General features: G+C 42.0%; 1 protein-coding gene across 2 annotated transcripts; it reads left to right on the forward strand.

Annotated features, from left to right (window-relative positions):
• Window positions 1-19,909: 19,909 nt before the first annotated feature.
• On the forward strand, window positions 19,910-32,195 carry LOC123180892 (serine/threonine-protein kinase EDR1). Of its 2 annotated transcripts, none has more exons than XR_006491376.1 (13): window positions 19,910-20,378; window positions 21,244-21,660; window positions 22,657-22,760; window positions 26,993-28,185; window positions 28,432-28,472; window positions 28,673-28,741; window positions 28,860-28,960; window positions 29,839-29,917; window positions 29,997-30,095; window positions 30,188-30,256; window positions 30,357-30,406; window positions 31,329-31,513; window positions 31,611-32,195. XR_006491376.1 is itself a non-coding variant. In XM_044593077.1 (13 exons), the coding sequence occupies exons 1-13, from the start codon at window positions 20,019-20,021 to the stop codon at window positions 31,738-31,740; spliced, it is 2,889 nt and encodes a 962-aa protein (XP_044449012.1). In that variant the 5' UTR covers window positions 19,910-20,018; the 3' UTR covers window positions 31,741-32,195. The 2 variants fall into 2 exon arrangements, 1 of the variants encoding a protein (XP_044449012.1); XM_044593077.1 differs by having other exon boundaries at window positions 31,337-31,513.
• The last annotated feature ends 39,894 nt before the right edge of the window (window positions 32,196-72,089 follow it).

Raw genomic sequence — 72,089 nt, forward strand, 5'->3', positions numbered from 1 at the left:
CTACCATGGTGTACAGAATTTTTATCAAATTGCCATGGTCTACCTAGTAATAAGGAACATGCTTGCATGGGTACCACATCACAATCAACATAATCAGCATATGTAGAGATACTAAAATGCACACGAACAGTACGTGTTACCTTAACCTTGCCGCTGTTGTTGAACCATTGGATGTAGTAAGGATGTGGATGTGGTCTTGTGGTGAGAGATAGCTTCTCCACCATCTCCATGCTAGCCAAGTTGTTACAGCTCCCTCCATCTATGATGACGCGAACAGAACGTTCCTTCACAACTCCCTTTGTATGGAACAAATTATGCCTCTGATTTTGCTCTGCTTGTGTGACCTGCACACTCAAAACACGTTGAGCAACTAAACATTCATACCTGTCAGCGTCTTCAGGAGCCATGTATTGCGTCTCATTTTCAGAATCATCTCCACCATGTTCTTCACGTGTAATAAGAGCCAAAGTCTCCTCATCATAGTCACTAGCGGACTCATACCCACCATCCTCAGTAGCAATCATGACACGCTGAGATTTGCATTCTCTCGCAAAATGTCCTCTTCCCTTACAACGACGACAAATAATATCACTTGTGTGCCCTGTCGATGCCATGGAAGAAGAAGAGCTCTGCGCAGGCCCGGCAGGTGTGCTCTTGGCAGAGAGTGGTGGTTGTGCCTGCTTTCTTGTATCACGGCTGGAGGTGGCACCTGATGGAGGTGATGGTGAAGTGGAAGTAGAAGATGCACGCGGTGTCCATGATGAAGGTCGACCTGCAGAAAAGGTAGTTCGCGCCAATGGCTGTCGATCCTGCACTTCACGTTCAGCTTTACAAGCAAGATGGAATAAACGAGTGATATTATTATAATCCTTATACTCTAGAATGGTCTGAATCTCTTTATTTAATCCACCCATAAAATGTGCAAGCATAGCTTCATTCTCCTCAACAATACCACATCTAATCATGCCAGTTTGTAATTCCTGATAATATTCTTCTACAGAATTTTTCCCTTGTCTTAAACGCTGCAATTTTTGAAGTAATTCACGTTGATAATATGGTGGAACCCAACGAGTACGCATAGCAGTTTTCAAAGCAGCCCAAGTAGCTGGAACAGGATATAATCTACAATGTTCAGACCACCAAACACATGCAAAGCTAGTGAAAGCACAAACAGCAGCAGGAACACGTCTCTCCTCAGGATATTGTAAACATGTAAATCGTTGTTCAGTTTCTAACTCCCAAGTAAGATATATATCAGGAACATATCTACCCTCAAATGGTGGAATATTCAATTTCAGTTTAGGGAGATGGTCATGATCTCGTACCTGAGGTGGTGGTGCCGGCCTACCGTTGCGAATATATACCTGAGGTCGACCTGCTGGTGGTGGTGCTGGTGGCTGCACGTAGTTCTGATTTTGATCAACCTCATCCTCATAATCGCCCGCATAATCGTCATCCTCCTCAGCCGCCGCAGGAGCAGGAGCCAAAGAAGCATCAACAGTAGGTGCAGCAGCACCCGAATTTTGACCAGTCTCAATTGGAACGCGTTGTGCCCGTCCCACTTGATTTGGAAGGCGGCGTGGGAGATGTGGTTGTTGTTGTTGTAGAGGTGCGACATGTGCAGCCGGTGGTGGTTGGGGAAGACGCTTGAGTAATTCAGTAAACTTGTTATCCAGCTTTGTCTCGAACGACTTCTCCACGGCATCTATCTTCTCCATAGCCTCTTCAAATCTGTTTAGCACATCTCCCACCTGGCCACTCATCATTTGCTGAAATTTATCATGCAACTCCTTGTTCGTCATGTTCTCCCAATCAGTCTCATCGGCTTGTGAACCTGCCATGGTTAGCAGCAATAGAAACACAAAAGAATATGATCCTGCACACTACTAGAAGTGGTGGTGATGGTGGTGTGTCACAAAACCTTCAAGCGAATCTCAAATTCTTACCAGTTCTTACCCAGCAGCAGGTGGTGATCGGCAACCGTTGTAGTCAAAAACTCTCAAAGCTTGGATATAGCGATTACCAGGGAGAGTCAAACGCACGATGTAGACTTATGTGGAGCTGGGAAGGCTTATAATATGGTAGCAAAATGGTAAGCAATAACCAATTCAGAGATGCAAAGTTGAATAAACGCTCAACGACGGTACTGTGCTGGTCCTAGGCTAGACCGTGCTAGAGACGCGAGCCTAGAACACTAACAAAATCACGGCGCTGCACGTAAACAAGGGAAAAGCACACTCTGGAATTTATTTATTTTCGCTTTTTTTTGCGCTCTTTTTTTTTCTTGCGCTCCTCTTTTTTTTTTTTGCAAAAAATCACTATAATGGCGAGTGTCTCAAAACTCTTCCCAGGTCAAACTGACAGGATGGGCACAAAAAAATTTTGACTATTTTTTTTCGGAAATCAGGGCAGCGACGACGAAAAAGTGCGACAAAAAATCACTATGATGGCGAGTGTCTCAAAACACTACCCGGGGCCTAAAAATAGGATAGGGAAAAAATATTTTTGGTGGCCGAAATTTTGGCCTAAAAACTGCCCGGGGGTCTCCAGACTCTTTTTTTTTTCTTCCGAGACCTACTCAGGCAAGGAAACACGAAACGGAAAATATATGGATCTCTAAAACCAACCGAATATGAAAAGAACTCGGATTGGTGGTGGATATATGGCGGTAGGATATGGCAGCGGTGGTGGTATATGGTAGCGGTAGTGGTATATGGATACGGATCGGTGGTGGTATATGGATACGGATTGGTGGTGGTATATGGATACGGATTCAAATCGGTGGCGGATAAGCAATGGTGGTAGATGGCAAGGCGATGATGATGGTGCGGCGGCGGCGTGACAACTTATGACCAGAACTCGAAACTCTAAAAGACTAGACTCTAAGACCAGCAACTTGACACGACGATGCAACCGCAAATTCAACAAAGCAAAAACCCTAAAAAGATTACGCAAAGGCTCAGATTGGTTCGGATATGATGAACTAACCCTAATTTTTTTTGTGGCTTTTTCGTGGACTGTAGGTATGAAGAACAGACTCGATCTAAACTACGAAAAACTGTAAAATCTCACCGAGCAACCTGGAAATCTGATACCACTTGATAGAGGCAAAGGTGTCCCGTCTTTCGATGAGATGATGGATATCGCTTTGGTGGAAGTCGACTTTGACGATCCGACTACGAACGTGCAAGGACGTCGCGCCTTAGAAATCGCTAAACCAACTCCGAGAGGTTATCGACCACGCCGGAGCACGATCAACCTGACCACGAGGGTCTGTTTCCTGCGAGCAAACGAAGAACAAGCAAGAAACTGAGACTGCAATTCTGGATATTGCGAATATAAGATGAAAGCTTTATTGATCAAGGTGGAGTTCTGTGACGCCTTTGTCTGGTCGTTGAACACAAACGAAGTACGCGAAGTTGCAGCTATGGCGAACTTTTAATCTAAACAAAACCCAAAGTCTAAACGACGCCCTAAGGGCTGTATATATGGAGGAAGAGGGGGGAATTTCGTGCCCCTTGAGGAAGGGGTCCGAAACCAACCCTATCTCTTGTTTCCCCACACATACGGACTCTAAAAACAGCCTATACTTATGTATTTCGAAATTACATGGGCCTGGCCCAATAATAAGGTGACGCAGCACCTAGAATAGCCTCTGGACGAAAGTTATGAAGTAGCATCTTGTATATTTCGTCCAAGGCTTCATGCACGCATTATGGTGGCTTCAACGTCTTGAAAACATCACTTGTAACTCCGTTCTTGTTCCCCATGCGCATGCCATCATCTCCATGCTTGTTCTTGCTCCAATGTTCATCCTTCTCAAAGCTAGGCCCTTCATTTGTAAGCAAAACAAATGTATCCAATTTAGGCAGCATCATATTCTCATGAACATTAGAATCATTACCAAGAAACGAAAGTACCTGGTAATTTAATTGGCGTGCGCGAGCTCTAGTAATTGGTCCAGTATGTATAGCAGCAGGGGCTGTGGGTGTAACAATGGTATTGATGTCCTCATCACATGTGCTTGCATAACTGCTGATGTGGTTGCTCCAATTTGTCATTATACCATATCCTTGCTAGCCTTTTCATGGCCCTACTCTTCCTTCCTTTTGGTAGGACAAATGCTAGTGGCTCATATCCATCATCTTCACTATCCAAGAGCAACCCAATATCTTCTTCATCTGATGATGGTCTGAAATTTGGTTTCAAGTCCTCTAACACATTAGAATGTGTCCTAGTGGTGGGGCCTCTCCTAACTGGCAGCTTTTGCCCCTTTTTGGCAGATGCTTTCAAGGGTGGTTCCTTTTCTAAATCTTCCTCCTCATCCTCCTCAATCTCAAACAACTCCTCAACCTCAGTGTCACCTCATAATGTAGTTGTTCCTTTTCTGAATCTTCATATGTGTCTTCATCTGAATCTTCATCCTCTTCTAGTTCTTCCTCTGCTAGCCTCTTTCCATCTATTATCTCTGTGTCTTCAGCAATCCTGTACTTCATGCAGAAAGGGTTGTTGTCACTATCATATGCACCCTGAGAGTCATCATTAGTCTTATATCCCTCCTCTGCCTCTTCTTCCATCACAGATTTGAGCTTCCTCTTGATAACATTTCTGCTCCCTTGTGTGCACATACCAGCACGTTGTAGTGCACTACTGTTGCTACTTTGACTCTCGAGAACAACACCATGATCATCAACAACAAGCACAGGAGGATCTCTCAGATCATACACAACACGTGGTTCATATAAAACTGTGGATAATTGTTCCTCTTCTCTATGAGATACAGTACTGACAAATGATGTGGCCCTCACTAACAAATTCAGAACTAAATTATCCTCATTCTGCTTCTTAATTTGCTGCAACTTGATGTTTGTGTCTATCAAATTTAGGGCATGCTCTCTCTACACTCCTATGCCCGTATTCCTGATACGTCTCCAACGTATCTATAATTTTTGATTGTTCCATGCTGTTATATTATCATTCTTGGATGTTTTATAATCAGTTTATATCATTTTTTGGGACTAACCTATTGACATAGTGCCAAGTGCCAGTTGCTGTTTTTTGCATGTTTTTTACACCGCAGAAAATCAATATCAAACGGAGTCCAAACACCGCGAAACTTTTTGGAGATTTTTTATGGACCAGAACACCCAGATGGGCCAGAGCAGCACCTGGGGGGTGCCCCGAGGGGGGCACACCCCACCAGGGCGCGCTAGGGGGCCCTGGCGCGCCCAGGTGGGTTGTGCCCACCTCGGTGGCCTCCCGCACCCCCTCTTTGCACTATAAATTCCCAAATATTCCGAAACCCTTCAGGAAAACCTAGATCAGAAGTTCCGCCGCCGCAAGGCTCTGTAGCCACCGAAAACCAATCTAGACCCGTTCCGGCACCCTGTCGGAGGGGGGAATCATCTCCGGTGGCCATCTTCATCATCCCAGCGGCCACCACGATGAGGAGGGATTAGTCCACCCTCGGGGCTGAGGGTTTGTACCAGTAGCTATGTGTTTAATCTCTCTCTCATGATCTATATCATGGGCTTTGTTAACATAGATGGATCATATGATGTTTCTCCCCTCTATACTCTTGATGTGATGAATTGAGTCTTTACCCTTTGAAGTTTTATCTTGTCGGATTGAATGTTCAGATATGAGAACACATGATGTATGTCTTGCGGTATGAATACTTGAGGTGACAATGGGGTATCATATTGATTTACTTGATGTATGTTATGGCACTCAACTTGCGGATTACCGAGGTGACATTGGGGTAATTTATGCATAGGGGTTGATGCACGTTTTTATTATGTTTTCTCCGATAGAAACTTTGGGGTCCCCTTGTAGTTCTTTGTGTGGATTGAGTATTATGAATATGAATTTGCTTTGGTGTTATTTTAGTACGAACTCTTGATTAGATCAATCGGAAAGAATAGCTTGCGTTATTTTAGTCCGAACTCTATGATAGATTGATCAGAAGAATAGCTTTGAGGTGGTTTCGTACCCTACAAATAATTTCTATCTTTTGTTCTCCGCTAATAGGAACTCAGGAGTGATTCTTTATTGCACTTTGAGGGGTAATCATATGATCCAACTATGTTAGCATTGTTGAGAGATTGCACTAGCAAAAGTACGGACCCTAGGCCTTGTTTTGAAGCATTGCAATACCGTTTTTGTGCCCGTTTACTATTCATTACCTTGCTGTTTTATTTATTCAGATTATAAAAATACATTTCTACCATCAATATTACACTTTTATCACCATCTCTTCGCCGAACTAGTGCACCTATACAAATTGCCATTGTATTGGGTGTGTTGGGGACACAAGAGACTTATTGTATTTGATAGCAGGGTCGTTTGAGAGAGACCATCTTCATCCTACGCCTCCCACGGATTGATAAACCTTAGGTCGTCCACTTGAGGGAAAATTGCTACTATCCTACAAAACTCTGCGCTTGGAGGCCCAACATGTGTCTACAAGAATAAAGTTGCGTAGTAGGCATCAAGCTCTTTTCTGGCGCCGTTGCCGGGGAGGTGAGTGCTTGAAGGTATATCTTTAGATCTTGCAATTGAATCTTTTAGTTTCTTGTTTTATCACTAGTTTGGTTCATAAAAGAAAACTACATAAAAATGGAATTTAGGTTGCATCATATTATTGATCATCTTTATAATATCTTTCTTGAAAATGATGGTTCGGAAAATTGTGCTCAATTGTTAGAGGAAGAAGTCAATAAAATGCTTGGCATAAAATATTTGAATGATGAGCATGATTGCAATGTTGTTAGTGTGAATTCTTTGAATATCCAAAATGCTAATGATGATTGCACAAGTCATGACAAAAATGTTTCTTATAAGCATGTCACTTTTTGCAGAGTGAATTGGGAGTGCCTTTGCACACCAAAAAGGGAAGATAGATTTTGTAAGAAGCATAAATATTTAGAAATGAAAAAGTTGCAAGAGAGGCTAGATGATTGTGCTGAAAGATGTATTTTTTTTCGCCATCCTTGTGAACTTTGCAATGAACGTGGTCATTTAAATCTCCAATGCAAATTATTTCATGATCAAATCGTGTCCAAAAATTGTGATAACTTGATTACCCTTGAGCATCATAAAGAGCTTAGTCTTCTTTTGGGGTATGAAGAAATGAAATGTATTACTAAGGGTTTTCCAAATCCCGAGAGATTTCTTGATTTTGATCTAGAAGAAATTTATATGTTTTGTGTGGTAAATTGCATTGAGAATCCTTATATTGCCAACTACCTAAAGACAAGAAAACAAGTGGAATATGAAGAGAGTACTAATGAAAGGGAAAATGTTTCCCAATACCCTCCTAGTGTTTATTATGATGAATTAGGTAACGAGGAGGAGCTTCCTATCCAATCAATCTCTTCAATAAGAAGCTTGAAAAGATTAAATAGAACCCACACATGATGTGGTGAAGAAGAAGATAAGAAGAAAGAATAGAGGTAAAAAGGTATCTCTCCCAAATAATGTTGCTCCTATCACCATTGTGCATCATGAAAGTGAATCAAATATGTTGGTGGAAGATGATGATATTGAGTATGATTTTGTGATACCTACTACTTGTTGCAATGCTTATGATTGGGAAGACAATGATGTTCCTTATGATCTTGAAAATCTTTTTAGCACTTGCTTGGAAGAATATGATAATAATGTTTGCTATACTATTGGTGCCCTTCATGTTATTGATAAGAATGATTGTGATGATATGCAAAACCACAAGCTTGGGGATGCTATGTTTAATGAGTATGAAATGTTTGAGGATTTATTTTCTGGAAATAATGCTTGTCCTAAGCTTGGGGATGCTTTTCTTAATGAATATGATCCTTTGATTCCTTCTACTTTCGGCAAGAAAATTTATTATGATGATTACAATGATGAAAGTGGGTTTGGAAGAGTGTCAACTCTAGGTAGTAGTGATCCCACTATTTTTGATGGTGTTGACTCTTATTAAAATATTGATGAAAGTGGATTTGGAGAGGTCATGACTTTATTTAGTGATACATCCACTATTTTGGAAGAGGTTTCAATTGACCATGACAATAAAGTTGCTATCTATGATGATTATGGTGATTACATGTATGCTATAAAGAATAATGATAACCATGAAACTTGGCATCATGATTTTAATTTTCAATCCCATGATAGTTATTTTGTTGAGTTTGCTCCCACCACTATTGATGAGAATAAATTTGCTTATGTGGGGAGTAATAAAATTTCTATGCTTATGCATCATGAAAAGAATGATTTATGTGATAGCTATATTGTTGAATTCATACATGATGCTACTGAAAATTATTATGAGAGAGGAACATATGCTTTTACAAATCTCAATAATGTCAAGTTTCCTCTCTATGTGTTGAAAATCTTGAAGTTTTGCTTGTTTTGCCTTCCTATGCTAGTTGGTTCTTGTTCCCATAAATTGTTTGCTCACAAAATCTCTATGCATAGGAAGTGGGTTAGACTTAAATGTGCTTGGCATGTGCTTCATGATGCTCTCTTTGTGTTTTAATTCTCATCTTTTATGCGAGCATCATTGAAATCATCATGCCTAGCTAAAAGGCATTAAAGAAAAGCCCTTGTTGGGAGACAACCCAACACTTTTACCTACTGTTTTTGTGTGTTCACATGATTATGTTACTGTATTAATCATGTTTTATAGCTGTTGTCTCAATAAAGTGCCAAGTAAAGCCTTTGGGATCATGTTGGGTGATAGTTGATTTGATCTTGCTGAAAAACAAGAACTTTTGCGCTCACGAAAATAATTCTCATTTTTAACAGAAGAGTGATTTTGAGTTGATTCTTTTTGAAGAAGATTAATATACAAATTTCTCATGTGTTCCTAATTTTTTCAGATTTTTTGGAGTAGCAGAAGTATGGTTTTAGTACAGATTACTACAGACTGTTCTGTTTTTGACAGATTCTGTTTTCAATGCATAGTTTGCTTGGTTTCTAGTTTCTATGGCTTATATTGCTCAATATAAATTGTGTAAATGATATGCTACAGCAGGAATTGTGTGGAAACAATTATGAGTCTTGTCTTTGACAGTACCAAAGTGAAATGGTTTGCTCTTTATCATACAAACCTATCTCACGAAGTTCCGTTAAGTTTTGTGTGATTGAAGTTTTCAAGTTTTGGGTAAGATGTCAATATGAGGAGAATAAGTAGTGACAAGACCCTAAGATTGGGGATTCCCAAGGCACCCCAAGGTAATATTCAAGGAATATCCAAGCAACTAAGCTTGGGGATGCCCCAGAAGGCATCCCCTCTTTCGTCTCCAACATTATCGGTAACCTCACTTGGAGCTATATTTTCATTCGTCACATGATATGTGTTTTGCTTGGAGCGTCAATTTATTTTGTTAGGATTTGATTGCTGTTATTTGGAATATTGGGTTGCATCTTTTATTTCAATAAAAGTGGCAATGATAGCCTTTTCCATGCTTATTTTGCAAGTCTACATGTTGCTGTTTGAAAACAGAAAATTTACCTTTGTTGCAAAAAATCCCTAGAAAAGTCAGAATGTGATAAAATGTTGAAACTTTTTGCAAAATGAGCTCTGATAAATTTTCTACAGTGTGGTAAATTTTCATAACTTTTGGAGTTAGGGAAGTATTGATACTCTTGCATTCTTTACAGACTGTACTGTTTTGGCAGATTGCTGTTATGTTTGCATTATTTGCATACGTTTGCTTGTTTAATGATCCTATTTGAGGATAGGAGTATTAAATATGTAGAGGCATTTAGTATGCAGTGTTGAATAATAATTTTAGTGATTTGCTACAGTAGAGAACGATAGGGTTTTTGCATTTGTTTATACTAACTTATCTCACGAGTTTCTTGTTGAGTTTTGTGTGGATGAAGCTTTTGAGATTTAGGAAAACCGTGATATGAGAAGAATTAAGGAGACACAAAAACTCAAGCTTGGGGATGCCCAAGGCATCCCAAGATAATATTTCAAGAAGTCTCAAGCATCTAAGCTTGGGGATGCCCCGGTAGGCATCCCACCTTTCTTTCTCAACAATTATCGGTTAGTATCGGTTGAGCCTAAGTTTTTGCTTCTTCACATGATGTGTGATATCCTTGGATTGTCATTTTATTTTGTTTTGTTTGTTGTTTTAATAAAATACTTAGAACTGAAAGTTTTTAAATAAAATAGAGTCCTCAAATAATTTCCAGGGAGGCTAAGTAAGCGGCATTCACATCCCATCAATGAAGCTCTTTTCTATGGAATTGCTCTAGTGCTTCAATTATATCTTTTTAGCACAGTGTGCTTTATTATTTTTGAAGAAATTCTCTCTTGCTTCACTTAAATTAATTTGAGAGAAAGAAATATTATGCTTATGATCTTCACTTATATTTGTTTGAGCTTATCAAAAGAAACACATGAAAATTAGTTCCAAAGTGATAGATATCCAAGAAGGATGTAATAAAAACTTTCATGAAGATCATTGGACAAAATAAACTTGATTCCTTGTAATAGTTTTGAGATATGATGATGTGATATGTGAGTCATGTTGATAAGTAACTATGCTTTAGTAATAATATTGGTGTTAAGGTTTGTGATTCCCTATGCAAGCATGAAAGTCAATAGTTGTGCAATGAAATTACATCCTACTTGTGGTGCATTATTCGGTGTTAATTATGCTCAATGCTCGCTTATGAGATTATTCGTTTCTTGGTTGGTCGCTTCTCAATCTTTTGCTAGCCTTCATTTTGCATTAAGTATGATCACTACTTGTGCATCCAAAATCCTTTATACTAGTTTTGCCACATGAGTCCACTATACCTACCTATATGCGGTATTCTTTTGCCGTTCTAAGCAAATTTGTATGTGCCATCTCTAATTTTCAAAATAAATTTCTCTTTTGTGTGCTCGTACCGCTCGTGAGACGGTGAGGGGTGGCCAATTTTTTCCATGCTAGATGTGTTATTCTCACGATGAGTGTTTATTCACTTGTCATTGCACGAGAGTAAGGTAAAGGTATTAGGGATGCCCAGTCCCGAAATGAAAAATGAATTACTTTATGTTGTCAAATAATAAATTCCTTGGAAAGTGTTGGTATGGAGGGCACCCGTGGATACGGTTAGCCATGGAAAGTGAAAGTATGGTGGAAAAAGGAATAAACTTTATTTTCTATTTGGGAACCGCCTATGATATATCTAGCATGGAAAGTGTTGGGAGCTCTAAGTCGTTTTTGTTAGTGGGAAAAGTATGCCTCTCAAAATGTTTTTATCTCTCAATTTTCGCTTTGAGCTATGGCACCTCTACAAATCCCTACTTCCCTCTGTGAAGGGCCTTTCTTTTACTTTATGCAATTTTTATTTTTGAATTTGAGTCTCCATCTTCTCTTATAAAAGCATCAACTAGGGGGCACTATGATCGTACTTGAGCATTGGGTGTAGCTAATATGCGAGTGTGTTTCATGAATGGATCAATGATTGAACATCATGGGCTAGGGATAGCTTATTTTAGCATTGATATTTTGAAAGACGTGGTTGCTTGTTGATATGCTTGAGTATCTAAATTATCATGTCAAAACTAGACTATTGCTTTAAACAATACAAAAGTCCAAATGTCCATGCTATAAAGAAAAGAATATGAGATGACATGTTAGGCGGCATTCCACATCAATTTTTTTTGTTTTTATCATTTACCTACTCGAGGACGAGCATGAATTAAGCTTGGGGATGCTGATACGTCTCCAACGTATCTATAATTTTGACTGTTCCATGCTGTTATATTATCATTCTTGGATGTTTTATAATCATTTTATAGTCATTTTATATCATTTTTTGGGACTAACCTATTGACATAGTGTCAAGTGCTAGTTGCTGTTTTTGCATGTTTTTTACATCGCATAAAATCAATATCAAACGGAGTCCAAACACCGCGAAACTTTTTGGAGATTTTTTATGGACCAGAACACCCAAGATGGGCTAGAGCAGCACCTCGGGGGTGCCCCGAGGAGGGCACAACCCACTAGGGCGCGCCAGGGGGCCTGGTGCGCCCAGATGGGTTGTGCCCACCTCGGTGGCCTCCCACACCCCCTCTTTGCACTACAAATTTCCAAATATTCCGGAACCCTTCGGGAAAACCAAGATCAGAAGTTCTGCCGCCGCAAGGCTCTGTAGCCACCGAAAACCAATCTAGACCCGTTCCGGCACCCTGCCAGAGGGGGAAATCATCTCCGGTGGCCATCTTCATCATCCCGGCGGCCACCACGATGAGGAGGGAGTAGTCCACCCTCGAGGCTGAGGGTTTGTACCAGTAGCTATGTGTTTAATCTCTCTCTCTCTATCTCGTGATCTATATCATGGGCTTTGTTAACATAGATGGATCATATGATGTTTCTCCCCTCTATACTCTTGTTGTGACGAATTGAATCTTTACCCTTTGAAGTTTTATCTTGTCGGATTGAATGTTCAGATATGAGAACACATGATGTATGTCTTGCGGTATGAATACTTGAGGTGACAATGGGGTATCATATTGATTTACTTGATGTATGTTATGGCACTCAACTTGTGGATTCCCAAGGTGACATTGGGGTAATTTATGCATAGGGGTTGATGCATGTTTTTATTATCTTTTCTCCGATAGAAACTTTGGGGTCCCCTTGTAGTTCTTTGTGTGGATGAGTATTATGAATTGAATTTGCTTTGGTGTTATTTTAGTACGAACTCTTGATTAGATCGATCGAAAAGAATAGCTTGCATTATTTTAGTACGAACTCTAGGATAGATTGATTGGAAAGAATAGCTTTGAGGTGGTTTCGTACCCTACAAACAATTTCTATCTTTTGTTCTCCGCTAATAGGAACTCGGTAGTGATTCTTTATTGCACTTTGAGGGATAATCATATGATCCAACTATGTTAGCATTGTTCAGAGATTGCACTAGCGAAAGTACGGACCCTAGGCCTTGTTTTCAAGCATTGCAATACCGTTTTTGTGCCCGTTTACTATTTGTTACCTTGCTGTTTTTATTTATTCAGATTATAAAAATACATCCATCAATATTACACTTTTATCACCATCTCTTCGCCAAACTAGTGCACCTATACAAATTGCCATTGTATTGGGTGTGTTAGGGACACAAGAGATTTCTTGTATTTGATTGCAGGGTTGTTTGAGAGAGACCATCTTCATCCTACGCCTCCCACGGATTGATAAACCTTAGGTCATCCACTTGAGGGAAAATTGATACTGTCCTACAAAACTCTGCGCTTGGAGGCCCAACACGTGTCTATAAGAATAAAGTTGCATAATAGACATCAATTCCCCATGTGGTATAATTCATCATTGAAGTTAAATCCTTATGTTTGCATCAGTGCATACAGATTCAGGAATGTGACATCTAAGTTGCATATCTTTCTATCCAAATTATGCCGAGCATCGAAGTGAATCCTAGCATCCCAAACAACATAATCCAAACTACAATGGATAACAAAATTGCACATTTTCAGTAAACCTAACCCTAGCCGAATCATGGCACAAAGGAGAGAGGAGAGGGCACTTACAGCACACACCCAATCCATGGGTCCAGTGATGGCTCGCGGTAGGGTTGGCCACCCATATCTCAGCCGGGCGCAGCCGTTGCTCCATGGACAGCGATGCCTCCATGCCCTCGTCGTCGTCGTTGTAGTAAGCTGAGGAACTGGAGCCCCCATCGTCGATTCCTCTGTGCGCATAGCTCCCGAGTCCGGGGAGGTCTCCGTACCCGCCCACAACACCGCCCGGAGTAGCCATCGACACATAATCGCGCGAGAAGAGGGAGAGGGAGAGGAGAGAACTGCTAGGGTTCGACCGAGCCAAGACCGACCGAGCCAGGCCGGTCCTAGTCAGCCGAGCGGCGCACCGGTTTGCTAGCTTGTCACCTAACAGGTAGGGCCGGGTTGTCAGATACAATGTCAATACGGCGTTATACGCCGCTTAGCCCGTATTGCAACGATTAGCCTCAATCTTGGTACTGACTTGCAAAAAAATCTGAATAGCGGTACTGATCAGTTACGGTTGCCCCAAATGTGGTACTTCCTTGCAATTAACTCCTGGTGATGTAGCGAGGCTTCAACCCTTCCTTCAACCAAGCATCTGTGGTGGTGCAAAGCGTGTTTTGGTTCCATGATCCAGTCACCGAGGCCTCATGGATGTACTTCTCTAGTTTCTCCTTCAGCAAGGAAAGCTCTAGGAACAAGTGATCCGTGTCACGAGACAACTAACATATAGAACATGATCAATGATCAAAGTGTATTTGGTAAAAGGGTCATTAACCATTCCTCGACAAAATTTCAACATGATACAAGGTTTTTGCTCAAAAAATGTTCAGCTGAATCGACCAAGCATGGATATAATGATCACATCTTATTGAAACATTATTATATCAACTTCTACACATTCAGTACTCTAAAAAGACACTAATAAAAACTTTAACAAATGAGAATTTGAAATTTCTATGTGTCAATAAGAAGCGTCTAAGACAACACATTAAAGAGTTGTGTCAATTTAGGCTCGATTCCATGCTGCAGGATCGGATGCGCATATGACGGCAGGCAGCTCCTATGCGGCCCTAGTGTCGCCTGCTCTTCCTTGTCGAGGCAGAATCAGGCTTAAGGAGTTGCAATGAGAAGGAGGGAACATGCATATAATCAAGTATTAACAAAAACAAGCATTGCAACAATATATAGGAAAACCACTTCATTCAACAACCACAAACTCACTTTCGTATGATTATGACTTTTAGTCTAGTAAATATTTCTTTACAGATTTTGGAATGTCAAGAGTATGGTTTACCCGAGAATATCAAACTAAATATCTTGCTTCACAGTACATGGGTTGCTAGAAGTAATCTTGCATGCACATTAGTTTTCCTCCTAAAATCAAGAAATTCGTATGCAGTCCTTAACTTCTTTCCTTCGGTGCATGCCTCAGTGAAATGTTGAGACCAGAACAAATATTACTAGTCAGTACTATTACACACATTACATGAGTTCTGTTACAGAACATGTGTTCTTGTATTATAGTAACAATTTCCTTTTGGATCACTAAAAAAAGAAGTGAAGCAACAAAAAAAAATTGCTCTCATTCACTTACATTCAGTGTACTGTATAAAAATGAAATGAAGAGCATTCACTGAGAAATCTGAAATGTCGATATATATCTACTACTACACAAGTATCTATCAGGTGATCAGAGGTCAAAACAATGATGGAAAAGTGATAAGAAGCTATTAAGACTATATTAAAGAGGCAGGGTTCAAAAAAAAGGTCCCTGGTAGTAATCAAAATCAAGATAGAAAGGGAGTGCACATTTGCAAAATTGTGCTAACTAAGTGCATGTGCAGACTAGATTGGAATATCCAAGTGGCAACAACCAATCTTAGAGAGCGGTGTAAATCTGAAATCCACCAAAGAATTGAAACGTCTCAAATGGAAAAGTTTACGAATCATTAGATGTGTTACGGACCCATGATGGGGTGCTCCTACCGGCCTTCATAATGCTCCTGCCAGCCTTCGTGATGGGGTTGGCGAACTGGAGTTTCACTTACACCATCCAAATACACATCTTCATCATATTAAAGCATGCAATACACAAAATGTTGTTCAAGGGAGTAGATCAGATATATGATTGGGTAGAATAGTTGAGAGCTCAGATTTGTTTTTGAAGGCCTGTAGGAAATAGTAAACACACTGGTCCAAACTCCATAAATGAAGCGGGCCTGAACCGTGGTGCATATGATGCCACTAATTAAAAATGACATCACCAAAATATAAAGAACAAAACACATAAACAATACTTGCTACTAAAAGCGGCAAGCTTGCATTAAAAGAGGAAACATTCAGAAACAACAATTATATGATGGTAGAAAATGAAAACCAAGCATCAGGGACAACTAAACCTGGACCAGAGATAAGTGGACATACACACACCCATCACAAGGTAGACTAATTCCAGTTTCTACTCCAATACTTGTTGGAAATATGCCCTAGAGGCAATAATAAATGGTTATTATTATATTTCTGTGTTCATGATAATAGTCTATTATTCATGCTATAATTGTATTGTCCGGAAATCGTAATACATGTGTGAATACATAGACCACAACCTGTCCCTAGTAAGCCTCTAGTTGACTAGCTCGTTGATCAACAGATAGTCATGGTTTCCTGACTATGGACATAGGATGCCACTGATAACGGGATCACATCATTAGGAGAATGATGTGATGGACAAGACCCAACCTAAGCATAGCATAAAAGATCGTGTAGTTTCGTTTGCTAGAGCTTTTCCAATGTCAAGTATCTTTTCCTTAGACCATGAGATCGTGCAACTCCCGGATACCGTAGGAGTGCTTTGGGTGTGCCAAACGTCACAACGTAACTGGGTGACTATAAAGGTGCATTACGGGTATCTCCGAAAGTGTCTGTTGGGTTGGCACGGATCAAGACTGGGATTTGTCACTCCGTGTAAACGGAGAGGTAACTCTGGGCCCACTCGGTAATGCATCATCATAATGAGCTCAATGTGACTAAGGCGTTAGTCACGGGATCATGCATTGCGGTACGAGTAAAGAGACTTGCCGGTAACGAGATTGAACAAGGTATTGGGATACCGACGATCGAATCTCGGGCAAGTAACATACCGATTGACAAAGGGAATTGCATACGGATTGATTGAATCCTCGACACCGTGGTTCACCCGATGATATCATCGTGGAACATGTGGGAGCCAACATGGGTATCCAGATCCCGCTGTTGGTTATTGACCGGAGAGGCGTCTCGGTCATGTCTGCATGTCTCCCGAACCCGTAGGGTCTACACACTTAAGGTCCGGTGACGCTAGGGTTGTAGAGATATATGTATGCGGAAACCCGAAAGTTGTTCGGAGTCCCGGATGAGATCCCGGACGTCACGAGAGGTTCCGGAATGGTCCGGAGGTGAAGAATTATATATAGGAAGTCCAGTTTTGGCCACCGGGAAAGTTTCGAGGGTTATCGGTATTGTACCGGGACCACCGGAAGGGTCCCGGGGGTCCACCGGGTGGGGGCCACCTGTCCCGGAGGGCCCCGTGGGCTGAAAGTGGAGGGGAACCAGCCCCTAGTGGGCTGGGGCGCCACCTTGGGCCTCCCCCCCATGCGCCTAGGGTTGGGAACCCTAGGGGGGGAGTTTCCCCTTGCCTTGGGGGGCAAGGCAACCCCTTCCCCCCTTGGCCGCCGCCCCCCCCTTGGAGATCCCATCTCCTAGGGCTGCGCACCCCCCTTGGGGGCCTATATAAAAGGGGGGGGAGGGAGGGCAGCACACTACAGCCTTTGGCGCCTCCCTCCTCCCCTGCAACACCTCTCTCTCTCGCGCAGAAGCTCGGCGAAGCCCTGCCGGAGAGCCGCTACATCCACCACCACGCCGTCGTGCTGTTGGATCTCCATCAACCTCTCCTCCCCCCTTGCTGGATCAAGAAAGGAGGAGACGTCGCTGCACCGTACGTGTGTTGAACGCGGAGGTGCCGTACGTTCGGCACTCGGTCATCGGTGATTTGGATCACGGCGAGTACGACTCCGTCATCCACGTTCATTGGAACGCTTCCGCTCGCGATCTACAACGGTATGTAGATGCACTCCCTTCCCCTCGTTGCTAGTAGACTCCATAGATGCATCTTGGTGAGCGTAGGAAAATTTTAAAATTATGCTACGATTCCCAACAATACTTTCCTAATAAGTATTTTGCTCCTCCATACTACATTTTCAGTTTAATGCATAGGCACCAAAATATACCTGTAATCAACACTGACATCATGGTCAGTAAAATTGATTGAGTACAACACCAAGTTGAGAAGAACAAACAAACTTCACTCATCATCTGCTGTTAATTTTTTAGCAAGTCAGCAAAGCATCTGAACATATCTCAACACTCCGAAATTAAAATTAACAGATCTGTAACATGCATGCTTGTGTATAACCATTCCGCAAACAATTTTTGCATCATGTCTTGATTTTTTTTTGTATCCATGCGCATACTTAGCAAGATTTAAGCTATAGCATTGTAAGCAAACTAGGTCTGAATCTTCCATCCCGAGGCATATAATTACAGCCTGACGAAGACGACACTGCTCTGTGGGAGTCTTCGTAAATTCAACTGGAACAAAGAAGAACATTATTAATCTTAGGGTGGCTACTGTCCCCTGGCCCAAGTGAAAGGATCGGTTTGGGAATTGGAAACATGGGTAGGTACCTTGATGGAGCTGGCCTGTTCGGAGGCTAGGGACGCCTTGGAGAAGACACCTTCCCGGTGAACACAGAAATTGTCAGGGGGGAAGGTCGGTTAGTGTAGTTTGTTGAGATAGGCCTTGAAATCTAGCATAATTAGTTGCCAAAACTAATTAGCAAAAAGTCATGTAAACACTTAAAAAGTTTAGTTGATCCTTCATGTTTTTAACGAGATAAAGCAGTGAACAATAGACATCCATGTGCCGGAACCGAGTGATGCCAATTGAATTAACATGAAATAAAATCGAATTAGGCTTATCAACTTTATTTTCCTATCGAATTTGAGATGACCTTAAGATACAATCTACTATGGCTGAGTTAGGCTTCTTGATTTAATTATTAGACTAAAACTGGTTAGCTGTAACGTTAGATATCCCTGACTCCTCTACAAAGTATGTTAGTACATCAAATCTAAGGAAACCCATGCTAGCATAAACAACATTAGTATTACTGGTAAACCATGAGATTATGTAAGCTGCACACGCACGGTGCTCAAAATTTGAACAACATTAGTATTTGGCGAGGCAGACGCCTTCTCTGTCCATTGACGAGGCCAGCAAGCTGTAGATGAAATATGTATCCAGCGGAATTGATGACGTGCTGCCATTCCAATTGGTGAAGAACCTGTCACCGAGGCCCAGATCCGCGTCGTGGTCAACACCGACATTGATGACTCTTCCTCCTGTTCGCCCAAAGAGTACATCCGCACGAGAGGCCCCTCTAGATGTGTGATCTGGGATGTGCTTCCCCTGGCCGCCATGCAGTCTAGTTCCCCTTAAGGCGCAGCCCGCGATGTGGACTGCCACCCCAGCCACCGCCGACAATTTGGATCGCCACTGTTTCGCTCATGTTGCTGCTCCTTGACGATTCTTTGGTGAAATCCATATACAAGAAAATCTGCTCTCCCGTGATTGACGGAATGCGGGATGACTTGAAGAACTTTGCCCGTCAAGGGGACGACGAGAGGTTGATCTAGCGGTCATGGGAATCGTGGTGGCGCATGACTTGAAGGATGGGGAGAGATATATTGTTTGCAGATGATGCAAAGGGATCAAGAGCAACTGTGCGGTATTTGGATCGGGAGGAGGTGGGATTGGATCGGGTGAATTTGACAGAGGGGCGCTGACATGAATAGGCCATGGCGCTCGGGTGAGATGATGCAGTCGAGGCAGCGGCGGCTGGTGAGGCTAGGGATTTGGAGGGCGGAAGGGAGGAGGGGAGCATGCGATGCTTTTCTCCACCGTTTTCTGTCCCGGGGGTAGGGAATCGGTTTCGACTGGGAGAACCAACGTGCTGGGAGGTGCGACGAAATAAAACCGAACGGAAATAAAACTGAAGTACCAGACTACCAACTGCTACATTAGAAATAGAGATTTGAAGAGGCGGAAGGAAGGAGGGGAGCGTGCGATGCTTTTCTCCACCGTTCTCTCTCTCGGGGGTGGGGAATCGGTTTCGACTAGAAAAACCAACATGATGATAGGTGCGACGAAATAAAGCCAAACAAAAATAAAACGGAAGTATTAGGCTAACAACTGCTACTACATTAGAAGTAGACATAATCACTCAATCCCACACGTAGCCGCCGCTGCCGCTCAGCGCACACTAATCGACACCACTTTCCTTAAACCCCCCTCCCTTTTCCGCGTCTTCACCATTTCCGCCCATCTCACATTCGCGATCACGTCGCCAAACTGAAACAACCAAGAGAGGAAATCTTTTCGAAACCCAAACCCTAGGTGCTCGCGGGGAGCGCCATGAAGATCCCGTTTGTGACCAAGTGGTCGCACCGATCCAGCGAGCCCGCGGGGCCGTCGAATTCGGCTGCAGCGCAGCAGCAGCAGCAGGCGCCATCGTCTCCATCGGCGCCGTCTCCTCCTCCTCCCGTGGCGTCGACAGAGGCGGTAGGGGATGAGTTCATTTTGCAGGAGGAAGAGTACCAGATGCAGCTGGCGTTGGCGCTATCAGCGTCGGCGTCGGGCGCCGAGGAAGCTGGGGATCCCGACGGGGAGCAGATCAGAAAGGCGAAGCTGATGAGCCTCGGGAAGGGCGACCCAGTCACCAACACCGATCGTGGTGGGGGAGACACCCCGGAGTCGCTCTCCCGCCGTTACAGGGTGAGTATCCAAATCCTGTTAATTCCTTCAGTAGAGTCGCTGGTGACTACAATCATTTTTGTATTAGAATATATTATCTCCTGGACGCATTAACACCAAACAAGGCCAATTTATCCCTTTCTAGGCAACCAATGCTTAACATTATCTGAGATAAGCATTTAGAAGGTAGGGTTCAGCTAATTGGATATCTTATTGCAGTTGTAACACTTCCATCGATAAATTCCAACATGTCAAGCAGAAAATTCAAAATTGAGTAAATATGAATTCTGCTTTGAAAAATGAACATAGAAATAAAGATTGCAGCATTGCTTGGTTGACCACACACATTCATTTGAGCAGACACTTGTAGTTGCATGATGATTACATGAATGAACGTATGTAGAGAGACAAAGACAACATGCTCACGGTGACATAAACATGCACACGAGGCAAAACAGCAGGCACGACAATGTGTCCATGCTTCCTTGAGAAAACTGCTTGTGTTGTTTTGTGTCCTTCAACCACGCAATGTTTATGTGTTGAACTCCCTCCCTTGCCATGCTTTTGACTTATAAACTGGACCTGGACTCATTTGTTACTGACCTTTTAGAAATCCTTTGGTCTTCATTCATGTTCTATCATCCATTTTGAGCATAATATGCCAAAGTGATATTATCATATAGAAATGGCTCACCTTGTCGGGGAAGTTTTGCAAACCACTAGGCAATATTTTGTGCTATCTTACAGGCATGATCTTCATTGCCAACTACCTGTTCATAGTCACAGGACACTTGATGAGCGGGTGTTGTTCACCTCTGATTTCTGTATATTTTGGTGCTAGCTTTGTTGATCTGTCCATTCTAACTATAATTTCTATTTTGTTTAGGACTATAACTTTCTTGATTACAATGAGAAAGTAATTGATGGATTCTACGACATATTTGGCCTCTCTGCGGAATCATCTGGGCAGGGCAAAATACCTTCACTGGCAGAGCTTCAGATGAGCATTGGGGATCTTGGATATGAAGTAATTGTGGTCGACTATAAATTTGATAATGCTCTGCAGGAGATGAAGGAAGTAGCAGAATGCTGCCTGTTGGGCTGTCCTGACATTACAGTATTGGTGCGACGAATAGCTGAAGTTGTTGCAGATCACATGGGTGGTCCAGTGATCGATGCAAATGAAATGATCACTAGGTGGTTGAGCAAAAGCATTGAGCAGAGGACATCACACCAGACAAGCCTTCTGCATATTGGCAGTATAGAGATAGGCTTGTCTCGCCATCGCGCCTTACTTTTCAAGGTCATCTCTCTCTCTCTCTCTCTCTCTGAGTGAAATGTTCCTTCTCCCAAAGTTACGGAAGACGTGTGGAGTGGCCACGACCAATTCTTCACTTGCTTCCTGGCTACTAACAGATGAAAATTCAACAAAAAAGCTTATGTTTTATCTTTTATGTAATAAACAAATTAAACCAGAAATTTAGCACTGTATGTTTATATCCATAAGCAATTTAGTAAGGATATTGGTCATTATGCTGCAAATTGTCGTATCTATGAACAGTTTATTTCCGCCACCTTCTGTGATGTTATTCCTTTGAGGCATCTTATGGATTAGACTGTGATACTGTCCCATGAATGATTACAGTGTCTACCTTTATTTAGAGTGAAGTGCACCATAGGCACCTAAACTTGCAAGAGTATCACTTGGATCTTGAAAATTTACATACATTTATGTCCCTAAACAAGTCGGTCATCAAGGTCCCACTCCAATTTGCTTGGATGGAGATAAGATTGTTAAGCTTCATGCACTAGCCAACGCAACCAAAAGTCCGAACTAATGGAAAGGGTAGGCAATCCACATATACACTTCAACAAAGATAATGCCTGGGTTAATCTTTATTGGTAATACTTAGCAAGCATATGCTGATATTTTAGCTTCGTCAGTGTGCCATTGCCATGCCATAAGTTATGACACACTTACAGTTTTTGGGATCTAGATATGCAACCTGCAAGCTCGTAAGTGATACATTAGTGCTTGCACAGTGACGAATGGTGCATTTTATCTTTTCTTTTCTTTGGTAAATAAGTTTGGAACCATATTGTTGATTTTAAGCAGAATTATGAAGTGACTTTGTTCACTTAGATTTTTATAAATGATTTGAACATTAGATAACCAAACCTGGTGAAGTAATGTAGGAATTTGTTTGCATAAGTGTGAACTCTCTTCCACATGGCTTGACAGCTAGCTCATGATCATGGAGCGTATTTGCTCATGTCTTACATTTATGTGTTATTGCAGATTCTTGCTGATATTGTTGGTATCCCTTGTAAGCTGGTTAAAGGGAGTCATTACACTGGTGTTGAAGATGACGCTATTAACATAATAAAGATGGATGACAAAAGGTATTTACATATTTAATAATCAATTATTAGTGGCTTTATCATTTGTGCCACCAGTTGTGTGCCACCACTCAGTTTTGCCACTAGGAAGTTTCACTGCTAAAAAATGCCATCATTCCGTTAGATGCGTGCTAACAAATGCCATCCTAAACTGTTACAGTCCGGCCCAAGGCTGTTGACCATGAAAATTGGCGAAAACTACTTGTCAGCCGCGCTGTCTCTCTATCTTACTATGAACTATTTGTCAGCCGCGCTGTCTCTCTATCTTACTATGTCGTGTGGGTCCTACTATCAGCCAACAGACAAAGAAATTAGTTGGAAAGTAATAGAAGAAAAAAATAGACGACACACGTCGAACCTAAAAGACCTCAGGTGTGCCTCATACAGAGGAATAAACCACTCAAACTGAAGCCAAGTTTTGTTTAGTCTAGGTAAGGCAATATCAGGTGAGAATAATCATGCTATGCATGAGAATAGGCATCGGAACTAACTACAACATTGTAGGGAGAAAGCATAGGATGTGTCGGAATGTTTGAGGTTTTGCTTGCCTGTTGGACCAGTAGCCTGGTACATGGTCAGTCCTTGCTCGTAGCTCACGTCATCTTCGGATCCTATCTGAGAAAAATCATAAACACTGAATCAGTGTTTTTAGTTGCTCATTGGCTTCAGAAGCGGTGTTTTTTTGGTTACCGTAGCAATCTGTTACCTTGACCACATATGCGGCGGTTCTGAGCAATTTACTCTTGGTGGTTTGAAGCTCGGGGTCGATTATACTTGTCTTTTTCGAAAAAGAGGATAACCCCCGGCCTCTGCATCAGAACGATGCATGCAGCCATATATTATTAATATTGCAAAAATCCAGCAGCCGAATGCCATCGACCTGGAAATATAGCGGAAAACAAACCCTGAGGCCGTATACCTTGCGACAGTAACTCCCCCAGATAGCCACTAACCCTATGATACAAGACACAACATAAACGAAAAATACACAACTCCTAGGCTACGCCTTCAAGAAGGAATCGCCGCACGTGCACCGATGATGGCGAGTCCACCACAAGGTTGAACTCCGGATTCTCATCCCCAAAGCCAAGCTTCAATCCACCACCTTCAGCAAGGACACGACACAAGAGCGTGATGACATAGCCTGATAAGAGATCTCGTGTTTCCACCGGAGTGCATAAACTCGTCGTTGAAGCTGTTTGTACCATCCGTCCATATCCGTCTACCGACGCCTTGATAGCGGATACCTTTGGAGGAGACAACAGAAGACAAAGACGTCCCATACCGCATGCCTCCCGCTACTGTCGCACCACCTTCGATCCAACAACAATAGGCTAAACATGACACCTCTACCAAAGCCACCGTGCATCACCTGGCGGAAGCAGGCATGACCTTACGTCTCCGTATAAGACGTCGTGCGTAGCATCCGCCGGCAGCGCATCCACCGGTGGCTTCACCTACCGAAGACAGGCACCGCTCGACAACTCTGAAAGAGGCACGCGTGTCATCTGCCGAGCCGCATCGAACCCGATCTGTTGATGGAAGGGACGTCGAATACTGCCACCGTCGCGCCAGCCGCTGTCGTCGCGCATACAATGGCAACCGCCGTCGCGATCCCGCATCAAGCGCCGTCGACGCCAGAGGAAGCTTCGGCCGCCACACACGTTCTGCGACGAGCCCGGACACGAGATCCCAAGATCCGCTGCCATCGGCCCCGCCACAAGCACTCACCACCTGCCCCGTCATCCCCGACGGAGGGGACGCCGCCACCACCATGGCCGGATCCGGGCTAGCCGTCGCTGTTGCCACGTCAAGACAGGATCCGGGCTGGACGCCGACGCCGCCACCGCCACCGCCACCGGCCACACCCAACTCCACCTCCATCCTCTAGCCACGCCTAGCCGAACGCCACACCATGCCCAGCCGATCTCCACCTGCGCCGCCGCCGGGAGCCGCTGCTTCACCGTGCCTTCGATCAGCATGATGCCATCGCCGAAGCCGTCGCCCCGCGCCGCGCGACATCGAGCGAGGAGAAGGGAGATCCCCGCTGCCGCCTACGCTGACCAGATCGGCGGCGCGCACCGGCGGCGGCGAGGGAGGGGGCTGGAGGAGGAGGACTAGCCCCGACGGCGGCTAGGGTTCGTCCCCTTGGTCGCTCGCGGGAGCGACGTGAGGCGGTACGCGAGGGGCTCGAGGGGGGTACTTGTGGAGGTTCGGGTCTTCGAGTGAGGCGGCGACGATGGCAGGGTTTCGGATTTGGGAAGAACGTGGCGATCCAACGATGGTGATTGGTGAAGCGGGCAGTGGCAGCCGGGCCTACGTCATGGCAACGGAGGTGTTGCTCGCTGGAAGAGGGCGGCAGGGGCGTGAAGCTACTGTTGCAGACGAAGGGGAGGTCCGGCTTGTCGAGTTGTGGTGGTGGTGCATGGGACAGTGGGAGGCGACAAGGCTCAGTCGAGGAGGGCCGGTGCTGTTTGAGGTGGAGGATCCATGGCCGGTGTCGGTTGGAGGACACATAGGGAGGGTCGGCGCCGGTGGCTGGACGGCCAAGCTCGGGCATGGCGCTTGGCCTGTCGAGAAAGGAGAGAGGCAGGGCACGGTGACCAGTGGCGGATGGGGAGCCGAGTGGCGGAGGCAATGGTGCGGTGCAACCGGCTTGGGCAAGCAGAGAAAAACGAGGAAAGGAGCGAGAGGGAATGGAGGCGGATGCATCGGGGAAGGGCGGGATGGTCCGGCCTACTGTGCGTCCGTGAGCTAAACTGTGCCTAGGCGTCAGACAACTAAAAAGCGCCCAAATGGGCTGTCCGTGAACAGTGACAAGAAATCCCCCCCACACCCCTGCCCCCCCATTTCTTTTCAGAAATAATAGGATAGGACTGGAATGGTCAAGATCAGTGCCAAGTAGACACACAAGGATCAGGGGGAGAATGTTAGCAGTAATCTTTGTGTTATTTTTAATGCTCCTTCCGTACCAAAATATAAGACGATTTTGCAGTTCAATTGCTTAGCTAGGAGCATAACTGCAAAATCGTCTTATATTTTGGTACGGAAGGAGCATTTACTTAGCTAGGGAGTAGTAGTAGGTCAGTTGGAGCATCCTTAGTAAGTACTCCCTCCGTTCTGAATTACTTGTCGCAGAAATGGATGTATCTAGATACATCCATTTCTACGACAAGTAATTCCGAACGGAGGGAGTAGGTCAGTGTATGCATCTAGCAGCTACTACATCCGTTCGGGTTTATAGAGCCCCTGAGCCACCAAACAGCGTCCGGATTTACTAGGCCGCATGCAAGTAATTCACGGGAGTTGTTAACTAAGCCTAATTAATGGACGCCCTCGTTTCTCTCTTCCAGCCAATGCATGCAGTAACCACACAAGAGGATTGGGCATGCATGTGGGCCTCAGACAGAAACCTAGGGGACGCAAGCGGCCGCCCCAATTTTCTAGCGATTAATGCGATGCTCTCTTTCCATGAGTGCTCCATGCTGGTTGGTTGTTGCCACGACCGATACTTTGCCTTGGTCCTGCTGCTTTGGCTCTCAGGACCTATAAACCAGGATGGAGGTAGTAGTAGTCAATTTGGCCTTTGCATGTAATAGCAGCTGCTAGAGCTGCATGGCTGGTTTAGCATTAGGAACCGACTTCCCCATGTACTATATATAAGACCTGAGGGCAGCAGTACAAGCCACAGCTTCAGAAATCAAACTATCCTGTGTTCAGCCCCAGCTCCCCTCTACTTCTATACTTCAGCCTATTTCTAACACAATGCACAATATACACAAAACATAGACATTCTCATTTGTTTTGGAATATTCCGTGCTTTAACTTCATATTTTTTTCCAACATAACATCTTCCTAAAGTGCCTTCTCAGATGTAGTATTTAGCCGCTATTCTTTTATATTTATCTTGAGTTTTGTAGTATATATCACAGTCATCGAATATTCTTTAGCTATAACTTGATTTTCAACGATATGAATGATAGGAATCAAATCTACACTTCATACTTATGCAAATATGACTCTTGAATATGGACGTTAGCCTATTATAATAAGTTATATCAATATTTGCTTATCGTAACTCGCGAGGCACGTGTAACTTACTAGTTATTAATAGTTCATAGGACTAGATTCTGAGTGTCAAAATAACGCATGAATAACCATTCACCCCTATTGTGAACATTAAGCTTTAGTTTAATTGTCAGTTGCTTCTGCTGATTTGTTGTCTGTATTTGCAGGGAGTTTTTGGTGGATGTTATGGCTGCTCCAGGGACTCTCATTCCAGCAGATGTCTTTAATTCAAAGGGTACTCCATTCAAATTCAGTCAAACATTGGGTCAGAATCAGGTGGTGGAGTCAGCAAGTAACATCGAAGATGACCCAGTTGCATTACAGTTAGAGCATAAACGTAACCAAGGGCATATGTTTGCCAATAATAATCGGATCTCAGACAATCTATCAAGCTATGAGAATACAGTGACCGCTGGAAGTAGTGCTAGTGAACCTGGGACATTGGACCCTAGGATGCAATTAGGTAAAACATCAACTTTGGCTAGTGCTCCTTCCAAGCAGAAGAAGAATCTGCAATTGATTCCAGACTCTCATGAAACTGAAGAGTCCCGAAAACTATTTGCGGAGTTTGATCCTTTCAATGCTACTAAATCTGGGAAAAGCTCATTGGTATTCAAGGGATTAAATAATATAAACAATGAGTTCCAAAGGCGTAGAGAGAATGTAGTCCCACCATCTGCAAGATCTCAACAGCCATTGGTGATGAAAAACTGGTCTGCTTGCAATGACATTTCCAACAAGCAATACAATGTTGCTGATGGGTCAGTTCCTCGGAGAAATGCCACTGACAATGCATCGTCATCTCAGTTGGCGTTGTCAACTGCAAAGCATTACAATTCCAATGTTAGAGAGCTAAACGATAGAGTGTATGCAGCACCTGCTCGTAATTATGACAACAGGATAGTTGGTACCTCGGCTATGGCCAAAGCATCGACTGGAGAGTGCCTTGACAGATCACAGGTGCCACCTGGTCTTTATTATGACAAGATGCTTGGTACCTCTTCTATGAATGCAGCTTCTACATCTGGAATCGGGAAAGTCGCAGAAAAGGACCCTCATAATGATCCGGGAAAAGGTCCCATCTATTCTAGATTTGATGGTGAACTTTCTAAAAATGCTCAAGGATTTACTCCTGAAAGGGATGAGCACAAGGAAAATTGTGGCAGTCATGACCACAAAATGTTACATCCTGATCCAAGAAAGTCCCCTCTTGACAGATTCTTGGACAGGCCAAGGCAGAACATAGAATGTGTTTCTCCATCCCAAGTTGGATCAAATAAGGCTGACATGGTGTTGGATGAAGTGTCTGAATGTGAAATCCTTTGGGAAGATCTTGTAATCGATGAAAGAATTGGCATAGGTACATAAATCCATTTTGATCTATCGTCTAGTTATATTTTCACTTATTGAGTCGAATGTAGGTTGCGGGGTCACTTGCCATACAAATTGACAAGGAGTTTGCACTGAGCACAAAAACATACTCTAAATTTCTTGTACTGTAAAATCATAAGCATGTATAATCCTTTTGTCTGTTGCGTGATATGAACCATTTTGTTCCTATGTTGTATCATATGGCGACTAAAGGAGCATTTCTTGCAAATTTTAGGTTCATATGGAGAAGTCTACCATGCTGATTGGAATGGAACTGTAAGTAGTTATTCTTGTTTAACATTATTGGAAGATACCGTTGAGCTTAGTGCACCAAAGCTCATTTACAAGCATTATCAACTGATTACATAGCTGAAAAGTAACATACAGATAACCTTTCAAAGCATGGTCTGTTCTGCTATTTCTTCTGATTGGGTCTGCTTATCATGATGGTAAATTTGATGTTTTTTAATATACAGGAAGTAGCTGTAAAGAAGTTCTTGGATCAAGAGTTCTATGGTGATGCTTTAGAGGAATTTCGTTGTGAAGTAGGTGAACGATGATGCTTTTTATAACCAATACTTTCCTGAAAATCGAACTTCTACTGTCATTTGATTTCACTTTTTTCGAAACCTTTGCTAATCCAGATATCTTTTCATTTAATAGGTGAGGATTATGCGTCGGCTCCGTCATCCAAATATTGTTCTCTTTATGGGTGCAGTAACACGGCCTCCACACTTATCTATTGTATCAGAATATCTTCCAAGGTATTGAAAGTTTGTGTTTTACATATGAGCTAGGACATAACATGTGTAGTCATTTAGCTTGGTCAAGACAACAGGGCACCAGTTATAGTGGGTACTGATGCAACAATGCAAATACTGCATGCATGTTTAAAACTTTGAATGAGAGAATGCTGAATATGATGCATGTAATGAATGAGATAACATTATGGGCGCCCAGCTTTACATTAATGTATGTATATGTACTCTGGCCGTTGACTAAAGGTAGGAGATGTTTAATGCACAGCTGATAAATTGAGAATGTTATGAGAGAAGAGTACCCTCCCGTAGTTTCTTTGGAACAGAGACAGAGAGGGAATACATTGTGTGTTAGTGTGTGCCTGTGTGGTGATGAATAAATAAAGGGAGAGAAGATAAATAGTTGCATGGTGTGAAAAATATCACTGTACATGCATAGTTGCACACACGAAATGGTGTAACTACTTTACGATTTTACATCATTCCATGGGCTATGTAAATGTACTGAAAATTTCCACAAAATAATGTTCAGTTATGCACTATGTCACTTTCATAATATGTGAAGCTTTTGATTAATGTGCATATAAGCAATATTTTTCATGTCGAAGTACACGGAAGGACCCTTAAGTAGTATCTCAAGCACGTAAAAATGTGTAATAAAGTAGGGGGCATTGTAGGTTTGATAGGGGCATTTTGAATTTTATTTGGGTATTTTGGGAGAGATCTTGTGAATAAGACTTAGAAGTACCAAGTATTGTGGAACAGACAGTTTATGAGTCGAACCTATTATTACCATTCCATTCAACACTTATGTTTTGGCCGGTGATGAATCAAACAGTTCCCATTTCAACATTGACATTTATCTAACTGTTATTTTCTTTCAGGGGAAGCTTATATAAGATTATTCATCGCCCTAATTGCCAAATCGACGAGAAGCGTAGGATTAAAATGGCCCTTGATGTGGTAATGGTGAAACTTGGATGTTATAGTTCATGCTTATTTCCATGTGTATGTCCATATTATGATTATGCTCTCTCTGTAGGCCAGAGGCATGAATTGTCTTCATACCAGTGTACCAACAATTGTTCACCGGGATCTAAAATCACCAAACTTGCTGGTTGACGATAATTGGACTGTGAAGGTATCTACCTGCTTCAGGACCAAAGCATGAACTCTTATTCCTTCAGTTTCTAGATAGTTGTTACTGTTAGCTAACAAAGTACATGCACACAGGTCTGTGATTTCGGACTTTCACGTCTGAAGCACAGTACATTTTTGTCATCAAAATCCACTGCCGGGACTGTAAGTAATTGATAATCATTGTGGAATGACTTCTGTATATTAGTTCTTACAGAAACTTAAATTGATCCTCTGTTAAAATTTGTCGTTTCCCTGATACCAGCCTGAGTGGATGGCGCCAGAGGTTTTGCGGAATGAGCAATCCAATGAGAAGTAAGTGATCTTTGAGGTCTTTCTCAAATACTTATATTTGCGAGCTTTTAATATTTTCACAAATTCCGTATGCATTGCTCGAGTTTAGCCTAGATAAAATCTCAGTTCGACCTAAATAAGCTTAATGCTAAATTCTGTATGTGCTATGTATAGCCTTTGTTGGTCAACTGCTGGTCATGTTCATAGCTGTGATTTGTCATGCAAGTACATCGCTATCTTTCTGAAACATGCTATTTGTGGCTCCTCACGATATTCCAAATTCCACAACTCTGCATGTCTAAGTCTCTCTTCTCCATTCATTATAGTACAAGTTGTGATAGAGAGATGGATGGTTATTATGTACTCCCTCCGTTCCTAAATATTAGTCTTTTTAGAGATTCCAATACGGACTACATACGGAGCAAAATGAGTGTATATTTAGGAACGGAGGGAGTAGGTAACTAGGTACTGTGGATTATGAGGTGTATTGCTAAGTTTGGTGAGGTATTTTGTGATCTAAGTTTAGTTGCATGTACCATGTAGCATTTTTAGATTTATTTGCTTCATTGTTACATCACTTGTATCCTGTCATGGCGTCAGGCTGTTGTCTAGAAGCTGAAAACTTGTCATGTGAGATCACCTGTTCCCCAGTTGACCGTTTGAGGGGCTCTAGCCAGTTGGCCATGGACTGAACATGTCATGCCTTCGAATGATCTGATCTTTGTAAAACATTGTACCCCCCCCCCCCCCCCCCCCCCCCAAAAGAGCACAGAACTATGTGTGACCGAACATCAACTGTGAAGTACCTGTATGAATAAGAACTGCTATTATATGTGTTAGAACTCGGATATGTGTGAAAATTCAGCTTAATATCTATACTGGCCATTATTTCTCTTTGCACACTTGCAAACATCACATTTATAACTACACTCATTCTTGAAAGTTTTACAGGTGTGATATTTACAGCTTTGGTGTTATCCTGTGGGAGCTAGCAACACTAAGAAAGCCATGGCATGGGATGAACCAAATGCAAGTTGTGGGCGCAGTTGGCTTCCAGGACCGACGGCTTGACATTCCAAAAGAAGTTGATCCTATAGTTGCATCAATTATACGTGATTGCTGGCAGAAGTAAGTTTTCTCAGTATAAGCTAAGTTCTTTTCTTTAGAGAAAAATCTTTACATGCAAACTTACACGTGTTTCTCTACCATCATTTTTATTTGCCAGGGATCCAAACTTGCGTCCTTCTTTCATCCAATTAACTAGCTACCTGAAGACATTGCAAAGGCTTGTAATCCCTTCACATCAGGAGACGGCGAGCAACCATGTACCCTATGAAATATCTTTATATCGGTGAACCGCACATCTCTACCCCGGGGTTGTCATCCACCAAGTGTGAATAAGCAGTAATTATGATTTTGTCACCATATTCGGGTCCAGTAGTCTGCAAATGCATGGCTTCATTGAGAGCCCCAGTCCCAGTCTAGATAGCATTCACCCCGCTGTTGCAAGCAAAAGCTCTGCTGCGGGGTATGTACAGTACATATAGGCGGATAAGGTGAAACAGCAAGAGGAGAAAACCATACTGTTCTACATTTAAGTGGAACTGTGGATTGTGGAGTGACAGGGAGAGGGAAATGTGTAACTGTGGGACGAGTTAGTTGCATCACAAATAAGCTGGCAATCTGGAGCAGTGTGCATTGCGTGGTTGATTCCTTTCTGCCATACTGAAATAAAGGTCACTCCAGTTTGTGTTTTGGTTGGAAAGATACCAAGTAGTAGTAGTTGAAAATAAAAATACTCAATTTGATTCGTTGAGGCTGTGCATTTAGTTAAAATTTGTTTCAAACAGCTGTTTATGTTTGATAATTCCTGAAATTCACATGTTTTGCATATTTTTCAATGCCATTCGAGGGTAATTGCATTGCAAGAATTCAGATAGTTTAGTGTACAACATTTTCCCACAGTTCTGGACAGTAATATTGTAAGGTACTGCGTAACAGTACCTATTCATCCTCTCACTCATGAAGAGAATAAATTGCCAAGAGTATTAACTGCGCGTGTCTGTCTCCCAAGGGATATCAAACTGTATGATTCAAACGTACCTGCAACAAGTTAAGTAAATGTGATTAGGTTTAGGGAACCCTAACCGTAGGGTGGGTAATTGTTGCAAATCAGCAAATGAATGAATAGACTATAAATGTGAGACAATGGAGTGGTTGCGGGTCCGCACTATAGTATTGTGGACAGAAATTATACACAAATATGAGTAGGACATTAAGAAGACAGAGCACCATGAAGGCTTTTATTTTGAAAAATTCAAAATTAAAAGTTTATTATCAGAAAATGCTGAAAAGAAGTACACATGTATGCAAGAATGTAATGTGTGTAAAAAAATCAGGATGAAATACCTTAAATTGCGAGCTGCAAAAAAAATGTCATGGACTTTTGAGGATCAACAGTACACATGCTAAAAAGCCTGAGATGTCTTTCTTTTTGCTCTCATTTTAGCGTATCTCATTCAGGATGAAAATTTGTACATATGTACATTACATATCTAGATATGTGTATTTATTTTCAGATTTTTTTGAAACTGAAAATTTTCAATTTTAAACCTTTCAAATTAAGCCCTTCATAGAGCTCGGTCTCTATTTGGGCCCACAAAAACACACTACTGCATAGATCCCCAAGTGCGTGTTCGGCATTAGTGTTGGTAAGTGTAGGATTGGTGAGCACCTATGCAATACTCGTAGCAACACACAACTGTTGTGGTTCATCATCAACGAAGGTAGTAGCACCCGAGATGGTTGGAAGGAGAATAGGCGGTGCCACCGCATCTAAGCACATGCGAGGAACATCTTTATCGGTATTTTGAGAACAAAAATTCTACTCTCTTAGGATGTTCTTTAGGATACAAGTGTTCTTGAGTAAAAGAACCTCCTCTAGTACAAACATAAGCATCAGACTTTCTAACATATCTTGCCATATCACGCAATAAATCTTGTTGAGCACTCATCACTTGTTTAAGTTGAACTTGTATCATATCACAATGTTTAATAATACCTTTAACATCCTGAGAGGTTCTCTCAAGATCTTGTAAATATTTAATAGCCATAAAATTATTATTCAACTGCATTTGCATGTCCATATTAGATTGATGTTGTTTAATCACAAAGTTATCAATTTCATCAAGCATAAATCAGGAGGTCTAGGATAAATAATATCACCTTCATCAAATTTATATAGAAAATGTACCTCAACCATAGGACTATGAGTAATAGGCTCACATGATTTTTCAATAGGAGGTAAAATTTTAACTTCTTCAACCTTGATACTTTTCTCCCTAGCGCACTTCTTTGCTTCTTTCATATCTTCTCAACATAAGAAAAGCACACCTCTCTTCTTTTGAAGAGGTGAATGTTCAGGTTCAGTTTCAGAGATAATCCAATCACTATTATTCTTTGTTATATTTCCAATAATTCCATGGCTTCTTTTAATGCCTTTCCCCTGAGAACATTCCCTGCACAACTATCTAGGTATGTCCTAAACTCGGAGGTTAGTCCATCATAAAATATATCAAGTAATTCTTTTTCCTTAAGAGGATGGTTGGGAACATTGCTTACAAGTATACAAAAAGCTCCCCCAAGCTTGAGGGTCTCTTCCTCAATTTGAGTGAAATTATGAATAGCATGAAAAGCTGCCAATCTCATATGCAAAGGATACCATTTATCTATGAAAGTAGTAAAGAAATCCTGTGGAGTAGTGAAACTCTCAGGTTTTAAACTATCATACCACTCCTTACCATTATATTTCAATCAAAAAGGGAAAAACTTAGTCATTAAATATTTCGTGCTCATACATTTCTTAACAAAAAGATCAATAATAGTACCAACCTTATTAAAGTGATCAAGTGCTTTTTCATTTTCATAGCCATGGAAAGAATCAAATTCAACCAAAGTAATTATTGTAGGATCAACATAGAATTCATAAGCATCATCCTGTATGTATATAGGAGAAGGCCAAACTTAGGACCGAGACAAAAATTATCTTTTAGTTGCTTGTTCTTGAATATTTCAATAAGACCTTTGATTCCACCTGCATCATTATAAGCTAATAATTCCCTACTGAATTCTTCATCAAGTTATACAAGTGTAGTAGGTAAATTGGGAAGGTATCTTTTAATAGGTCTAACAGCCGGTGTTTCAAGATTTCCATCATTTCCTTCTCTTTAGCTTTAGCAATATGAGCATCTAAAGATCTCCAACTGGAACACAAGTATTAAAAGAACTAGAAGCATCAAGTGTATCATCATAGTTTTCATCAGAAGCACAAGCAGTATCAATTATATGTGACATAGTAGTGTGAAGTACATGGATGTGGTGGTGGAGATGTCGTAATAACATGTTAATCAAAAGCAGCTTGAGTACATAGAGCAGTACCTTTTCTTGTAGAAGATGGGGGGATCGTTGGTTTGTGATCCGGTTGCCCCCCCCCCCCCGTGGTGGATAACAAATTCAGCAACAAATAACTCTCCAAGTGAACTTATATAAATAGAGCTATACTCCCCGGCAACGACGCTGAAAAATAGTCTTGATATCTCACAAGTGTAGGGGATCAACAGTCTTTAAGGGAAGTATTAGAACCCAAATTTATTGATTCGACAGATGGGGAGACAAAGAATATCTATAAGCCTTAGCATTTGAGTTGTCAATTCAATCACACATGAAAACAAATACTTCCTTGACAACATTTATTAGTAGCAAAAGCAATGAAGTGAATGGAGCGGTGATTGCAAAGTACTAACGTAAGAGACAATTCTCAGCAGTTGCCAAGAACAAGAGTGACTTAAAGAAAGCAACAAGTACGGGAAGCGTAGGCATGGGCGAAATCATATTGTAATAGCTGTAACTCAACGTGATAACAAACTAGTCCCAATTCATCAATCATGTGTTGCCATGTATTCAATATGTACTTGTACGTGCTTGTAGTAAGAATTTGCATAACATCTTTTGTCCTACCAGCCGTTTCAATGGGACCCTAATGGAAATTATGGGTAATTAAGGCACTCCTTTTACGAAGTACTGGAGCAAATCATTAACAATCAATGAGTACATGTAATCCTCAAATCATAGTCATCCCCGTCGATACCATGATAATTGTCACTTTAGCGTCTAGGGTTCAGAACTATAGCAGGTGCATATAACTTGCCGATAAAGATCCAAAACACACACACACACACACATTCATGAAAACATAAAGTGTTCATATCTGAAATCATGGCACTCGAGCCCTAGTAGTTTTGGTAAGTGGAGGTTAAGGCTTTTTTGTAGAAAGCAATAGTAGTTTTGTCCTATCTTTGTATATAGGGGGATCTACTCTATACATATGACACACTAGTAAACCCTAGCTATCCGTAGCATACCGAGACACTTCCGGTACACCTCGGTCATAGTCTTGGACACAGATGTACACTCTCTGGTAGTCCTATCACGTGTTCAACCCATCAAATTTTAAATGTAAGAATAGGTGATGAGATCAAGGTGATAGTTCTCGACCAAGTTGCTCAAAGTTGTCCATAACCAAGGACACAACTAATCATGATCAATTTTATACACTTTGCAGAAGTTTGTGTTCTTTACTCGTGAGATCTAGTCACATGCTTCTGCTACTAAGCTCATCTATAGAGTAGCCAGGTAGACCAGGACGAGACTTTTGGGAAGTAGTAGCCCATGCCACCAGGGGAACCCAGTCCAACTGACCATCTAACTACATCTGCTGGTCCATCGGGCCAGGTTCCCACAAAATAATTGGTCAAGACAGATCCCATATTCACTCATGATTACACAGGGATGCTACTCAAATTGGAACTCGTACAATCCCTTTGATACCTGGGCAACAAACCCCATTAATTTCACACTCGATGACCCAATCAATGCCAATCCCCCAAGATGGTTCATTAATTAAGTTCTCAGTAAGTATCCATCCAAATATAGTAACCTATAAACTAGTGTAGTTCTCACCCCGTTACATTGTAGCAAGCGAAGCATTTCCTAAGGTTACAAGAACAAGGTAAAGAACCTATAGCTTTGCTACTAGATATCCTGTCTACAACATACAATAAATATTTCTCTAACCAGTCATTCCTATTTGGAAAGTTCTACATGCAAGAAAATTATAGGTGATTGTTGGAAATATGGCCTAGAGGCAATAATATTGTGTTATTATATTTCCATGTTCATAATCGAGAGTTTATACTCTATACTATAACTGCTATGATCCCAGCGATTCAGTGGAAAACTCATATGCACGTGTGGAATGATAAATGGTAAAATAAGGTTCCTAATCTCACCTCTAAGACTAGCTCAATTGTAACGATAGTCCTAAAACAACATTGAGAGTATGACGTTGGAAGAACAATCATATTGAATCGACCCAAACTTGTTTGTTATACTTTGAGATAATATCATCAGAAGTCAATTGTTATTACATGGAGTGTTAATGTGTGATTTAGTTCCTTGGACCATCAGAGTATCATAGTCACTTCTTACCGTCTCATGGACTTTGGGGTTTCCCAAATGCCATCTGTAACACGGTGATCATGACGACAACTTACAGGTTCATTAGAAAGTTCGACAAGGGACTAGATAGCTCGAGAGTAGAATTTGCTCCTCCGACAATGGAGAGATATTCTTAGGGCCCTCTCGATGTGATGGCATACGTCATCGTCTAGCCAGACATATCTGACTATATCACGGGGATGCCGAAACATGTCAACGAGAAAGAAGAACAAAACCGGTAACAAGGAGATCACTATAGTGAGCATGTGTATGACTCAAGAGGATACTAGTATATCTCACCTCAGTTTTGTAAAGTATCCGAAGCAAAGGGAATAGCACATGATAACAAAGGTTCACTCGGATGTCATTCATGTACTCAGAGGGATCGATATGGATGTCCACGGTTCCGCTATCGGTCATTGAACAAAAGGGGTTTTGTTCATGTCTATGTTTTACCAAACCTAGATGACAGGAGTAATGAGAAATATTTGTGAAATAGTTTCACTAATATTTGAAATAGTTCCGTGAGGAACCGGAAGCGTTTTGGGGTCACCGGAAGGGTTTCAGAGTTTACCGGACAATACCGGGTATTACCGATAAATAATATATAAGTGGAGAATGTTTTCAAAGATGTTAAATTAATAATAAAAAAGCTCTAATAATAGTTAGGAGGCTTTTATATCTAATTAAATGTCAACAAGCCTTAAAAGGCCAAGTGGTGGAAGGACAATTGAGCCACAATCTAGATAGCATTCACCCCGCTGTTGCAAGCAAAAGCTCTGCTGCGGGGTATGTACAGTACATATAGGCGGATACGATGAAACAGCAAGAGGAGAAAACCATACTGTTCTACATTTAAGTGGAACTGTGGATTGTGGAGTGACAGGGAGAGGGAAATGTGTAACTGTGGGGCGAGTTAGTTGCATCACAAATAAGCTGGCAATCTGGAGCAGTGTGCATTGCGTGGTTGATTCCTTTCTGCCATACTGAAATAAAGGTCACTCCAGTTTGTGTTTTGGTTGGAAAGATACCAAGTAGTAGTAGTTGAAAATAAAAATACTCAATTTGATTCGTTGAGGCTGTGCATTTAGTTAAAATTTGTTTCAAACAGCTGTTTATGTTTGATAATTCCTGAAATTCACATGTTTTGCATATTTTTCAATGCCATTCGAGGGTAATTGCATTGCAAGAATTCAGATAGTTTAGTGTACAACATTTTCCCACAGTTCTGGACAGTAATATTGTAAGGTACTGCGTAACAGTACCTATTCATCCTCTCACTCATGAAGAGAATAAATTGCCAAGAGTATTAACTGCGCGTGTCTGTCTCCCAAGGGATATCAAACTGTATGATTCAAACGTACCTGCAACAAGTTAAGTAAATGTGATTAGGTTTAGGGAAGCCTAAACCCTAACCATAGGGTGGGTAATTGTTGCAAATCAACAAATGAATGAATAGACTATAAATGTGAGACAATGGAGTGGTTGCGGGTCCGCACTATAGTATTGTGGACAGAAATTATACACAAATATGAGTAGGACATTAAGAAGACAGAGCACCATGAAGGCCTTTATTTTGAAAAATTCAAAATTAAAAGTTTATTATCAGAAAATGCTGAAAAGAAGTACACATGTATGCAAGGATGTAATGTGTGTGAAAAAATTCAGGATGAAATGCCTTAAATTGCGAGCTGCAAAAAAAAGTCATGGACTTTTGAGGATCAAGTACATATGCTAAAAAGCCTGAGATGTCTTTCTTTTTGCTCTCATTTTAGCGTATCCCATTCAGGATGAAAATTTGTACACATGTACATTATGTATCTAGGTATGTGTATTTATTTTCAGATTTTTTTGAAACTGAAAATTTTCAATTTTAAACTTATCAAATTAAGCCCTCCATGGAGCTCGGTCTCCATTTGGGCCCACAAAAACACACTACTACACAGATCCCCAAGTGCGTGTTCGGCATTAGTGTTGGTAAGTGTAGCACTGGTGAGCACCTATGCAATACTCGTAGCAACACACAACTGTTGTGGTTCATCATCAACGAAGGTAGTAGCACCCGAGATGGTTGGAAGGAGAGTAGGCGGTGCCACCGCATCTAAGCACATGCGAGGAACATCTTTATCGATATTTTGAGAACAAAAATTCTACTCTCTTAGGATGTCCTTTAGGATACAAGGATTCTTGAGTAAAAGAACCTCCTCTAGTACAAACATAAGCATCAGACTTTCTAACATATCTTGCCATATCACGCAATAAATCTTGTTGAGCACTCATCACTTGTTTAAGTTGAACTTGTATCATATCACAATGTTTAATAATACCTTTAATATCCTGAGAGGTTCTCTCAAGATCTTGTAAATATTTAATAGCCATAAAATTATTATTCAATTGCATTTGCATGTCCATATTAGATTGATGTTGTTTAATCACAAAGTTATCAATTTCATCAAGCATAAATCAGGAGGTCTAGGATAAATAATATCACCTTCATCAAATTTATATAGAAAATGTACCTCAACCCATAGGACTATGAGTAATAGGCTCACATGATTTTTCAATAGGAGGTAAAATTTTAACTTCTTCAACCTTGATACTTTTCTCCCTAGCGCACTTCTTTGCTTCTTTCATATCTTCTCAACATAAGAAAAGCACACCTATCTTCTTTTGAAGAGGTGAATGTTCAGGTTCAGGTTCAAAGATAATCCAATCGCTATTATTCTTTGTTATATTTCCAATAATTCCATGGCTTCTTTTAATGCCTTTCCCCTGAGAACATTCCGTGCACAACTATCTAGGTATGTCCTAAACTCAGAGGTTAGTCCATCATAAAATATATCAAGTAATTCTTTTTCCTTAAGAGGATGGTTGGGAACATTTCTTACAAGTATACAGAAAGCTCCCCCAAGCTTGAGGGTCTCTCCCTCAATTTGAGTGAAATTATGAATAGCATGAAAAGCTGCCAATCTCATATGCAAAGGATACCCTTTATCTATGAAAGTAGTAAAGAAATCCTGTGGAGTAGTGAAACTCTCAGGGTTTAAACTATCATACCACTCCTTACCATTATATTTCAATCAAAAAGGGAAAAACTTAGTCATTAAATATTTCGTGCTCATACATTTCTTAACAAAAAGATCAATAATAGTACCAACCTTATTGAAGTGATCAAGTGCTTTTTCATTTTCATAGCCATGGAAAGAATCAAATTCAACCAAAGTAATTATTGTAGGATCAACATGGAATTCATAAGCATCATCCTGTATGTATATAGGAGAAGGCCAAACTTAGGACCGAGACAAAAATTATCTTTTAGTTGCTTGTCTTGAATATTTCAATAAGACCTTTGATTCCACCTTGTAACATCCCAAATTTTCAATTTGGTATGTTATACATAGATCATCATTTCATATCATATTTTATTGCATTTTGACAAATCCTCGATAAATCCTAAGCAACTCAAGGACCCTCGGAGAGAGTTGGGGATTTTCTCGAATTTTCAAATTTGATTTTCATCAAATAATAAGACGAGGATTTTGGTTTTAATTATTTTCTCTCCGGAAAAATATTTCATTAAACAAAATATATGAGAGGAGAAAATATGACTTCTCCAAAACAATTGAAATACTGGAGGAAAAATGTTAAAATCATTTATTGGAATTCGGATTTTATTTGCAATTTTTATTGCATTAAAAATATTGCATGTTTTCAAAATATTTATTTTGTGTTAAAAAAATGTTCACCCTATTCTAGATTTTCTAACTAGACGGGGAAAATTTATTTTATATTTTTCTGACTTTTATTTATTTTTCTACGAATTTTTCCGCGGAACGTATTTAAAAAAAAAACGCGCGCGCCCGCCGGGCCGAGCCCAGCCGCGCCAGGCCGCCGGCCCACCCCGCGCCTCTCTCCTCTCCGCGCACGGGACGCCGCCGCGCCGTGTCCTCCATGGACACGGGACCGAGCCGCCGCCGGAGCTTGCCCCTCCTCCAAGCCGAGCTCTCCCCCCCCTTTATATACCCGCGCCCCCCCTCTTCTCTCTCTCACCCCGCCGCCGCCCGCCTTGCCCGCCGCCGCCGGAGTTGAGCACGGGAGCCGCCGCCGCCGCCGTTGCCGCCGCCCCCTCGCCGCCCCTCGCCCTCCCCGAGCACCCCGCACCCCGCCGCCCTCGCCGGAGCCCCGCCGGAGCCGCCCCCGACGAGGTACTGCCTCGCCTCGTTCGTTGCCGGTTTTTGTTAAAAAAAACCCTTCGTTAAAAAAAACCCAAGATCGGTTTTTTTCGGTTTTATTATTTTGCGAGCGTTCACTGAACCGTTCGTCGGTTTTCTCTGTTAACGAACGTCCATTCTTTAACCGTTCGTCCGTTTTCTTTTTTGTCGGATTTTTCGTTATTTTCTCAGATTCGATTTCTGATCGAATCTTTGTTTCTGTTAACTTCTCGCTCGTTTATCGGAATCAGGCGATTCAAGCGCCTAGAGTTTCGTCTCGAAATTCTCTTTCCGTTTAACCTACTCAAACAAGATTTTGCTACAGTAAAATTTGACCTAGATCCAGATTAGTAAACGAAGCTTGTTTCTTTCGCAGTTTGACTTTCGTTGCTTCTTTCGAGTTGATTCTTTTTGCAAACCGGAGTTCTTAAGTTGAACTTTCTAGTTGGATCTTTCATTCGAGTTTTACCTGTGCATTAGATGAGTACTGATTGTATGCTTGTTTGTTTGCGATAGAGTACCCGGAGTGTGCCGCTTGTTAATTCGAATCGCTAGGTTTTGCGGATCATCAGCAAGGCAAGTAACAATTTGATCATATACCTTCCATACCCAGTTTTTATTGCATTAGATCTATTCCTCAAACAATTGCATGATTAGGATCTAATTAAATTGTGGGAACTAGGAAGTAGTTGAGGTAGTACCTATTACCTGTTTTATTATCAAACCCTTGGGAGTTACTTCTACGTTTACTATTATATTGCCATGCTATGCTCGTAGACGTGGATTGGGTTTGAGAGATTTCCATGACAGATGTGAGATTGTTAATTAATGGTTTACTTAAGGTGGCAACTAAAACTCACATCTGGGTGGATTGAGGTACCTGGGTATTCCAGGATTGCCTGTTTTTCTTTTGGACCGCCACCCAGGTTCAAAGGGATCATGAGATTATTCATGCTAGAAACTTCCGTGTGCAGCCGCAAGCTATTATGGGCTCTAGCATAGTTGACTAAGTTGTGTGAACTCTTACAGTGGTAGACTAGCAGATGTAGGGGAAAGTAGGTGTAACTGTCTACCCATACGTAAGGTGCAAACACTTCTGAAAGACTGTGTCTCGGTCATCCGTTTCTCAAACACCATGTAGTGCGAGAATCCAACGGAGGAGATCGAGTCTTGTGGGGAAAAGTGCACAAACCTCTGCAGAGTGTACAAACTAATCATGGTTAGCCGTGTCCCCGGTTATGGACAACTTGAGTATCTAGTACTTGGATTATCATGTGAATCTCATCACTATGTTACTTTTAATTAATTTTGTTGGGTTATTGATGACATTTAATTGGGATTGAGATGCTGTCAACCATCTCAATGTTTCACAACCACCATGATAGTTAAATAAAATTTATTCCTTTGAAGTAGGATAAAATTGGCTTTTCGCAAAATTGTAACCATAGAGCTTTCCACCAGCCATATATGCATGTAGTATAGCATTATTATTGTTCATTATTCTCTATGTGTTACATTGCCAGCATATTCTATGTGCTGACCCGTTTTCGGGCTGCAACGTTTCATGTTGCAGACTTTTCAGACGACGAGTAAGGTGCCTTAGGTCGTGGTCTTATACTCAGTGATGCCGCTGGAGTTGATGGACTCACTTATCTTCCAAGTCTTCCGCTGTTATCGTTATTAGATGGCCTTAAGCCATATTTATCATACTTATTCTCTTTGGAGATATTCGATATAATAAGTGTGTGATTGCTACTCTGTTATAAATCCTCCATTTGTACTGTGCGTGTCAGCATTACTGATCCAGGGATGACACTGGTGCACAGCAGCACAGACCATTTGAGGTCTGGTCGCTACAAAGTTGGTATCAGAGCACACGCTGACTGTAGGACACGACCACTAAGCTTAAGCCCTAGAAAGCTTCTCTCTTCTCATTTCTGACCCCTCTTCACTTTCTACTCTTTTAGGAATGGCGAATGCAAGGAGCAAGTTCATGCAACCAGATGAAGACACGCCGTTTGGTCGACACTTGAAGGAAGTCACCAAGTACTTGAACATAGGAATACCAAGCATCACCGGAACCTACAACGCCACATTACCCGAAGAGGAGAGCTGGAAGATTCAAGTTCTCATTCCAGGAAGGATGTTTTGTGCCATAAGATTGGTTTTCGAAGCACCAACTTGGAGTTTAGGGAAGAGCATGGCCGCACACATCGCCATGGGACGCATTGGAGAAGTCTATCACCAGGAGCTTAAGGATACAATTTATCAAATTTGTGGACGCCGAGACGCGCAATGGGAGATGATCAGAACCAAGAAGGATGGATCAATTGCAGCTTTCATCCAGGAGCAGAACCAACATATTCTTCGCCAGGAGAACCAGATGTGCACGGACAAGGAAGAACTGAAGAAGGCATTAACCAAGATCAAGGAGCTCCAAGAAGAACTCAAAGCTACACGCGAAGATTATTTGGAGGAAATCAACGCACTAGTAGGGAAGAATGACGACCTGGATAAGAAGATTGGAGTATTCATGGGAAATCCAGTGCCAAAAGCAGAAGTCGACGAATGCACTTGTCCAGATAACTACATCATCATCGACGACACCGACTCGGAACCAAGTGAAGATGACTGGGTTGATGAAGCCGGAGCAGACATCATGGAGTCTTCAACGGATTAGAATTATTTTATTAGACCACCATATCAGTAGTAGTTTTCCCCCATTTCATAGTATAGTTCAAGCACTTTGTAACGCTAGTTAGATCGATTGTTTTGCCTTGTTTGAATTGATTGAGTGATATTGATTGAATTTGTCTCATGAGCATATGGGTAGTGTTTTCTCTCTAGACCTCATTCTATTCTTAACTCTCATCTTTTCTAAACCTATCAGATGCCTCCGAGACGCGACACCAGATTTGTTTTCCCACCAGAGATCACCCAGTTGATTCAGCAACAGAATGCCCTGATGCAAGTGTTAGTGCAGAACCAAGGCAACAACAACAACAACCCACCGCCACCACCACCTGTTGATCACTTAGCCCGTTTCTTAAGGCTAAACCCGCCGGTGTTTTCCAGTAGCACCGAGCCGATTGTTGCAGATGATTGGCTCCGCAAAGTTGGAAGGGAGTTGACCACTGCAGGATGCACAGATGCGGAAAGAGTGCGTTTTGCCGCACATCAGCTTGATGGACCCGCAGCATCATGGTGGGAGAATTATACAGCCACGCACCCTATTGACACTGTCACATGGGACCAGTTTCAGCAAGCTTTCCGTACAGCTCATGTTTCAGCAGGAGCTATGGCCATGAAGAAGCATGAGTTTCGCAACCTACGCCAAGGAGGACGGACCGTAGGCCAGTATGTTGAGGAATTCAGTAAGTTAGCACGTTATGCACCAGATGACGTTGCTACAGATGCAGCCAAGCAGGAGAAGTTTTTGGAAGGACTGAATGATGAGCTGAGTATGCAGTTGATGGTAGCAACCTTCAACAACTACCAGGAGCTAGTAGATAGAGCTCTCATGATTGAAGGAAAGCAACAGCAGATTGAAAACCGTAAGAGGAAGTATGGACAAGGGAAGTATAACTCAGGAGCTCAGCAGAAGCCACGATTTACCCCGAAGCCGGGAGGACAGTTTCAACATACCCATGGAGGAGGTAGTTCGCACAACCATAATGGCTCTAAAAATGGTAATGGGAATGGAGGAAGCAACGGACAGAACCGCACCAACCCATCTACCCCAGCCAAGAGGGACCTGAGTCAAGTCACTTGCTTTAAGTGCCAGAAGAATGGACATTATGCCAATGAATGTCCTGAAGCCCAAAATGGAAATGGCAATGGAAGCTCTGGGAAGAAGCCGAACCCGTTCAACAAAGGGCATGTGAACCACGTGAGCGTGGAGGAGGTTGAAGCTCAGCCTGATGCAGTAATAGGTAAGTTTTTGGTTAAGTCATTTACTGCAACCGTTCTTTTTGATACTGGTGCATCGCATTCATACATATCAAGGGGATTTGTGAATAAGTTTAAGCTGTCCACCAAAGTTCTCAGAACCCCTATGTTAGTAACCTCGCCAGGAGCAGAGTATATGGCAACCCAAGGATGTTTTCAGATACCATTGGCCATTGGTAGGCATGTTTTCCCCTCAGACCTCATTGTTTTGGAATCGCAAGGTTTGGATGTGATTTTGGGAATGGATTGGCTATCGTTGTATGGAGGAAACATCGATTGTGCCAGCAAGACGATTTTGCTTACCACCCCGGAAGGAAAAAGGATTAAGTATGTATCCCGGCATATGCCGAAGAGGACTCAAGTAAATTCCTTATCAAGAGTTGTACAGGAGGAAGTACCAGTGGTGAAGGATTATCCGGATGTATTTCCAGAAGAGTTGCCAGGCATGCCACCAGATAGAGACATTGAGTTCTTGATTGAACTTTTGCCAGGCACAGGGCCAATATCTAAAAGACCGTATAGGATGCCCGCAAAGGATTTGGAGGAAATTAAGAAGCAGATCAAGGAGTTACTGGATAAAGGCTATATTCGCCCAAGTTCGTCACCTTGGGGATCACCAGTACTTCTAGTGGAGAAGAAAGATGGATCGCCGAGGATGGTTGTTGATTACCGAGGATTGAATGAAGTGACCATAAAAAACAAGTACCCACTGCCGATGATCAATGATTTGTTTGACCGCCTACAAGGAGCTAAAGTATTTTCCAAGATCGATCTACGATCAGGATACCATCAGTTAAAGATTCGAGAGCAGGATATACCCAAGACGACATTTACCACCAGATATGGATTGTATGAGTATACTGTTATGTCATTTGGTCTGACTAACGCACCTGCCTATTTCATGATCCTGATGAACAAAGTGTTTATGGAGTTTTTGGATAAGTTCGTCGTGGTGTTCATTGATGATATTTTAATCTTTTCCAAGGATGAAGAAGAGCATGAGGAGCATTTACGATTGGTACTTGAGAAGCTCAGAGAACATCAGTTATATGCCAAGTTCAGCAAATGTGAATTTTGGCTGAAGAAAGTTGGATTCCTTGGACATGTTATTTCTGGAGAAGGAATAGCAGTGGACCCTGCCAAGGTTGACACAGTGACAAGTTGGGAATCACCCATGACAGTTGGAGAAATCCGGAGTTTTCTTGGACTTGCAGGATACTACCGGAGATTCATCGAGAATTTCTCGAAGATTGCTAAGCCCATGACTGAGCTATTGAAGAAGGACACCAAGTTCAATTGGACTGAGGAATGTGAAGCTAGTTTCCAAGAGTTGAAGGAACGATTGGTTACATCACCAGTGTTGATTCTGCCAGATCAACGCAAGGATTATGAAGTTTATTGCGACGCTTCTCGTCGAGGACTTGGAGCGGTGCTTATGCAGGAAGGAAGAGTTGTGTCATATGCTTCACGACAACTTAAACCCCATGAGAAGAATTATGCTACGCATGACTTGGAGTTAGCAGCCGTGGTGCATGCGTTGAAGACATGGAGACATTTTCTCATCGGAAACCATTGTGAGGTGTACACGGATCACAAGAGTTTGAAGTATATTTTCACGCAGAAGGAGTTAAACCTCAGACAGAGGAGATGGTTTGAGCTCATTAAGGATTATGATATGAGATTGCATTATCACCCTGGAAAGGCTAACGTAGTAGCAGACGCGTTGAGCCGCAAGAGTCATGTCAACACCCTCATGACAGGAGAGTTACCTCAGGAGTTAGCCGAGGACCTTCGCGAGCTATGTTTGGAAATAGTCCCAAGAGGCTATTTAGCAACATTGGAGATTCAGTCTACCTTGATGGAAAGGATCAGAGAAGCTCAAAAGACAGACAAGGAGATTGAAGAGATAAAGGAGAAGAGGTTTTAACGAACGCGTTCATCGGTTTTTCTCTGTTAACGAACGTCCGTTCTTTAACCGTTCGTCCGTTTTCTTTTTCGTCGGATTTTCCGTTATTTTCTCAGATTCGATTTCTGATCGAATCTTCGTTTCTGTTTAACTTCTCGCTCGTTTATCGGAATCAGGCGATTCAAGCGCCTAGAGTTTCATCTCGAAATTCTCTTTCCGTTTAACCTACTCAAACAAGATTTTGCTACAGTAAAATTTGACCTAGATCCAGATTAGTAAACGAAGCTTGTTTCTTTCGCAGTTTGACTTTCGTTGCTTCTTTCGAGTTGATTCTTTTTGCAAACCGGAGTTCTTAAGTTGAACTTTCTGGTTGGATCTTTCATTCGAGTTTTACCTGTGCATTAGATGAGTACTGATTGTATGCTTGTTTGTTTGCGATAGAGTACCCGGAGTGTGCCGCTTGTTACTTCGAATCGCTAGGTTTTGCGGATCATCAGCAAGGCAAGTAACAATTTGATCATATACCTTCCATACCCAGTTTTTATTTCATTAGATCTATTCCTCAAACAATTGCATGATTAGGATCTAATTAAATTGTGGGAACTGGGAAGTAGTTGAGGTAGTACCTATTACCTGTTTTATTATCAAACCCTTGGGAGTTACTTCTACGTTTGCTATTATATTGCCATGCTATGCTCGTAGACGTGGATTGGGTTTGAGAGATTTCCATGACAGATGTGAGATTGTTAATTAATGGTTTACTTAAGGTGGCAACTAAAACTCACATCTGGGTGGATTGAGGTACCTGGGTATTCCGGGATTGCCTGTTTTTCTTTTGGACCGCCACCCAGGTTCAAAGGGATCATGAGATTATTCATGCTAGAACTTCCGTGTGCAGCCGCAAGCTATTATGGGCTCTAGCATAGTTGACTAAGTTGTGTGAACTCTTACAGTGGTAGACTAGCAGATGTAGGGGAAAGTAGGTGTAACTGTCTACCCATACATAAGGTGCAAACACTTCTGAAAGACTGTGTCTCGGTCATCCGTTTCTCAAACACCATGTAGTGCGAGAAATCCAACGGAGGAGATCGAGTCTTGTGGGGAAAAGTGCACAAACCTCTGCAGAGTGTACAAACTAATCATGGTTAGCCGTGTCCCTGGTTATGGACAACTTGAGTATCTAGTACTTGGATTATCATGTGAATCTCATCACTATGTTACTTTTAATTAATTTTGTTGGGTTATTGATGACATTTAATTGGGATTGAGATGCTGTCAACCATCTCAATGTTTCACAACCACCATGATAGTTAAATAAAATTTATTCCTTTGAAGTAGGATAAAATTGGCTTTTCGCAAAATTGTAACCATAGAGCTTTCCACCAGCCATATATGCATGTAGTATAGCATTATTATTGTTCATTATTCTCTATGTGTTACATTGCGAGCATATTCTATGTGCTGACCCGTTTTCGGGCTGCAACGTTTCATGTTGCAGACTTTTCAGACGACGAGTAAGGTGCCTTAGGTCGTGTCTTATACTCAGTGATGCCGCTGGAGTTGATGGACTCACTTATCTTCCAAGTCTTCCGCTGTTATCGTTATTAGATGGCCTTAAGCCATATTTATCATACTTATTCTCTTTGGAGATATTCGATGTAATAAGTGTGTGATTGCTACTCTGTTATAAATCCTCCATTTGTACTGTGCGTGTCAGCATTACTGATCCAGGGATGACACTGGTGCACAACAGCACAGACCATTTGAGGTCTGGTCGCTACACACCTGCATCATTATAAGCTAATAATTCCCTACTGAATTCTTCATCAAGTTATACAAGTGTAGTAGGTAAATTGGGAAGGTATCTTTTAATAGGTCTAACAGCCGGTGTTTCAAGATTTCCATCATTTCCTTCTCTTTAGCTTTAGCAATATGAGCATCTAAAGATCTCCAACTGGAACACAAGTATTAAACAAACTAGAAGGATCAAGTATATCATCATAGTTTTCATTGGAAGCACAAGCAGTATCAATTAGATGTGACATAGTAGTGTGAAGTACATGGATGTGGTGGTGGAGATGTCGTAATGACATGTTAATCAAAAGCTGCTTGTGTACATAGAGCAGTACCTTTTCTTGTAGTAGATGGGGGGATCGTTAGTTTGTGATCCGGTTGTCCCCCCACCCCCCCGTGGTGGATAACAAATTCAGCAACAAATAACTCTCCAAGTGAACTTATATAAATAGAGCTATACTCCCCGGCAACGACGCTGAAAAATAGTCTTGATATCTCACAACTGTAGGGGATCAACAGTCTTTAAGGGAAGTATTAGAACCCAAATTTATTGATTCGACAGATGGGGAGACAAAGAATATCTATAAGCCTTAGCATTTGAGTTGTCAATTCAATCACACATGAAAACAAATACTTCCTTGACAACATTTATTAGTAGCAAAAGCAATGAAGTGAATGGAGCGGTGATTGCAAAGTACTAACGTAAGAGACAATTCTCAGCAGTTGCCAAGAACAAGAGTGACTTAAAGAAAGCAACAAGTACGGGAAGCGTAGGCATGGGCGAAATCATATTGTAATAGCTGTAACTCAACGTGATAACAAACTAGTCCCAATTCATCAATCATGTGTTGCCATGTATTCAATATGTACTTGTACGTGCTTGTAGTAAGAATTTGCATAACATCTTTTGTCCTACCAGCCGTTTCAATGGGATCCTAATGGAAATTATGGGTAATTAAGGCACTCCTTTTACAAAGTACTGGAGCAAATCATTAACAATCAATGAGTACATGTAATCCTCAAATCATAGTCATCCCCGTCGATACCATGATAATTGTCACTTTAGCGTCTAGGGTTCAGAACTATAGCAGGTGCATATAACTTGCCGATAAAGATCCAAAACACACACACACACACACATTCATGAAAACATAAAGTGTTCATATCTGAAATCATGGCACTCGAGCCCTAGTAGTTTTGGTAAGTGGAGGTTAAGGCTTTTTTGTAGAAAGCAATAGTAGTTTTGTCCTATCTTTGTATATAGGGGGATTTACTCTATACATATGACACACTAGTAAACCCTAGCTATCCGTAGCATACCGAGACACTTCCGGTACACCTCGGTCATAGTCTTGGACACAGATGTACACTCTCTGGTAGTCCTATCACGTGTTCAACCCATCAAATTTTAAATGTAAGAATAGGTGATGAGATCAAGGTGATAGTTCTCGACCAAGTTGCTCAAAGTTGTCCATAACCAAGGACACAACTAATCATGATCAATTTTATACACTTTGCAGAGGTTTGTGTTTCTCGTGAGATCTAGTCACATGCTTCTGCTACTAAGCTCATCTGTAGAGTAGCCAGGTAGACCAGGACGAGACTTTTGGGAAGTAGTAGCCCATGCCACCAGGTGAACCCAGTCCAACTGACCATCTAACTACATTTGCTGGTCCATCGGGCCAGGTTCCCACAAAATAATTGGTCAAGACAGATCCCATATTCACTCATGATTACACATGGATGCTACTCAAATTGGAACTCGTACAATCCCTTTGATACCTAGGCAACAACCCCCACCGATTTCACACTCGATGACCCAATCAATGCCAATCCCCCAAGATGGTTCATTAATTAAGTTCTCAGTAAGTATCCATCCAAATATAGTAACCTGTAAACTAGTGTAGTTCTCACCCCGTTACATTGTAGCAAGCGAAGCATTTCCTAAGGTTACAAGAACAAGGTAAAGAACCTATAGCTTTGCTACTAGGTATCCTGTCTACAACATACAATAAATATTTCCCTAACCATGCATTCCTATTTGGAAAGTTCTACATGCAAGAAAATTATAGGTGATTGTTGGAAATATGGCCTAGAGGCAATAATATTGTGTTATTGTATTTCCATGTTCATAATCGAGAGTTTATATTCTATACTATAACTGCTATGATCCTAGCGATTTAGTGGAAAACTCATATGCACGTGTGGAATGATAAATGGTAAAATAAGGTTCCTAATCTCACCTCTAAGACTAGCTCAATTGTAACGATAGTCCTAAAACAACATTGAGAGTATGACGTTGGAAGAACAATCATATTGAATCGACCCAAACTTGTTTGTTATACTTTGAGATAAGATCATCAGAAGTCAATTGTTATAACATGGAGTGTTAATATGTGATTTAGTTCCTTGGACCATCAGAGTATCATAGTCACTTCTTACCGTGATAGAGGTAAAGGTGTCCCGTCTTTCGATGAGATGGTGGCTATCGTTTTGGAGGAAGTCGACTTTGACGATCCGACTACGAACGTAAAACTTCGTTCATTAGTCTGATGAAAGTACTAGGTGCGTTAGTTAACCCAAAAGGCATGACTAACCACTCATATAAACCAAACTTAGTTTTAAATGTTGTTTTCCATTCATCTCCCAATTTCATATGAATTTGATGGTATCCACTACGCAAATCAACTTTGGAGAATATTGTAGAGCCACTCAATTCATCAAGCATATCATCTAGCCTAGGAATAGGATGACGATAACGAATAGTAATATTATTAATGCCTCTACAATCAACACACATACGCGACGTACCATCCTTTTTAGGCACTAGTATAATAGGAACAACACAAGGACTAAGAGATTCGCGTATATAACCTTTGTCGAGCAGCTCCTGTACTTGACGCATAATCTCCTTCGTCTCCTCTAGATTGGTACGGTATGGTGCACGGTTGGGTAGCGATGCACCGGGAACTAAGTCAATTTGATGCTCAATCCCTCGAATAGGTGGTAATCCCGGTGGCACGTCTTGTGGGAAGACGTCAGCGAACTCCTGCAAAATGTTAGTGACAGCAGGGGGCAAAGAGGAAGGCACGTCCTCGAATGAAAATAATGCCTCTTTGCACACAAAAGCATAGCAAACAGATTTGCTAAAATCTAGCTCATCAATATCAGATTTTGTGGCAAGTAAACATGCACTTTTCAATTTAATTTCAGAAGCAACACTAAATGGTTTATTATTAGGTTTCATTTGTTGCTCAAATTCTTTTGCCACAATCTGATTTTCACTCTTATTTTTCTCCTATTTTGCTTTATTAGCGCTATTAATATCATCTTTCAAAATGGATTCAGGAGTCATAGGAAGCAAAGTAATATGGCTAACCTTATGAACAAGAGTATACTGATTAATTCTACCATGGTGTACAGAATTTTTATCAAATTGCCATGGTCTACCAAGTAATAAGGAACATGCTTGCATGGGTACCACATCACAATCAACATAGGTAGAGATACTGAAATGCACACGAACAGTACGTGGTACCTTAACCTTGCCGCTGTTGTTGAACCATTGGATGTAGTAAGGATGTGGATGTGGTCTTGTGGTGAGAGATAGCTTCTCCACCATCTCCATGCTACCCAAGTTGTTGCAGCTCCCTCCATCTATGATGACACGAACAGAACGTTCCTTCACAACTCCCTTTGTATGGAACAAATTATGCCTCTGATTTTGCTCAGCTTGTGTGACCTGCACACTCAAAACACGTTGAGCAACTAAACAGTCATACCTATCAGCATCTTCAGGAGCCATGTATTGCGTCTCATGATCAGAATCATCTCCACCGTGTTCTTCACGTGTAATAAGAGCCAAAGTCTCCTCGTCATAGTCACTAGCCGACTCATACCCACCATCCTCGGTAGCAATCATCACACGCTGAGATTTGCATTCTCTCGCAAAATGTCCTCTTCCCTTACAATGACGACAAATAATATCGCTTGTGTGCCCTGTTGATGCCATGGAAGAAGAAGAACTCTGTGCAGGCCCGGCAGGTGTGCTCTTGGCAGATAGTGGTGGTTGTGCCTGCTTTCTTGTATCACGGTTGGAGGTGGCACCTGATGGAGGTGTTGGTGCAGTGGAAGTAGAGGATGCATGTGGTGTCCATGATGAAGGTCGACCTGCAGAAAAGTTAGTCCGCGCCAATGCCTGTCGATCCTGCACTTCACGTTCAGCTTTACAAGCAAGATGGAATAAACGAGTGATATTATTATAATCCTTATACTCTAGAATGGTCTGAATCTCTCTATTTAATCCACCCATAAAACGTGCAAGCATAGATTCATTCTCCTCAACAATACCACATCTAATCATGCCAGTTTGTAATTCCTGATAATATTCTTCTACAGAATTTTTTCCTTGTCTTAAGCGCTGCAATTTTTGAAGTAATTCACGTTGATAATATGGTGGAACCCAACGAGTACGCATAGCAGTTTTCAAAGCAGCCCAAGTAGCTGGAATAGGATATAATCTACAATGTTCAGACCACCAAACACATGCAAAACTAGTGAAAGCACAAACAACAGCAGGAACACGTCTCTCCTCGGGATATTGTAAACATGTAAAATGTTGTTCAGTTTCTAACTCCCAAGTAAGATATATATCAGGAACATATCTACCCTCAAATGGTGGAATATTCAATTTCAGTTTTGGAAGATGGTCATGATCTCGTACCTCATGTGGTGGTGCATCCCTACCGTTGCGATGATATGCATGAGGACGACCTGGTGGTGGTGGTGCTGGTGGTTGCACGTAGTTCTTATTTTGATCAACCTCATCCTCGTAATGGTCCTCCACCTCTGCTGTAGCAGCAGGAGCTACAGAAGCATCAACACCAGGTACAGCAGCTCCAGAAGTTTGACCATCCTCAAGAGGAACACGCTTCGCTCGTCCGAACTAATTCGGAAGGGGGCGTTGTTGTTGTCGTTGTAGAGGTGCGATAGGTGCAGCCGGCGGTGGTGGTGGAAAATGCGAAAGCAATTCAGCAAACTTGTTATCGAGCTTTGTTTCAAACGTCTTCTCCATGCCATCTATCTTCTCCATGGCCTCTTCAAATCTGTTTAGCACATCTTGCACCTGTCCACTCATCATTTGCAGAAACTTATCATGAAGCTCCTTGTTCGTCAAGTTCTCCCAGTCAGTCTTGTCGGCTTGTGATCCTGGCATGGTTAGCAGCAATAGAAACACACAAGAATACGATTCTACAGACTACTAACAAGTGGTGGTGGTGGCAGGTGTCACAAAACCGTCAAGCAAATCTCAAATTCTTACCAGTTCTTATCCAGCAGCAGGCGGTGATCGGCAACCGATGTAGTCAAAACTCTCAAAGCTTGGATAGAGCGATTACCAGGGAGAGTCAAACGCACGATGTAGATGTATGTGGAGCTGGGAAGGCTTATAATATGGTAGCAAAAAGGGTCAGCAATAATCAATTCAGAGATGCAAAGTTGAATAAACGCTCAACAACGGTACTGTGCTGGTCCTAGGCTAGACCGTGCTAGAGACGCGAGCCTAGAACACTAACAAAATCACGGCGCTGCACGTAAACAAGGGAAAAGCACACTCTGGATTTTTTTCGCTCTGTTTTTTTGCGCTCCTTTTTTTTGCGAAAAATCACTATAATGGCGAGTGTCTCAAAACTCTTCCCAGGTCAAACTGACAGGATGGGTACGAAATTTTTTGACTATTTTTTTCGGAAATCAGGCCAGCGGCGACGAAAAAGTGCGACAAAAAATCACTATGATGGCGAGTGTCTCAAAAGACTTAGAAAACCTAAAAATAGGATAGGGAAAAAATATTTTTGGTCGCCGAAATTTTGGCCTAAAAACTGCTCGGGGGTCTCCAGACTTTTTTTTTCGAGACCAACTCACGCAAGGAAACACAAAACAGAAAATGGATGGATCTCGAAAACAAACCTAATATGAAAAGAACTCGGATTGGTGGTGGATATATGGTGGTAGGACATGACAGCAGTGGTGGTATATGGTAGCGGTGGTGGTATATGGATATGGATTGGTGGTGGTATATGGATACGGATTCAGAGCGGTGGCAGATAAGCAGTGGTGGTAGATGGCAAGGCGATGATGATGGTGCGGCGGCGGCGTGACAACTTATGACCAGAACTCAAAACTTTAAAAGACTAGACTCTAAGACCAGCAACTTGACACGACGATGCAACCGCAAATTCAACAAAGCAAAAACCCTAAAAAGATTATGCAAAGGCTCAGATTGGTTTGGATATGATGAACTAACCCTAATTTTTTTGTGGCTTTTTCGTGGACTGTAGGTATGAAGAACAGACTCGATATAAACTACGAAAAACTATAAATCTCACCGAGCAACCTGGAAATCTGACCACTTGATAAAGGCAAAGGTGTCCCGTCTTTCGATGAGATGGTGGCTATCGTTTTGGAGGAAGTCGACTTTGACGATCCGACTACGAACGTGCGAGGACGTCGCGCCTTAGCAATCGCTAAACCAACTCCGAGAGGTTATTGACCACGCCGGAGCACGATCAACCTGACCACGAAGGTCTATTTCCTGTAGGCAAACGAAGAACAAGCAAGAAACTAAGATTGCAATCTGGATATTGCGAATATAAGAGGAAAGCTTTATTGATCAAGGTGGGGTTCTGTGACGCCTTTGTCTGGTCGTTGAACACAAACGAAGTACGCGAAGTTGCAGCTATGGCGAACTTTTAATCTAAACAAAACCCAAAGTCTAAACGACGCCCTAAGGGCTGTATATATGAAGGAAGAGGAGGGAATTTCGTGGCCCTTGAGGGAGGGGTCCGAAACCAACTCTAACTCTTGTTTCCCCACACATACGGACTCTAAAAACAGCCTATACTTAAGTATTTCGAAATTACATGGGCCTGGCCCAATAATAAGGTGACGCAGCACCTAGAATAGCCTATGGACAAATATTATGAAGTGGCATCTTGTATATTTCGTCCAAGGCTTCATGCACTCATTATGGTGGCCTCAAAGTCCTGAAATCATCACTTGTAACTCCGTTCTTGTTCCCCTCGCGCATGCCATCATCTCCATGCTTGGTCTTGCTCCAGCGTTCATCCCTCTTATCCATGACAGGCCCTTCATTTGTAAGCAAAACAAATGTATCCAATTTAGGCAACATCATATTCTCATGAACATTGGAATCATTACCAAGAAACGAAAGTACCTGATAATTTCGTGCGCGAGCTCTAGTAATTGGTGCAGTATGTATAGCAGTAGGGGCTGTGGGTGTAACAATGGTATTGATGTCCTCATCATCCTCCCCTTCTTGAAATGAAGTCGTCCTCGACGGAAGCTCATCTTCCTCACCCAAATAAGGCTTCAAATCTGCAATGTTAAAAGTGGGACTAACCCCAAAATCTGCAGGCAGCTCAAGTTTATATGCATTATCATTTATTTTCTCTAACACCTTAAAAGGACCATCAACACGTGGCATTAGCTTTGATTTGCGCAAATTAGGAAATCTATCCTTACGCAAATGTAACCAAACAAGATCTCCAGGTGCAAACACAACATGTTTTCTACCCTTATCTCCAGCAAGTTTATATTTAGCATTCATATGCTCAATGTTTTCCTTAGTTAACTCATGCATTTTTAAAATCAATTCAGCATGTTCTTTAGCATCAAAATTAACCTTCTCCGAAGATGGAAGAGGCAACGAATCAATAGGTGCACGAGGTAGGAAACCATACACAATTTCAAAAGGGCACATCTTAGTAGTAGAATGCAATGAACGATTATAAGAAAATTCAATATGAGGCAAGCATTCTTCCCACATTTTCTTATTATTTTTCAAACAGCCCTAAGCATAGTAGACAATGTTCTATTGCCTACTTCAGTTTGTCCATCAGTTTGGGGGTGACAAGTAGTACTAAAAAGCAGTTTAGTCCCCAACTTAGCCCATAAACATCTTCAAAAGTGGCTAAGAAATTTAGTATCACGATCTGAAACAATAGTATTTGGCACACCATGCAAGCGAATAATTTCACGAAAGAACAAATCAGCAACATTAACATCAGCATCGCTTTTATGACATGGTATAAATTGTGCCATTTTCGAGAATCTATCCACGACAACAAATATGCTATCCCTCCCCCTCTTTGTTCGAGGTAAACCTAAAACAAAGTCCATAGATATATCCTCCAAAGGAACACTAGGTACAGGCAAAGGCATATATAAACCATGAGGATTGAGTCGTGACTTAGCTTTTTGACATGTAGTGCAGCGAGCAACAAAACGCTCAACATCCCGTCTCATCCTTGGCCAAAAGAAATGTGTAGCAAGTATGTCCTCTGTCTTCTTCACGCCAAAGTGTCCCATTAATCCTCCTCCATGAGCCTCCTGCAACAACAAAAGACGAACAGAGCTAGCTGGAATGCATAGCTTGTTAGCACGGAACACAAAGCCATCATTAATAACAAACTTGTGCCATGTTCTTCCTTCTTTACAATTCTGCATTACATCTTTAAAATCAGCATCATGCACATATTGATCTTTGATGGTCTCCAAACCAAATATTTTGAAGTCAAGTTGTGAAAGCATAGTATAGCGACGAGACAATGCATCAGCAATAACATTTTCTTTACCCTTCTTGTGTTTAATGACATAAGGGAAAGTCTCAATGAATTCAACCTGATAATCCCTCTTATCAGGTTCTTGTTCCCCTCGTGCATGCCATCATCTCCATGCTTGGTCTTGCTCCAGTGTTCATCCCTCTTATCCATGACATGCCCTTCATTTGTAAGCAAAACAAATGTATCCAATTTAGGCAGCATCATATTCTCATGAACATTAGAATCATTACCAAGAAACGAAAGTACCTGATAATTTAATTGGCGTGCGCGAGCTCTAGTAATTGGTCCAGTATGTATAGCAGCAGGGTCTGTGGGTGTAACAATGGTATTGATGTCCTCATCATACCGTGTGATGGACTTTGGGGTTTCCCAAATGCCATCTGTAACACTGTGATCATGACGACAACTTACAGGTTCATTAGAAAGTTTGACAAGGGACTAGATAGCTCGAGAGTAGAATTTGCTCCTCCGACAATGGAGAGATATTCTTAGGGCCCTCTCGATGTGATGGCATACGTCATCGTCTAGCCTGACATATCTGACTATGTCACGGGGATGCCGAAACATGTCAACGAGAAAGAAGAACAAAACCGGTAACAAGGAGACCAGTATAGTGAGCATGTGTATGACTCAAGAGGATACTAGTATATCTCACCTCAGTTTTGTAAAGTATCCGAAGCAAAGGGAATAGCACATGATAACAAAGGTTCACTCGGATGTCATTCTTGTACTCAGAGGGATCGATATGGATGTCCACGGTTCCGCTATCGGTCATTGAACGAAAGGGGTTTTGTTCATGTCTATGTTTTACCAAACCTACATGACAGGAGTAATGAGAAATATTTGTGAAATAGTTTCACTAATATTTGAAATAGTTTCGAGAGGAACCGGAAGCGTTTCGAGGTCACCGGAAGGGTTTCAGAGTTTATCGGGCAATACCGGGTATTACCGATAAATAATATATAAGTGGAGAATGTTTTCGAAGATGTTAAATTAATAATAAAAAAGCTCTAATAATAGTTAGGAGGCTTTTATATCTAATTAAATTTCAACAAGCCTTAAAAGGCCAAGTGGTGGAAGGACAATTGAGCCACAAGGACCCAATAGGGGGAGGCGCCCCCCTTTCGCACTTGGGAGGCCGAATTGGAGTGGGGGGGGGAGGATTCCTCCTCCCCCTAGGGACGACGCAAGGAGGGAGGCCTCCTCCCCCTTGTGGCGCCCCTCCCCTCTCCCCTACACCTATATATACTAGATATGCTTGGGCATTCGGTATAAACCGAATTTTCGGTTTCTACCATTCGGTTAATTTTTAAATTCAGTTAAAAAAGCTAGAAACTAAAAAAGACTTCAAAATATGACTAACCGAAAATTCGGTTAACCAAGATATTCTGTTTGGTGTACGGTTTCTACCATACTTGCTGTACATTATGAACAAATTCCACTTGCGCTGTTCCCCCACCTCTCTTATATAGCTGAGATCTTCACACAATTTTCCTTGGCCGGACAAGGTGGGACTAAACGTACTGGCACACCAGCAGCGCCTCTGCCCTCACGTACACGGAAACTGTCCACAACGGCCTCACGCTGGAAAAGAAAGCCCACAGTAACTTGGGCCTTACACGCACGTAGTTGGCTTGGCCCATGCCAAGGTCTTCATCGCTGTCGCACGAAGGCTACGTAGTGCTAGCGTGAAAAAAATTCAGGCTTAGCCAAGTGTGAGCGCGGGAGAAGCCTTCGTGAGCGGGCTGTTTCAATTTCCTCGGTTAACCGTACTAAACTCCTGTACCTACCAAATTAAGTTCGGTTTAGCAGACCTAAAACTGAATTTTTCTGTGATAGCATTAAAAACCGAAAATTCGGTTTTTTCGGTTTCGGCTTCGGTTCGGTCTTTGATTCGTCAGTTTATATGGCCAGCCCTAATACTAGAGGATTTTTCTCATTGAGATACACAAGTTTTGGAGCCTCACCTAGTTCTCTAGTTCTAGTTCTAGTTGATATAAATTAGAGCAATACCTAGATCCTCTAATCCTCATAATTAGAAGCCCAGTGTGGTTCTATTCTTCTCCCTCTAATTCTCCAACAACGATTAACTCTGGACGGTGAAGCGCTGCCAGACCGTGAAGACCGTACACTTGCAACCCATAGAGAGGCCATGCTTTCGGTGTTCCTTACGAGGGATCGTTCATTTATGGTTCGAGGGACTCCAAGTATGTCTACACCGAATCGTCTTCTTCCACTGCAACTCGAAGTTGGTAACAATCCAATCCAAACTGTTATTGCATCTTCATAGTGTTCCTCATTGATCGTAGGGTGATTTTTTTTGTTTTCTACTACGTTTCCCAACAGTTGCATCATGAGCGGTTCTATGAGTAGATGCAGGTTTCAATCTACACCACATGTGAATGTGAGGGTTTGATGTTCTTGCTATGCTTTGCTTGAGTGTTTCTTTGGTTCAGTTCATTGATGACATGATGTAGTTTTGTACAAAGTTTTGACAATCGATCGGCTCTGCTATCGATGATCTTCTAACAGTTCTTTGGGCTTCATCATAGTCAAGACTCAACAATAGTGAACTGTCGCAAACAAGAGAGGGTGATGAAGATGTTCGATCTTCTAGGGGGCCACGCATATTGATGAAGTTTAGTGTGGGGCTAGAGATTTTTAATTAAGTCTCTTCCCTCACACACCCCGAAAGTTAAAATTGCAACAAGAATTATTGCCTTGATGGTGGACGTAGGTAGCTAGTGTTATTCGGAAACCCTAGAAGCCACGTAATTAAATTTTTTCAAACTGATTAGAGGACGTGTAACTTGGTTTTGCAAGTTGCATGTGATGTGGTATAGTCTTCGTCATGATAATGTGTTTATGTATGAGATGGTTATATGTTGTAATATTAAGTGGCTTGCGTCACAATACGACATGATGGCTGGAGCCAAGGGATTGTCATTTTAACCACCTGCATGTCAACCTCATTATTTATTCGATGAAAGTAACAGGGTTGACCCTGGAGCTTCACCAGGTGCAGGAGAACAAAAGTGTTGCCACGACGATAGTTTTCAAAATTGTCGCCACGACAACATTTTCGGAGAATTTTCATGAAGACCTCGGAGGACCATGCATACGTTCCCGGCGCCCAGGGCTATACCATATCATGCTATGATGAATTACCTGAGATGTTTATCCCTTTGTTGTTTACACCCTTTGATTGCACATTAGTCAATTATTACGGTGATCTCTCACATGAAAATATCAAGTAGTTAATTCTCTTTCTAGTGTAGAAACCGTCTACATCACATAGCTTTTCAGAGTGCGTCATGCTACCATGGGTACAAATGAAGGGTGAAGTGTAAGGCAGGTGAAGGTAAGACCTCACACCAGAAACACTCAGTTATCTTGAAGCTCTGGCAGAAACGTTCTGAGCTCGGAGCACAAAGCATAGAAAGATGAACAAGAGTCATAGGAGATATGATCGGCAAGTTGGCCAACCGATTGCAGTTCATCTTATCAGTGATGCTAAGATCAATGGCTGTGAATAAGGTCAGGATCTTGAAGCACTCACTTTCAATTATGAAAGACCCTGATTTGAGTGAGAGCACACTTTATATTGAAATTAGTTTAATCATTAGTGAAAATTAATTATGAACAATGTCCATGTGTTGTTTGCATTATAGTTTTAGAGTAATGGCTCACGGTTCCATCTTTCCTGTTGAAATTGATTAGCAATTATTTATCTGGTTGAATCTTTATGATTGATGAGCATAATGAGAGGATCGTCCTCTAGAGTGCCAAGTGTCAGTGCTAAAACAGACAGATCTTGGTTAGGGGTTTGATGTCTACTACGCAACCTTCTCCTTGTAGACGTTGTTGGGCCTCCAACTGCAGAGGTTTGTAGGACAGTAGCAAATTTCCCTCAAGTGGATGACCTAAGGTTTATCAATCCGTGGGAGGTGTAGGATGAAGATGGTCTCCCTCAAACAACCCTACAACCAAATAACAAAGAGTCTCTTGTGTTCCCAACACACCCAATACAATGGTAAATTGTATAGGTGCACTGGTTCGGCGAAGAGATGATGATACAAGTGCAATATGGATGGTAGATATAGGGTTTTGTAATCTGAAAATATAAAAACAACAAGGTAACTAATGATAAAAGTGAGCACAAACGGTATTGCAATGCTAGGAAACAAGGCCTAGGGTTCATACTTTCACTAGTGCAAGTTCTCTCAACAATAATAACATAATTGGATCATATAACTAGCCCTCAACATGCAACAAAGAGTCCCTCCAAAGTCACTAATAGCGGAGAACAAACGAAGAGATTATTGTAGGGTATGAAACCACCTCAAAGTTATTCTTTCTGATCGATCTATTCAAGAGTCCGTAGTAAAATAACACGAAGCTATTCTTTCCGTTCGATCTATCCTAGAGTTCATACTAGAATAACACCTTAAGACACAAATCAACCAAAACCCTAATGTCACCTAGATACTCCAATGTCACCTCAAGTATCCGTGGGTATGATTATACGATATGCATCACACAATCTCAGATTCATCTATTCAACCAACACAAAGTACTTCAAAGAGTGCCCCAAAGTTTCTACCGAAAAATCAAGACGAAAACGTGTGCCAACCCCTATGCATAAGTTCACGAGGTCACGGAACCCACAAGTTGATCACCAAAATATACATCAAGTGAATCAATAGAATACCCCATTGTCACCACAGATAAGCACGGCAAGACATACATCAAGTGTTCTCAAATCCTTAAAGACTCAATCTGATAAGATAACTTCAAAGGGAAAACTCAATCCATTACAAGAGAGTAGAGGGGGAGAAACATCATAAGATACAACTATAATAGCAAAGCTCGCGATACATCAAGATCGTACCACCTCAAGAACGCGAGAGAGAGAGATCAAACACATAGCTACTAGTACATACCCTCAGCCCCAAGGGTGAACTACTCCCTCCTCGTCATGGAGAGCGCCGGGATGATGAAGATGGCCACCGATGAGGGATCCCCCCTCCGGCAGGGTGCCGGAACAGGGTCCCGATTGGTTTTTGGTGGCTACAGAGGCTTGCGGCGGCAAACTCCCGATCTATTTTGCTCCCCGATGGTTTTAGGGTATATGGAGATATATAGGCGAAAGAAGTCGGTCAGGGGAGCCACGAGGGGCCCACGAGGGTGGAGGGTGTGCCCAGGGGGGTGGGCGCGCGCCCCTGCCTCGTGCCTTCCTCGTTGCTTCCCTTACGTATAATCCAAGTCTTCTGGATTGCTTCCGTTCCAAAAATAACTCTCTCGAAGGTTTCATTCCGTTTGGACTCCGTTTGATATTCCTTTTCTGCGAAACACTGAAACAAGGGAAAAAATAGAAACTGGCACTGGGCTCTGGGTTAATAGGTTAGTCCCAAAAATAATATAAAAGTGTTTAATAAAGCCCATAAACATCCAAAACAGATAATATAATAGCATGGAACAATAAAAAATTATAGATACGTTGGTGACGTATCAACATCCCCAAGCTTAATTCCTGTTCGTCCTCGAGTAGGTAAATGATAAAAACAGAATTTTTGATGTGGAATGCTACCTAACATATTTATCAATGTAATCTTCTTTATTGTGGCAAGAATATTCAGATCCATAAGATTCAAAACAAAAGTTTAATATTGACATGAAAATAATAATACTTCAAGCATATTAACAAAGCAATCATGTCTTATCAAAATAACATGGCTAAAGAAAGTTATCCCTACAAAATCATATAGTCTGGCTATGCTCTATCTTCATTACACAAAATATTTAAATCATGCACAACCCCGATGACAAGCCAAGCAATTGTTTCATACTTTTGATGTTCTCAAACTTTTTCAATCTTCACGCAATACACGAGCGTGAGCCATGGACATAGCACTATAGGTGGAATAGAATGGTGGTTGTGGAGAAGACAAAAAGGAGAAGATAGTCTCACATCAACTAGGCATATCAACGGGCTATGGAGATGCCCATCAATAGATATCAATGTGAGTGAGTAGGGATTGCCATGCAACTAATGCACTAGAGCAAGTGTATGAAAGCTCAACAAAAGAAACTAAGTGGCTGTGCATCCAACTTGCTTGCTCGCGAAGACCTAGGGGAATTTGAGGAAGCCCATCATTCGAATATACAAGCCAAGTTCTATAATGTAAAATTCCCACTAGTATATGAAAGTGACAACATATGAGACTCTCTATCATGAAGATCATGGTGCTACTTTGAAGCACAAGTGTGGTAAAAGGATAGTAGCATTGCCCCTTCTCTCTTTTTCTCTCATTTTTTTAATTTTTAATTTTTTTATTTGGGCCTTTTCTCTTTTTTTATGGCCTCTTTTTTCTCCTTTTTTTATTTGGGCTTCTTTGGCCTGTTTTATTTATTTATTTTTCGTCCGGAGTCTCATCCCGACTTGTGGGGGAATCACAGTTTCCATCATCCTTTCCTCACTGGGACAATGCTCTAATAATGATGATCATCACACTTTTATTTACTTACAACTCAAGAATTACAACTCGATACTTAGAAAAAAATATGACTCTATATGAATGCCTCCGGCGGTGTACTGGGATGTGCAATGAATCAAGAGTGACATGTATGAATGATGAATGGTGGCTTTGCCACAAATATGATGTCAACTACATGATCATGGAAGGCAATATGACAATGATGGAGCGTGTCATAATAAACGGAACGGTGGTAAGTTGCATGGAAATATATCTCGGAATGGCTATGGAAATGCCATAATAGGTAGGTATGGTGGCTGTTTTGAGGAAGGTATATGGTGGGTGTATGGTACCGGCGAAAGTTGCGCGGCACAAGAGAGGCTAGCAATGGTGGAAGGGTGAGAGTGCGTATAATCCATGGACTCAACATTAGTCATAAAGAACTCACATACTTATTGCAAAAATCTATTAGTTATCGAAACAAAGTACTAAGCGCATGCTCCTAGGGGGGTAGATTGGTAGGAAAAGACCATCGCTCGTCCCCAACCGCCACTCATAAGGAGGACAATCAATAAATAAATCATGCTCCGACTTCATCACATAACGGTTCACCATACGTGCATGCTACGGGAATCACAAACTTTAACACAAGTATCTCTCAAATTCACAACTACTCAACTAGCATGACTCTAATATCACCATCTTCATATCTCAAAACAATCATAAGGAATCAAACTTCTCATAGTATTCAATGCACTTTATATGAAAGTTTTTATTATACCCAACTTGGATGCCCATCATATTAGGACCAAATTCATAACCAAAGCAAATTACCATGTTGTTTAGGACTCTTAAAATAATATAAGTGAAGCATGAGAGTTCATCTATTTCTACAAAATAAAACCACCGCCGTGCTCTAAAAGATATAAGTGAAGCACTAGAGCAAACAACAAACTACTCCGAAAGATATAAGTGAAGATCAATGAGTAGTTGAATAATTATGCAACTATGTGAAGACTCTCTAACATTTAAGAATTTCATATCTTGGTATTTTATTCAAACAACAAGCAAAAAAAAATGACGCTCCAAGCAAAACACATATCATGTGGGGAATAAAAATATAGCTCCAAGTAAAGTTACCGATTAATGAAGATGAAAGAGGGGATGCCATCCGGGGAATCCCCAAGCTTAGGCTCTTGCCACTTCTTATTCCATAGTCCATCGAATCTTTACCCAAAACTTGAAAACTTCACAACACAAAACTCAACAGAAAACTCGTAAGCTCCGTTAGCGAAAGAAAACAACACACCACTTCAAGGTACTGTAATGAACTCATTATTTATTTATATTGGTGTTAAACCTACTGTATTCCAACTTCTCTATGGTTTATAAACTCTTTTACTAGCCATAGATTCATCAAAATAAGCAAACAACACGCGAAAAACAGAATCTGTCAAAAACAGAACAGTCTGTAGTAATCTGTAACTAACGCAAACTTCTGGAACTCAGAAAAATCCACCAAAATAGGACGACCTAGATAATTTGTTTATTGATCTACTTCAATTGGAATCAGTATTTTATCACGTTCTGGTGATTTTTAACAATTGTTTTAGTGAACAGAAAGTTTCTGGAATTTTCAGCAAGATCAAATAACTATCATCCAAGAAGATCCTATAGGTCTTACTTGGCACAAACACTAATTAAAACATAAAAACACATCTAACCAGAGGCTAGATATATTATTTATTCCTAAACAGAACCAAAAAGCAAGAAACTAAAATAAAATTGGGGTGCCTCCCAACAAGCGCTAACGTTTAACGCCCCTAGCTAGGCATGATGATTTCAATGATGCTCACCTAAAAGATAAGAATTGAAACATAAAAAGAGCATCATGAAGAATATGACTAGCACATTTAAGTCTAACCCAATTCCTATGCATAGGGATTTTGTGAGCAAAGAACATATGGGAACAATAATCAACTAGCATAGGAAGGCAAAACAAGCAAATCTTCAAGATTTTCAGCACATAGAGAGGAAACTTGATATTATTGCAACTCCTACAAGCATATATTCCTCCCTCATAATAATTTTCAGTAGCATCATGAATGAATTCAACAATATAACCAGTACCTAAAGCATTCTTTTCATGATCTGCAAGCATATAAATTTTATTACTCTCCACATAAGCAAAATTCTTCTCATTCGGAATAGTGGGAGTATCATAAGAGACTCGAATACTATAAATTGTTTCCACATTAAAAGAGTAATGTTCAGAAAAAGGGTAATCATAATCATGACAAGTTTTATAAATATAATCATCACTACTTTTTATAGCATAAGTATCATCACAATAATCATCATAAGTAGCAACTTTGTTCTCATCATAATCAATTGAAACCTCTTCCGAAATAGTGGATTCATCACTAAATAAAGTCATGACCTCTCCAAATCCACTTTCATAATTATCATAATAAGATTCAACATCCTCCAAAATAGTGGGATTATTACTTCCTAAAGTTGACACTCTTCCAAACCCACTTTCGTCAATATAATCATCATAAGTAGGAGGCATGCTATCATCATTATAAATTTGCATATCAAAACTTGGGAGACTAAAAATATGATCTTCATTAAACATAGCATACCCAAGCTTGGGACAAACATTAATTGCAGCAAATATATTCTCAAAAACATCATCTTCATCAAACATAGCATCCCCAAGCTTGGGCCTTTTCATATCATAAGCATAATCACTCTCATCATTAATAGTATGGATAGCACCAATAGTATAGCAATTATCATCATCACAATGAGTAGTAGGAGCAACATCATTTGGGAGGGATACCTTTTTACCTTTGCTTCTCCGTTTTTTCTTTTTCTTCTTTACATCATGTGTGGGTTCAATCCTCTTTTTGGAGCTCCTTATTAATGAGATTGGTTGAATATAAGGCTCCTCCTCGTTACCTGATTCATCATAAGAAATAATAGGAGAATATTGGGAAGTCTCTTCCCTTTCGTTAGTATTCTCTTCATCTTCTATTTGTTTTCTTTTCTTTATGTAATTGGCAATATAAGGATTTTCAATGCAATTCACCGCACAATACATATAAATTTTTTCTAGATCAATATCGAGGAATTTCTCGAGGTTATATTCTGGAATAAGCTTAGTTTGACGTTTCATTTCTTCATAACCCAAAAGCAAACTAGTTCATTATGATGTGCAAGGGAAATCAAGTCATCACAATTTTTGGACACGATTCGATCATGAAACAATTTGCATTTGATATTTAAATCACCATGTTCATTGCAAAGTTCACAAGTATGGCTAAGATATTTTAAATTTTCAGCACTAACATTTAGCCTTTCTTGCAACAATTTAGTTTCTAAATGCTTATGCCTCTTGCAATATCTATCTTCCCTATTTGGTGTGTACTTGCAAACCCAATGCACTCCACAAAAACTGACATGTTTATAGGAGACATTTTCATCATGACTAGTGCAATCATCATTAGTACCATGGATATTCAAGGAGTTCATACTAACAACATTGCAATCATGCTCATCATTCAAAGATTTAGTGCCAAACATTTTAATGCATTCTTCTTCTAACACTTTGGCACAATTTTCCTTTCCATCATACTCACGAAAGATATTAAAAAGATGAAGCATATGAGACAAACTCAATTCCATTTTTTGTAGTTTTCTTTTATAAACTAAACTAGTGATAAAACAAGATACTAAAAGATTTGATTGCAAGATCTAAAGATATACTTCAAGCACTCACCTCCCCGGCAACGGCGCCAGAAAAGAGCTTGATGTCTACTACGCAACCTTCTCCTTGTAGACGTTGTTGGGCCTCCAAGTGCAGAGATTTGTAGGACAGTAGCAAATTTCCCTCAAGTGGATGACCTAAGGTTTATCAATCCGTGGGAGGTGTAGGATGAAGATGGTCTCCCTCAAAGAACCCTGCAACAAAATAACAAAGAGTCTCTTGTGTCCCCAACACACCCAATACAATGGTAAATTGTATAGGTGCACTAGTTCGGCGAAGAGATGGTGATACAAGTGCAATATGGATGGTAGATATAGGTTTTTGTAATATGAAAATATAAAAACAACAAGGTAACTAATGATAAAAGTGAGCACAAACGGTATTGCAATGCTAGGAAACAAGGCCTAGGGTTCATACTTTCACTAGTGCAAGTTCTCTCAACAATAATAACATAATTGGATCATATAACTATCCCTCAACATGCAACAAAGAGTCACTCCAAAGTCACTAATAGCGGAGAACAAACGAAGAGATTATTGTAGGGTACGAAACCACCTCAAAGTTATTCTTTCTGATCGATCTATTCAAGAGTTCGTAGTAAAATAATACGAAGCTATTCTTTCCGTTTGACCTATCATAGAGTTCGTACTAGAATAACACCTTAAGACACAAATCAAGCAAAACCCTAATGTCACCTAGATACTCCAATGTCACCTCAAGTATCCATGGGTATGATTATACGATATGCATCACACAATCTCAGATTCATCTATTCAACCAACACAAAGTACTTCAAAGAGTGCCCCAAAGTTTCTACCGGAGAGTCAAGACGAAAACGTGTGCCAACCCCTATGCATAAGTTCACGAGGTCATGGAACCTGCAAGTTGATCACCAAAACATACATCAAGTGAATCAATAGAATACCCCATTGTCACCACAGATAAGCACGGCAAGACATACATCAAGTGTTCTCAAATCCTTAAAGACTCAATCCGATAAGATAACTTCAAAAGGAAAACTCAATCCATTACAAGAGAGTAGAGGGGGAGAAACATCATAAGATCCAACTATAATAGCAAAGCTCGCGATACATCAAGATCGTACCACCTCAAGAACACGAGAGAGAGAGATCAAACACATAGCTACTGGTACATACCCTCAGCCCCAAGGGGGAACTACTCCCTCCTCGTCATGGAGAGCGCCGGGATGATGAAAATGGCCACCGGTGAGGGATCCCCCCTCCGGCAGGGTGCCGGAACAGGGGCCCGATTGGTTTTTGGTGCCTACAGAGGCTTGCAGCGGCGAAACTCCCGATCTATTCTGCTCCCCGATGGTTTTATGGTTTATGGAGATATATAGGCGAAAGAAGTCGGTCAAGGGAGCCACGAGGGGCCCACGAGGGTGGAGGGTGCGCCCCCTACCTCGTGCCTTCCTCGTTGCTTCCCTTACGTATAATCCAAGTCTTCTGGGTTGCTTCCGTTCCAAAAATAAATCTCCCGAAGGTTTTATTCCGTTTGGACTCCGTTTGATATTCCTTTTCTGTGAAACACTGAAACAAGGGAAAAACAGAAACTGGAACTGGGCTCTGGGTTAATAGGTTAGTCCCAAAAATAATATAAAAGTGTTTAATAAAGCCCATAAACATCCAAAACAGATAATATAATAGCATGGAACAATCAAAAATTATAGATACGTTGGAGACGTATTAGGGTTCCTAAGCTTGATGGTAACATGGAGAGTAGGGACATGATGGTTTACCCAGGTTCAGGTCCTCTTGATGAGGTAAAACCCTAGATCCTACTTCTTATATATTGATTGTGATGGGGGTACAAATTATAGATTGATCTACTTTGAGATGGTATGAGTTTGTCTAAGCTTACACCTTGTGAATGTGAAGGCACATGCCTCTACGTGCTAAACCCCATGGCTTATATAGACGCCGGGGGTACTTAGGGTTACAGATGGTCGGTTACAATATAGGGATAAACATGCCAACTATTTAAAATATGCTTGGAGTGTATGCCAAGCCTCCAGGAGATCTTCGTCTTGATTACGCCAAGGGGCAGGGCTAGTATGGCTACATCAACAATCTTCAATGGGTCCTCGTCCCGGCCCATCACTGGCGAGCCGACGTTGCAAGTAACCCCTAATCCAGGACACCAATAGTAGCCCCTGAACTAGTCTTCGAGCCAAGGATGTCGGATATCTTCTTCGAGATGACTTTATATGCTTGACTCTTCGGCTCCGTAGGCGAGTTTCATCCTCCACGTCAGCTTCCGATTCCAAGGTCTTCTTGGCTTCCCTAATCACGACCATGTGTCTTTGTGTTGATCAGATAAGAGGGGTATCTTTTAACGATCCCTCCTCTGAGGCATACCATAGTAATTTCAACAAAACATGGTATTCCCACCTTCTTAGCCGCGAAGGGAGGCCTAAACGGGTCAAACTCTGGCAACCTCATTTTTTCGAGAACCGAAATGCCGCCGCTAGCGGTTGAAACATGTCATCAACGGTTAATGCTAGATGTATAGTGGACCAAGACAATTCACATTGGTGCGTCCCATCAATAAATGGATCGCGCTTTGGATTTTTAGCAGTGTTACCAAACAAGAGCGCCTTAATCCTCATGCACATATATTGCACGACGCATTGGGAAACGACGATTTTACTGCGGCGCGTGTTGGTGTTCTGGGAACGGGGGTGCCCAGACTTGCCTGCCCGTGGCCCACGGCGTGGCTTCATCGATGGCCTGGTATGGCCCAGTTTCATCATCAAACAACTCAAGGCCCTCGCGAGGGGCCAAGCCTCGCGAGGCGGACGACGCCAAGACCGCCACGAGGAGCGGCCTCCTCAGGCTGGCTCCTGAGGAGCGGAGATCTCTATGCAAGGCTCACCTCGTGAGGTTCGAATGACGTGAGCCATGACGACCAAGGCCAGGTAGGCGCTAGCGGGCGCAGTGTACCAGTTTCCTCTTTGGTGCTAAGGAGGCAAGCGCAGGCGCGGAGTCCCGAGGAATCAACCAAAGGTTTCCATTCCAGTGCAACAAGACCAAGACCGCCAGGACGGCAGGATGGAGGTCATCATCAAGCCCACCACGACGTCACGGACAGAGGCTTTTGCAGGCGAAGCCCACTTTTGTCAGGATAGCACGTACTAGTTTTCTCCCTTCGAATTTGGCCGTTGTGGGATCCCTTCCCGCCTTCATTTTGGGAAGAGGACCAAGGCCACTATAAATAGGACCTAGCCACCACCGTAGAGGGGGATCATTCAGAGCATCCTCACACCCACTAGCTCATTGAGCACAAGAACACTCCTCCTCCTGAGGTTGTTCTCCCACTGTACTAGTTCATCCTCAGCCCCTCGAGGCCAATCCACCACAAAGCAGGAGTAGGGTTTTACACCACAAGGTGGCCCGAACCTGGGTAAACTGCAGTGTCCCGTTTTCTTCCAGTTCATTGAGCTAGGCCGTGAGATCAACGAGTAGGCAGACTGGGAAGGTCGATTTCTTCGCATGCACCCCAGAGTTCGAACCTCTCAAGGGTCTGCGGAACCCGAAATCGTACATTTGGCACGCCAGGTAGGGGTGCGTCGGAGCCTCTCTTCTTCCAGTCGATTCGCCGCCGTTCCATCGCCCCCATGGCTGACGCTCGTCGAGTTCATGTCGAGCGCTGGGCCGCCCTCGCCGTTCGCGTCGCCCAGACGACGCCTGTTGGCGGCGGGCCTCCCCGTCGTTCCCCATCGCCTGCCGCCAATGCTGCCACCGGCCCCGCCGCCCACGAGCAGCAGGCTTCATCGATGCAGCCCTCTGTGCGGTGTGACGGGCGCACCGCCACTCCGTCGCTGACCCCGGCGGCCGCTTCGTCGTCTCATGCTCGCCGGGCGCCGGCGGACGCGCAGGCAGCGTTGCTCATGGCACGCGAGCTCCTGCGCTACCGCCCCATTGACGACCTCTACGAGGACTGGATGGACCGCATCGCTGAGCTCGTCAGCGCTGCCGGAGATACCCCTGCACCGACCCGCTCGCTGCCTCACCCGCCGCCCGCCGCGGGTGACGTGGCTCATGGAGCACCTCCTCCACCTCCCAGGCAGAACGCCATCGTCGAGCCAAGGCGCGAGGCTCCACATCGCGACCCACCACGCAAGGCGCCGGCGCACAACGAGGAAAGCTGCCAGGTGGTGCAGCGAGCGGAGAGGCGTGTGCACTACCAGCACCGCCACGTCAAGACCGCGCGCCGCCTGTGGTGGTGGCGAGCGAGCTCCAAGATCAGGCTCCGCTCCAGCGACGGGCCCCCATGATCACGGCGGGATGCCGTGCGTTCACTCCGGAGCTGCGTAGCGTCGTTTGGCCAGGGAAGTTCAAGCCCGACCTGCCTCCGCGCTACGACGGCACCCCCGACCCCAC

Source organism: Triticum aestivum, chromosome 1D, assembly GCF_018294505.1.
Source record: "Triticum aestivum cultivar Chinese Spring chromosome 1D, IWGSC CS RefSeq v2.1, whole genome shotgun sequence".
NCBI lineage: Eukaryota > Viridiplantae > Streptophyta > Magnoliopsida > Poales > Poaceae > Triticum > Triticum aestivum.

Coding starts and splice junctions, on each gene's coding strand:
- LOC123180892 (XM_044593077.1), top strand. CDS start 20,019: ATGAAGATCCCGTTTGTGACCAAGTGGTCGCACCGATCCAGCGAGCCC. Junction 29,918..29,996: donor TTAAAATGGCCCTTGATGTG/GTAATGGTGAAA, acceptor CTCTCTCTGTAG/GCCAGAGGCATGAATTGTCT. Junction 30,096..30,187: donor ACGATAATTGGACTGTGAAG/GTATCTACCTGC, acceptor ACATGCACACAG/GTCTGTGATTTCGGACTTTC.